The sequence below is a fragment of the Microchirus variegatus genome (genome assembly GCF_963457635.1).
Source record: "Microchirus variegatus genome assembly, chromosome: 1".
Taxonomy (NCBI): Eukaryota; Metazoa; Chordata; class Actinopteri; order Pleuronectiformes; family Soleidae; genus Microchirus; species Microchirus variegatus.
In genome coordinates, this window is record NC_139802.1 from 6256391 (window position 1) to 6317338 (window position 60948).

The 60948-nt window shown below is 41.4% G+C and overlaps 3 protein-coding genes across 4 annotated transcripts; all 3 read left to right on the forward strand.

Annotated features, from left to right (window-relative positions):
- Positions 1 to 3409: 3409 nt before the first annotated feature.
- Positions 3410 to 10919, forward strand: ptdss1a (phosphatidylserine synthase 1a; the record flags this gene model as incomplete). The annotated part of the gene is made up of 13 exons (XM_083894428.1): positions 3410 to 3591; positions 4628 to 4719; positions 5085 to 5129; positions 5218 to 5342; positions 5468 to 5626; positions 5904 to 6055; positions 6517 to 6658; positions 7867 to 7979; positions 8108 to 8173; positions 8315 to 8414; positions 8563 to 8631; positions 9059 to 9125; positions 9503 to 10919. The coding sequence occupies 13 exons, from the start codon at positions 3410 to 3412 to the stop codon at positions 9595 to 9597; spliced, it is 1407 nt and encodes a 468-aa protein (XP_083750554.1). The 3' UTR covers positions 9598 to 10919.
- Positions 10920 to 12274: 1355 nt separating this feature from the next.
- LOC310931771 (E3 ubiquitin-protein ligase NHLRC1-like) lies at positions 12275 to 14283 on the forward strand. The gene has a single exon (XM_083895000.1). It carries the CDS (start codon positions 12337 to 12339, stop codon positions 13570 to 13572), a length of 1236 nt encoding a protein of 411 aa, XP_083751126.1. The 5' UTR covers positions 12275 to 12336; the 3' UTR covers positions 13573 to 14283.
- Positions 14284 to 15370: 1087 nt separating this feature from the next.
- Positions 15371 to 60396, forward strand: kif13a (kinesin family member 13A). 2 transcript variants are annotated; one of them, XM_083890987.1, is made up of 39 exons: positions 15371 to 15677; positions 15880 to 15970; positions 28490 to 28505; positions 30832 to 30892; positions 32049 to 32141; positions 32547 to 32727; positions 35684 to 35771; positions 37219 to 37353; positions 37526 to 37638; positions 38501 to 38612; positions 38803 to 39015; positions 39105 to 39215; positions 39296 to 39430; positions 41555 to 41685; positions 41940 to 42026; positions 42106 to 42281; positions 42988 to 43207; positions 43658 to 43820; positions 44524 to 44667; positions 44766 to 44915; positions 45376 to 45540; positions 45637 to 45810; positions 46417 to 46568; positions 46667 to 46799; positions 47539 to 47685; positions 48164 to 48196; positions 49069 to 49168; positions 49779 to 49905; positions 49986 to 50041; positions 50131 to 50255; positions 52269 to 52445; positions 52539 to 52631; positions 52752 to 52904; positions 53013 to 53096; positions 53199 to 53249; positions 54221 to 54308; positions 54410 to 54561; positions 56888 to 58103; positions 58895 to 60396. In XM_083890987.1, the coding sequence occupies exons 1-39, from the start codon at positions 15623 to 15625 to the stop codon at positions 59026 to 59028; spliced, it is 5835 nt and encodes a 1944-aa protein (XP_083747113.1). In that variant the 5' UTR covers positions 15371 to 15622; the 3' UTR covers positions 59029 to 60396. The 2 variants fall into 2 exon arrangements, with proteins under 2 accessions (XP_083747113.1, XP_083747114.1); XM_083890988.1 differs by having other exon boundaries at positions 28493 to 28505.
- The last annotated feature ends 552 nt before the right edge of the window (positions 60397 to 60948 follow it).

The following is a 60948-nucleotide window of genomic DNA, read 5'->3' on the forward strand; positions in this document are numbered from 1 at the left end:
TTTTATTACATTAAAAATCGCAAAATATATGGATGTCTTTGTATCTCTGTTTTCTGCATCAGAGGATGTTTTTGGATTGTTCCCCCTTGTTGAAAGAAAATAATAGTAAAAGAAAAATGTGATACAACACAAAAAGACGTGCAACGTGTGTAAAAATATTAGTGACTTTATATTTGAAATGGAAATAAGAAAACAGTATTTACAGTGGTGTATTTCACCTAATTAAATAAACTACACAAGTGAGAGACAGATTGAAAAAACAAAATAAATGTTAAAAAATGTCCTATTACTATAAATATTTAGATTAAACTAACACACACACACACACACACACACACACACACACACACACACACACACACACACACACACACACACACACACACACACACATCCATCAAAATACAACACACAATATAACTTATGCCAAAGAAACAGTTCTTGTTGCTTTGAGAAACATGATGGTGACCCACTGACCCCTACTGCTGTGAAAAGAGGATGGTGTCGTCCTCAGTTACATGTAAGAGCCATTAGTGGCCACAGGAGGGAGACAAACACAAGAAGTCAAGTAAAGGCATCTGTAGCTGTAAAGCAGGGGTGTCTAACATATCGCCCGGGGGCCAGAACTGGCCCGCCAGAGGGTCCAATCCGGCCCACAGGATGAATTTGTGAAAATTTCAATGTCAAATACAATATGTTTCACTTCCAGATACCTGTGACTAAATGTTTGCACCTTTTTAGCTTCAGTGTTATATGTACATTGTAAATTTAGGCATAATATTGTTGAAATTGCACGTATATTTCTCAAGAAATGTCATGTTTTGTAAAAAGATACTTCACAAAATTCTTCATAAAGTTCTTATTGTTCATTGGTGGTTATTATGCTATTATTTTACTGGTCCGGCCCACTTGAGATCAAATATGTGCTGTATGTGGCCCCTGAACAAAAATGAGATTGACACCCCTGCCCTAAAGGAACCATGTCCATATAAGACTGTCCGGTGTTCACATTCAGCTCCAAATAATGTTAACAAAAGAGAGTTTATTTCTGGGTTTAAATATGAACTCATGCAAAAGTCTTTGGTGGTCGAATTGAAATATAATAATGATGACCCAAATATGTGATATGGACCAAAACAATCAAATAAAACCATATACATTTTAAAGAGAAAGGGTCAAGAATACTATTGAAAGGATGTGAGAAAGGTCAAGTCCTAACACGCTCAGAAACTTCAACATTTTACATGGCCAGAGGCGATTCTAGAGTCTTTTGGGGCCTGATGCAAACATTCACAGGGGGCCCCTCCAACCAGCGTTCATCACCCTTATTATAATAAATAATCTGACACTAACATCTTGACACAACAAATTAGTATCTTTTCAAAGACTTTCCTGACAGAAGTTTGTTTTTAAGTTTTATTTTTATTTTTTTTATAGTTTAATAGTTGTATTTGCAGTTACACATTATACACTGACAGGGACATGTGCATCCTACAAGGCTGTAGACCATTATATAAAATAAATGGATGAAAATAATAATGATAATAATTAAATAATAAACAAATGAATAAATAAAGTACAAGGCACTTATTCATATCAGAGACTTCACAAAAACAAATTGCAACTTTTTAATACTTTTACTTCTAAAACATAACATTTTAGAATAGCAAATGACTTTTGATATACTTAAGTACATGAGTATTGTTATAAAAGTGACTTATAAAATACATTTCTGGTAACATACTTGTACTTTTACTCAAATATCCCTTTTATACAACACTACCCTATGTGAGAGATGAATAAAGCTACAGGACAAGGAGAACTTTGAACTGTGATGACAAAGGATGACATTGAACTTCAAAGTGTGATAAAGTATTTTAAAAACTGACTCATCTTCCCACAGTCTTCATTTCTCAACCACAATACACCTCTACGTGTACAGCCTGCTGTAAATGACTATGGCTTTGACTTAGATCTAACAAAACTTTGATCTTTCTTTGAAACATTTGGCCATGTTCAATTCTACAGCAGATATTTACCTTGAATTAATGCAGCAACATTACTTATGTAAAATTAAAGTAAAACTTCAACAACAACAACCTTTTCTTCTTCTGTTAGTTATTTGAAAAACTAAAAAACCACTTGGACGGACGTCGTTTTCTTGACTTTATGTTGTGATGTAAGTGACTGTGATGTTGTGTTCTCTTAACCAGTGGTGTCAAACTGGTGGCCCGCCAATCAATTACATGTGGCCCGCGCACCAACTGCAACAGTAATAAGACATTCAGTTGTAATTATTGCTTTATTATTACACTCGACATTAAATTACATATATTAAAAATGTTTTATGTATGTTTTTATTGTGAAGTATACATCATTTTATATGAAACAGTTTTTTCCCCACTTTTTTTCTCGAGGCCGCCCCCCTCTTGACCAGACGAGATGATCATTGGCCCCCTGGTCATTTGACTTTGACACCCCTGTCTTAAACAGTCATATGTACAGTGCTAAACATGTACTTTTTTTTTCTCTTTTTTTTTTATAGAAAAAATATATTTTAGAAATGTAAAAAAAACAAAAAACTTGATATTTATTTGGCAATTAAACTGAATTTTTTTATTCCCAAATGTGAGCTGTCTCACTGGGCATAACATTCCACAATTAAAGGTGCCATATGTAAGAATGTGGCCAAAAACAGTTACTACATTCAAATTCAAAATACCGAGGTCTTTTAGGTTTCGTTTTCTGACGTAACTGGCAACCCGTGGTCGCTCGGCAGCTGAGACTCTACTGACTGCAATGATTGGTAGACGGCGGTAGGTGGCGCCACATGCCAAAACATGATTTCAAAACATAAACATGATTTGCAGTCTGCAAGATATATTTTTTAATGCAAATATTTTGTCTGTACTGTTGTTAACAACAGGTGATATTATATGAACATTATTCCTGAGTCTCTGTGACATATTAGAAGAATTTTATGGCCAGTTTCTTTAGATTTATCACATAATGCACCTTTAAAAGAACATTTTAGTTATTTTTTAATGTTATTAATTTCTTATTATAACAATAATAGTGTTAATTGAGGGCAGCTGTGGTTTTGGGTGCTGGTCTAATATATTTGTTTTGTTTATGCAGCATAAATGAGATAACGTTTCCTGTGTCATGTGTGAACAGGACGCGTGCACGCGCAGGGTGACAGTTGGTGTCAGAGGGCGCAGTACACCTACGGCTCTGCTCAGCTGGATGTCATATTTACACCATTTACACACGGCGTGTGTGTATTCACACACTGCTTCCTGTGTGTGTAACGGTGTATAGCGGTGTATAGCAGTGTCCTAGTGTATTGCTGCTAGTCACTGCTGGCTAAACGCCGCCTTCTCCTCCTCCCACCGCCGCTGCTGCTGCAATGGCGTCCGCGTACAGCGGATCCCACACCTTGAGCAAGGATGATGTGAACTACAGGATGCATTTCCGCATGATAAACGAGCAGCAGGTGGAAGATATCACCTTAGACTTCTTCTACAAGCCACACACGATCACGCTGCTGACATGCACGGTGCTCAGCCTCATGTACTTCGCCTTCGCTAGGTAAGTGGCTCACAGCTAACTGTTAGCTCCGCGGGCGGGTGGGTGGGGGGTTAGCTTGATTAGCATCCGGCAGCTAGCAGCAGTATGTGTTAGTGATGCTCTGACTCTTGACTGGCTTTTCTCACGCGGTGTGACTTAACATCTGCGTGTAGACACTCGCGTCACTTTCCCGGTCGTTGCTATTGACAATTTATTGTCATTAATCGCTGATTTAAGCGGATGAATCAGAATGTTTTTGTTGTATTTGTCAGTCCAGTGTTGACAACTGTTTGCTGTCAGAAGCTTCACCCACCCCCCATCTCTGTTGTGCATCACAATTAATTTATTGTTGAAGAGACAAAAGAACAACCGAACAGACGTAAAAACACTATATATATATAATGTATATCAAAATAGGGCTGAACAACTCATTACTAGTCATGTCTCAGATTTTCTGTTTTTGATCATCCAAACCAGGGATGGGACGATACCATTTTTAATACCATATTGACTGATACTGATTCCCATTCTTAGTTCAAATAAGATGGAGCATTACTTTGCAAGCTGCCATTAAAAAAAAATACTAATTTGTATTTTAATGCAAGATTGTAGCTTGAAACAAATTCCTAAATGCAAATATTGCAGCCTTTGAAAAAAAATCCTAATTGCTTTGTTTCAATTTCAAAACAATCAATTATTCATCTATGTTTTTGTTGTTTGTTTCAAAAAGTTTTCTGTTGCACCATTTGCCTTTATGGCCCTGAAACACCACATGTATAGTAAGACGATTTAAGAAAATACACCGTAAACATAGGCTTTGTCTCTGTCATTTTGCTCAAAACACAGTATTTTAAAACATCCCTTTTCTGTAAATTAAATGTAACCATATAATTTGCTAGGAAATGGGACATAAAGTCATACATTTTTTCCTGTAAATCTAATGTAATGTCATTGCATCACTACAGCCCTGGAGGGGGACGTTACGGTTTACTAATAAATTGGTTTGTCATGTAAACTTCAGTATGTGAGCATATTTCTGTGTCTTGTCTTTCTGCAGAGATGATGGAAACACTGACAGTAATATCTGGGTGGGGCTCATCCTGGTCACCTCCTTCTTCCTTATCATAAGTGTGTTGGCATTTCCCAATGGTAGGCACTAAAAAAGACAAGGAAATTATTATATTGTTTTGTCGGGGGCTTTTGGTTAATCTAAAGATTCTTCACAAGCCCAATATAAGAGGAATAAAAGTAGCACAGGCTGTGTGCAAATTGCAAATAACTGCCATTTTATTTTCCAGTCCAGGTTGTATCTTTGGTTTGTTGACAAAATAATATGGGGGCTTTATATTTTGAATTTATAATCAAAATAAACTCAAATAATAATGAGTAATTTTTTTGTAATAGAAGTATAAGATAGACAAAAAGCTGCTTTGTTAGAGTCTCTTATGTGTAACCTATGTTGAACTGTACTTTTGGTTATACAAGATCTTCAACACTGTGTTCTTTGTTGTTAGGGCCATTCACCAGACCACATCCAGCGATATGGAGAATAGTTTTTGGTGAGTGTTTGAGTCTGTGAGTGCAGGACTGTGTCTGTTAATGTGACCTTAAATAACTCTTTATGCTTATGCCCTGTTGGTGCTAAAGGTCTGAGTGTCCTCTACTTCCTGTTCCTGGTTTTCATCATCTTCCTCAACTGGCATCAGGTGAAGCAGCTCATGTATTGGTTGGACCCAAACCTGCGCTATGCCAAGAGAGAAGCAGACGTAATGGTGGGTGGGTTTTTTTTTCTTTTTTTGGCTTACTGACAAAATAATTTTTGATTTACACTGCACTAGTTGGAGATTGTCAGTCACGGTAAATGAGGCTGTGTGTGTGTGTGTGCTGCTCTCTGCAGGAGTATGCTGTGAACTGCCATGTGATCACATGGGAGCGAATCCTGAGCCATTTCGACATATTTGCATTCAGTCATTTCTGGGGCTGGGGAATGAAGGCCCTGCTCATCAGAAGCTATGGGCTGTGCTGGACCATTAGTATTACCTGGGAGCTCACTGAGGTACAGGGACACACACACACACACACACACACACACACACACACACACACACACACACACACACACACACACACACACACCACACACTTTGTCTGTCTCTGTCTTTTTGCCTTAGCACTGCGAACAATACATTTAAGTCACCAAAGCTGGTGTAAGTGGATTATGTGGTGGAATTCGGGTGTTTGCCGTTTTGTACAACCAATAGTTTATTTCTGAGGCTCAACAGTTTACAGTTTCTTTTGGACACTCATTGCCGTACTTTCCTCTGTTTATGTAGCTCTTTTTCATGCATCTGCTGCCTAACTTTGCTGAGTGCTGGTGGGACCAGGTGATTCTGGACATTCTGCTCTGTAATGGAGGAGGCATCTGGCTTGGCATGACTGTGTGTCGCTTTTTGGAGATGAGGACCTACCACTGGGCCAGTATTAAGTATGACTCTGTACATTAAATACAACAGCGTTAAGATTCTTATCTGGTTTTGAATTCAATCACTTTAAACATACTCAGACAGTGTACATCAGTGAATTTGAGTTTGTTTTGCTCTGTTATACAAGTTCAGGAAGGATGAACCAGCTTTACTTTAACAAAATGCAGTTTTTTTAATGTGAAAAGTCAGATTACGTAACATTTTAGCTGATTATGTGCAATATAATATATTTAATTTGCTTTTCCATTTTTTTGTAATATCATTTATCTGTCTAGCAAATCATATGAGGTCAATCCTAAGATTAATACTGTTTTTTTGTAATATCATAATATCATCGCACCTGTTCATCAGGGATGAGTGTACTGACTGATAAAATGACATCACTTTCATCTGGAATAATACTGACTGTAAATCCATCTGCAACCCCCCCCCCCCCTCCCATCCTCTTGCATTTCCGATCCAGGGACATCCACACCACCACAGGGAAGATAAAACGCGCCGTGTTACAGTTCACTCCTGCGAGCTGGACCTATGTACGCTGGCTTGACCCGAAGTCCTCCCTGCAGCGAGTGACGGGCGTCTATCTGTTCATGATCATCTGGCAGGTGGGCTTGTGAGAAATCCTGTCACCGTCTCATGGTGATCGGGCGGCGCTGACAAGTGGCGAGATCATCCGATATGCTCTGCCTGCTTAGTTTTGACTAATCCAATTATTGAAATCTAAAACCGCGTGGATCCAATTTCACCTCGCGGATCCATATAATGAATGAGTGTCTTGCCGTCTGCACATTAGCAGCTAATCTAACACGAGCAAAAGAAGGCAGGATTACTCAAGCCAATTTATGGTAATGAGAGAACTGTGAATGGAGAATTTGAGTACGCTCCATCGCACCCCACCAGAGAGTCAGCTATGAGTGCCAAAAAGATTTTAGCCACTAGCTGCCATGGCAATGAAAGCTGTCATTTTTGTACAGTTATGAAACAATATCATCACTCTGGTTCTCTTACTCAACAAGATCCCAACTGTCTTGAGGCTTTGCAGAGTAATTACTTCGCCTAGGAGAGTGAACTGAGGAGTGACAGGACTCCTACGCTCTGATTGGTGTAGTGACAGTTGAGCTGTTCTCCAGGGTTCAGCCACGCAGGCTTCAGGCCAAATGAGTGAATGGCACAGCAGCCGTTCTTCCTCTCATTATTTTCCAGTACAGACATGAGGAACATGCACAATAATGCCCACTAATGGTGTCAGGTCGAGCGTTACTTGCACTGTAAGAAAACACTTGATTATTTGTGTCCTAACTTCCACCCAAATTATATGTAGAAGTGGTTTCAAACGCTTCTCAAACAATGCATTTGTCATAAATGCAGTGTAACATTAGTTTACTTGAAACATACGGACATTAAAACATAATTGTCAACACCGTCTCCTTTCACTTTCAGGCTGAGTTGCTTGACCTTTTATTGCTTCTGCTAATAATTTAGTATGGTTGCCAGGTGTCCTAACGTACAGCACAGGTGTAACCATAATAATGCTGCATTCCTTTTAAAGTGGGCTGGTTTTAGGGCACAGCAGTCTGGCTCGACCTCCTGGCTCATAGAAATGGAACATAACACACATGTTTCTCCCTCTATGACATCAGCATGTCTGTTTTGAAGGAGATGTACTGTGTGTTCCCTAATACATAATCTAATTATTTACCAAAAATAACACCTACAAATATTTGGCAGTTTCGTGTATCCAGACTAAAAACGGTACTTGAAGCCATCTAACGTTGAAAACATCATCATTTGGTTGTGTTTTCTTTATCCACAGCTGACCGAGTTGAACACGTTCTTCCTCAAGCACATATTTGTCTTTCCTGCCAGCCACGCTCTGAGCTGGTGTCGAATCTTGTTTGTTGGGATCATCACGGCTCCAACAGTGAGGTAAAAATAAAACACAGATTTTGTTGTCAACTGTAAGTTTTAGTTCCTTGTTTTGACTGTTGACAAAACTGTTGGTCAGCAGAAAACAGCAGTTGTTTTAACCGTTGCACTGTTTGTTTTCGCTGTAGACAGTATTATGCATACCTAACAGACACGCAGTGCAAGAGAGTTGGGACCCAGTGTTGGGTGTTTGGGTAAGTGAAACATATTTTAAATGATTTAAAACCTAAACACAGTAAATACTTCACTGCATATTTCTGTGTGAACTGTAGTATACCTGAACGTTAACTGCATATAGGTCAGAGGTTTTGGTTATATGTGTTTTTCTTTCACAGGGCAATTGCATTTCTGGAGGCCTTGGCCTGTATTAAGTTTGGACAGGATTTGTTCTCAAAAACACAGATTCTCTATGTGATCCTCTGGCTTCTGTGCGTGGTAAGATCACAGTGCAGTTTTTATTCCATTGTGTTCTGCAGTTATGCGTATGATATCATGTACAGCAACATTTAACTTAATCAATTAATGTGCACTTACACCACATGTGTTTATCCATTAATCATTTTATGTGTTTATTTGTTTTAAGGCGTTCATTACATTCCTTTGCCTATATGTAATGCAGTGGTATGCGGAAAATTATGGTCCAACGGAAAAGGTATGTAATCCTTTTAAATATGAATGTCTTCGTTGTCTTTGACCTTGTAAAGTCTGCTAATCCTTTGTGAAAGAATAGTAATCCATTTTCAAAAGTATGTTAACCTTTCATGTCTTTGGAAACATTTTTAAGGTACTTGTTGGTTCTTGTGTTTGCATAATTCATAAAATAAGCAGTTATCTCACTGTGCTCGAATCTGTATTTTTGCCTGAGGAGATAATGCCTCCATTTCAACCTTGTGCTTCAGGCCAAAAACAAACGGTAACATTACTCTGCATTCACTTCAAATACAGCGTCAGGGCCAATGCGAGCTGTGGAACTCGCTGGTTCTCTCGTGAGGAAACTCAGAGAATATGAAGTTCACAGTGTCATTCCTGTCCAATTTATTGTTGAGTGTGTCATGTGTCTGAACCTCCTCTCCTCTCAGAGCCTCTCAGAATGGGAGGACAGCAATTACTCGGAATCTCCTGATCATGTGTCACAAGCATATAAAGGTACAGTGACTTCACTGTCATTTATCAGTCATCAATTTTTCCAACTTAAACTTTGAAATTACCTCTAGTATTTTAAAGTAGTGTTTTCATTCTATAAACTGTATGTGAAAATAGGGGTAGGAGTCCAGTATGAAAAGTGAAGTTAATTGCACTGGTTGCAAAAATAACTTGAATGGAAGTCTATGGGAAAATGAGCTTACTTGATTTATAATGTTTTAAGTCTGATGTCATTTTTAGAGGAAAACTAACACTTCATAAGTCCATTCACGGTATATGCATATATTGACTTATCTTTCAACTATGCCCATTTCATATACAGTCTGTTTTTTTTTGTTGATGTTTCTCAACATCATGAGTAAATGATGGTCATGTTACAGGAGAGAGTGTGATGGATGAAGATAGCCCTATACCCAGACGGAGAGGGAAGGACTCAAGAAAGACCAAATCCTTCAACGGCCTGGACGGCCAGTAGGGTACAAAGCCAGAGGGTGGTGGGTGACTCCACAACTCACCCTTAAAAAAAACCCATGTGAAGTAAGGATCACAGGTTGAAGTGGGCTTTTAAGATACTACCACTTCCTGGTGTAACTGAAGTCTAGAAAGCCCCTGCCTGTAGTAGAGGGAGTGGAGACAGTCCTCCTGAGTGAATAAACAGGTCCATGCAGTGTTATTAGGAGTGATGTGAGGGTTGGACTACAGAGATGCTCACTCATCTTTGTGCTGTTGTCCTAAAAGCTCCTGAACCACTGATCACTGGTTTGTGTGTTTGTGTGACGACAGAGAGAAATAGTGGAGTGTGTGTGTGAGAGTGACTGAGTGAGTGAGTGAGTGAGTGAGAAAACAAGTGACCATAAATACAGCCAATTGTAGATGTGACTGCATGATCATTGTAGCTGATAAACTATAATTTCCAAACATTTATCCTACAATATATCACCTACCTACAGTTTATCATTGATGGTTGATGTACATGTGACTGGTTTACACCAGCCTTAACTCTAGTGTGTCGGTTCTGAATATTTCAATGTTAAAAGCCATGATGTGGAGTTGATCACGCTAATTGGAGCCACTATGTTAATAGCACAGAAAGGCTCATGTCTTTTAATCAGTACCTGTCGTAGTTTTTGTGTGTACATTGTAGACGTTAGCGCTTGTTTTGTGTGTTTTTTTTTTTTAAATCTTGAATGTGGTCAGAATTTCAAGTTTTTCCGCTCAACGGGGATCATCAACAGAGTTTTTGTTTGGCCCAAAGCAAAAGCACACGGTTTAAGCACTTTTCAGAATGTTCTCTCTGTACTGTTTGATATATTGTGAGTCATCATTACCTTGCGTGATTTTACTCTCTCTGTCCATCTGTGGCTGCTATTTTTCTTTTTCACTGTAATAATGATAATGGTGGGCGATTAAATTCCTGCATGTGTTCTCTGGCTCCTGCTGCAGTGTGCAGGTGGTTTTGTTTTAATGCTGATCTTCTTGTCGGTGCATATTTTTTCATTTCCATAGCCGTGTCAAATCAAATCAATTGTTTTGGTAGGAAAATGTTAAGAGTAGTTGCCTGAACTTTGTATTACACCACACTCAAGAATGCCAGTATTGTCATTTGTATCTCTTTCTCTGTAACTCACCCCCTGTGCCTGTTTTAGTGGTCTTTTTTTTGTATTCTTTTCTCGGTTTGAATTAAGACTAAACTTTTGGGTTTGATTCTTCTGTCTCTTATTTTAGCATTTCTCTACAGATAAACTGACCCCTCATAATTCTTGACAATCCAGACACTGACCTCTGTGGAATGGACCACGTTACATTAGACTATGAATGGTACATTGTCTCTGATGATGTCATTTGCCAAACACAGTCCAGCAGAAAATGACTTGTGCTATTCTTTTTTTTTCACTGTGATATATTAAGACATATTAAACGGTTTTGCATCTCCTGTTTAACTCATGTGAGTTATTCCAGAAAACGTCTGGGGTGTCACAAACAGAGCTGCATGATAATGGTTCACCTATACAATTTGTTTGTGTTTTCCATTAAAAGTCACACTTTTATTCATCAAAAGAGTTGCAAAATGAATAGAAAATAGGGCTTGATACACCTATGTACATATCCCATTAAAAGCCAGACGTGTGCAGCTAGAATAGTTGTTTACCACATTGACAATGTATCGAGTGTATTTCTGATTCGTTTAATGTTATATTCATTGACAAAAAAAGTGCTTTTCCTTCAAAAATAAGGACATTTCTAAGTGACCCCAAACTTTTGAAAGGTAGTGTATATGCCACTATAAGAAGCAAATATATTTACTAAGGGTCAATCCAATCTCCCATTGCTCCTGGTTGCAGAGAAGTGCTGCCTCCTGTGTCCAGTTTGTGTGTAAAAAGGATGTTAAATGCAGAGGTCAAATTCACTATCACTAATAGGTTTGTGCAAAAAAAAACGTGCAAAAAAAAACATTCTAAAAAAAAAAAAAGTATTTAACAAGATGGCTTGTTGTCATATTCACTCAATTTGCATCAGTGACCTTGCTTGCCCTTTGATAAGCACAGTGCCGCAGCAGACTAGTGCCAGAATGGCTGACTCAGCCTGTCTAGGATCAGATTTCACTCGGTCTGCACACCATGAAAACGCAGACAGAAATAGCCACCTCATGCCGACCTGCAACAACATGTATTTCAAGGTACAGCTAATGTTACCTTTGCTTGCATGCACGTTGTAAAATTCAGACTAACGTCGGTAGCGGAGCTGCAGCTAGAAATCAAGTCTGTTGCGAAAAAAATCACCCCCACACTGAGTTTAAAATCACAAAGTTATGTTGTGTAACACCTGTTGGAGGCACTGGCTTTGAATCCAGCCAGACATCTTTGGGTTATCTAAGAATTACAAAAAAAAAAAAAAAACATAAAAAGGAACACAGTCTGTTCAGTGTGTTCTGAGAAGAATGTGATGTTCAAAAACAAGGCAGGAGCTGCAATAATTTACCCTCAACTTGTCCACTGTCTAAATCGGATCTCCAAAGGAGGGCAGCAGAGAGCTGCAGTGCTGTACAGGAAAGCCGTGTAAGGTGTCACGTGATCTTCTGGGCCTACAGCACAGGACATGAGTGTGTAAGCTCTATTCACCCTCTGTTCATCATTCGCAGGGTTAGGGTTAGCTCAAATGATCAGGCTGCTTATTTCTTTCTGCATCAGCTGACTGTGGAAAGGACATTTCAGCCATGGCCGCACAATGGCGTGGCAGCTCTGACGGTATCCTGAGAGAGATCCAGATTAACTTGCTGGAGTGTAAAGTCTGCTTCGAGAAGTTCTGCAGACAGCAGAGGGAACGCAGGCCGCAGAACCTTGCTTGCGGCCATGTGCTGTGTCTGGAATGCATCAAAGCTTTGTCCCACCCTCTCCTGAGGAAGCTGGAGTGCCCGTTCTGTCGACAGCTGTGCAGCGTTGACAGCACCTCCCACTGCCAGGTTCTTTGTGACCTCCAGGAGCTGCTGTTGTCCTGGACTCCCAAATCCTCTGCTCCTCCTCCTCCTCCTTGCAGGGCAAAACAAGGCTGTAGGTCGCCTGCAGGAGCAAGCTCATCAGGCCTGAACTTCTCTGCAGCTTTTGGCGGCTGGGGTACTCTCATCAACCCGACTGGAATAGCTGTTTTAGGGACCTCGGGTGGAATAGTGGTGGTGCATGATGGAGAGAAGAGGGTGCTGGTGTTTTGTCCACAGGGTAGACGGTTGAATAGTTTTGGACAAAGAGGACAAGCCAGTGGGGAGATCTGTTACCCAGTGGACGTGGCAGTGACACCCTGTGGTTATGTGGTGGTGACAGATGCAGGAGATAAAGCTGTGAAAGTGTTCACCTCCAGAGGACACCACGTTTTGACGGTCAAGGGTTCCTTCCAGATGCCCTGGGGTGTGGACACAGACGGCCGGGGGCACGTCCTGGTTTCAGACGTCCAGGCGGGCACGCTGTCTCAAATAAAAGTGGACTTTGCTGGTGGTCGTGTTCTGGAGCGTCGCACCGTTCTCTCTGAGCTCCAGCAGCCGAAAGCAGTGGCCTGCTGTCAGGTGACAGGGAACACCGCGGTGATGGAGCACTTCACGGAGGACACGCGGTCACCGGTGACGCAACAACACACAAGACTGAGAGTGTTTACCAAAGACTTCCAGCTCCTTTATGAGACGGACAGTTTCAGCCTAAGCCTGCAGTCCACAGTGAGGCTCAACATGTCAGGTGTGACCTTTGACCCAGCCGGAGACCTGCTGCTGGTCGACTCTACACAGGGGATGATTTGGAGTTTGAAGAGGCTGGAGAACGAGTCAATCCTGACCCCTCTAGTAGGAGACCATCTTATCCGACCCGTTGGACTGGTGTCCCTCAACAACACGCTCATCATTCTGGACAGTGGAGATCATGCAGTGAAGATGTACTTTCCTAAATCTGAGGCTGCATCTGTGATGTAGCTCCTGCATGAACTGGACTAGAGTAGTGAAATGGAAGTCAGTGACAAGAATAAGCCGAGTGTGAACAGGAAAGCTCTTGACATAAGTTATCTGTCTCATCCATTGCATTATAAAGGCGACTTAAACTTCCATGATACACACACACAAAAAAAAAACATGTGGACAAGAAATCCTTCAACTATATGCACTTTGCACAGCAGCCATTTTGAGAGGTCACAGTGGGAAAATCAAACAAAATCTAATTAATGATAGTTGAGTTTCATTTAGCTTCCTCAGATTCAAGGTGTATGCTTGTATATGCTATGACTTTAGTGAACCGGACATTTGATCATTTTAAATTCTTCAATAGTTATATCAAGAAATGTATTTGTTTGTTAAACAAAAGTGTTTTACTGTCAGTCTCTTAAATCTTAGGGCAGTTGGTTTAAAGTTGTGAGAGAATTCCGAGGTCATCTATTAAAAACAATTGCAATACTTTCATGTTCAGCCTCAAACTTTCATCATTGAGTAAAACTATTTTACTAAGTAAAGGTTACTGTGAATACAGTAAATACTATATATCCTGCTTGTGGTTACGTACAAACATGTCAAACTAATTATTATTAGTATTATTATTATTGTTTTCTTGCCTTATTCTGAATACTTTCACCTTTTAAGACAAATAAAGGAAAACAAGAACAAGGCCATAAGGTTGTGAGGTCATAGCCCTGTAATATGGTGTTATACAAGTGGAAATTCCTTCAGTTTAATGGGCCACATGGGAAGAGACGGGGAACTACTGCAAAATAGACATAGTTAGCACTGAGGATTCACTTAATGAGTGCTTACATTCTCTTATCTGCACTCAGCGTAAACCTCTCTCAAAATGTCAGTGTTTAATGGTATTTTTTATGGGTATTATTAATCTGATGTCAGGTTTTGTTTATGAAATATGCAGTGTGTGTGTGTGTGTGTGTGTGTGTTTCATAAAATACTAATAATATACCCTCTTTTTTGCATTCTTACCTATAAATCATCATGACTTTTTTGTCTTTCCCTTTTGTCTGGTACATACTGGTACATACATAGCCGGCCTACAATTACAGCTGTACTAGTATTTGCCAAAAAGGGACGCAAAGTGTCACACAGTGCCAGAAATAGACGAAGCTATGGTTTTATTGGCTTTTTAAAGGTGCCATATGTAAGAATGTGGCCAAAATTGGTTACTACATTAAAATTTTAAAAAGTGGTCTTTTAGGTTTAGTTTTCTGACGTAACTGGCAACCCGTGGTTGCTATGCAGCTGACACTCTACTGACTGCAATGATAGGTAGACGGCGGTAGGTGGCGCCACATGCAAAAAACATGATTTCAAAACATAAACATGATTTGCAGTCTGCAAAAGTTTTTTTTTAATGCAAATATTTTGACTGTACTGTTGTTGTTGGTGGTGAGTTCAGTTTTTTATATGAATATTATTCCTAAGCCTCTGTGACATATTAGGAGGATTTTATGACCAGTTGCTTTAGATTTATTACATAATGCACCTTTAATAATTCATTCATTATTTATGGGTTAATGGGCCGCAGGGCCGGTCCAAAGTGCTTGAAGGGCCTGATCTGGCCCCCGGGCCTTAAGTTGAACAGCCTTGGTATATGATGGAATAATTATGTTTTGAAAATAAATAAATATGTCTGCTCTCTCTCTCCTCCCTCCCTCCCTGTGTGTGTGTCTGTCTGTGCGCGTGCGTGTGTGTGTGTGTGTGCGTGCAGCAGTGAGGGAGCGAGGATCGCAGTCGTGCTCCCAGTGGAAGATGGCGGTGGAGATGCTGCCTGTTCCTGGAGCAGGACACTGGTTCTGTACAAGAAGAAAAGCCCGAGTGGATATACAGCGACGCGGACATGTAGCGCTCTTATCTCCTCGAAGTCTGGACTATTTTGTTTGAACAGAGTCTTTTTATTTTAACCCCGGCAGAAAACCCCGTGGTTGTTGTGGCCGCGGCTTTCACTGTGTTTCACTGAGAGCTTCGGGCGCATAGACAGACGGGGGTGGCAGTGGAAAAGTGGCCGAAAATGTCGGATACAAAGGTAAAAGTTGCGGTGAGAGTTCGGCCCATGAACCGCAGAGGTAAGTCTGACAACATTATGGTTCGTAACCTTCGTTCATAAAGTTGCTTTTTCGCCATTGCTGCTCCTCAGACTTCAGTGTGGTTATACGAAGCTGGGGTTTTTTTTGTTGTTTTTTTTTTTGTTTTTTTTCCTTTAAACTTTTCACACCCCCGCTCTCTGTCTGCTTCACTTCATCCAACAAAAAACTTCTCTTCTCGCAGAAATTGAACTGAACACAAAATGTGTCGTGGACATGGAGGACAACCAGACTGTCCTGCACCCTCCACCCTCAAACACAAAAGGAGAGAACAGGTAAACAAAGCTGAAATCATGCCAACACTTTTGTTTTTTATTATAGACACTTACACTTACAGCAACATTCAATGTTAGCACAGAACTATTTATGTATTGATACCATCCTCCTGGTTACCTGTACGGCTCAGATGTACAGAAAACACATGTTTTTCCACATGTATCGGTGACTTTAATTTCAAGCCAAACAGTTCCTCTATGTTAAATAAATGCACTGGGTGAAAATGAACCCTGCACACGTTGCTGCTGTTACTGCTGCTGAGGACAGGACTGTCTGTCACCTGCTTGCAACTTGATATTTTGTTATGTAATTCATGTGGACGTTCCAGTATCAGGCCCGGCATAATAACGTTGACGCTCATACTCTGGGCTGCACATAACATGTAATGTTGGAGTTTGAGGGTACAAAGAGGTTGCTGAGCGTGTTAATCACATGAAGGTGGTTATCCAGACAGAACAGATTCATGCCGAGCGGAGCCTCGAGCTGTATCCCAGAAAAACCTCTGAACTAAGTTCAGTTGCGTAGCATTCACAGTGGCTGTTGTCCTGGAATGAAGTCGGAAGAAAATCATTGTCTGACGTTTCACACTCTGTCTGTCTGCAGCTAGCTGTAGTGTCTGCATGTTTGGAATATGACATGCTCTCAGGTTGCGACAAGGAGGGTTTCATGAGTCACACGCCATATGATGGCTGCATGATTGTTCAAATGTCACGTCTGTTGTAAGAGGAAAGGCAAGTCAGGCAATCTGACTAGCTGCCTAGGTCTTATTTTCCACTTGTCTGGAGAGGTCTGCGAGAGTTAAAATAAGTCTGCATGGATCCTATGTTGACAAAGAGTACACATAGACCTTATGGACTGTGCACGTTTCCTGTAGCATAACACATTCCTGTCCTGTTGGTGGCACCCACAACAAAGATGAGGTTAACCAGGGATGCTTGGTAATGTTAGAAAGTTCACTAGTATTCCCACACATGTACAACTCAGCACTAAAAGAATATCAGGACATAAAAATTAAAACAAACATGTCAGATCCAGTGTACGTGTGTAAACTGCTGAACTGATGTGGACCCTCGTTGAGTATGAACACAACACTGTGGGCATACGAGTGCATGTGGAAACGTGGAGTGCCTCTCCACTGACACAGAACGTGGAAAGTATGGCCCAGATCTTAAAATTCAGCCAGTACGTTAACATGCGCAGTTTAATCAAGCTAAGGCCATAGTCTGACTAAGACTGGCAATCGGACAACCTGCCGAGTCAGAGTGTGGAGGAGAAAATCGATTTATTGGCCATGTATGTCTGACTGAGTGTATACATGCAGGAGTAATCAGACTATGAATTGCATTATCCAGGTACATTAGTCCGACTAAGATCAGTTCGATTTTAGTCAGACTAACGAACTAAGGAAACTGAATTATTATCTAAGTCCGACTAAAATTGGATTTCCCAAGTGCTCCAGGGAACTATGGTGGCCTTGAAAGGATGTAAACACTCTCTTATCTAATTCACTCTCTCTGCTATTTTCCCCTTCTTCTACTTCTTCTTCTTCTTCACCATTGGTTTATGCATCAGGTGTATGTAGGGTCAAGATGGCGGCCTCCTTAAAGCAAGACCCTTGCATAAAATCCAAACATTTACTAACGCATAAAACAAGCATTTTTCATTATTTGAAAGCAAAATGATACACTTACATAAGCATGCTTATAGGTAGTATATTACATTTTTACCGATGAAACCTCCTACATGTTACACTCAAGGTCATCATCATCATCAAAGTCTGTTTTCTACATTTCTCTCTGGTGAACTCTTTGTTCTACTCTTGGTATCCACATGATTAGACGGCTGACCCCATTATCCTCAAATGCTCATTTAAGGGGAAAAAACACGTACATGTTTTCTCCCTTTGATTTAACAGTAAATATAGTGCACAATGCGACGACTGAAAGGCAAATACAGTGTGTTGCACCAGTGGCCTTGAGCCAGTCTGGTTAAAGTGTAACACTCTGTCTGCTATTTCATGTAACCAAGAGTCAGCATTAAACGGTATTGAGCTTACTCTCCCAGCACCACAGGTCCACATATTAACCCGCATTTAGGGCAATTATCAGAGAGAGAATTTGCCACTCAATAGCGGCTGTTCCAGGCAATTAACGGAGCCACACTCAAAGCTAACATGTGGAACAGGATATATGTAACAACGGAACAAAAAAGCTTTTGTAGGCGAGAGGTCAGAGACTGAAGAAAACAATGCTGCCACGTTGTTGTGTGAGACGCAAACACTGTATATTTTTCATTCTGCGGAATATTTTTAGATCAGATTTTTGAGATCATACCAGCAGTGCAGAGATTTCCTTCCTCAGTGACGTTGATATAAAATGGCTCATATTTTATACGTTGCCGTGCTGTTGTGTAGTAGGAGTCCAAGCATATAATTACTTGTTAGCATTTCAGTGCTGTGTGTGTTTTGGCTCTCTGTATTTAAGCTGCCATGGTTTTCTTTAACCATATAATTTTTTCTCTCTGCTGCCCGAGGAGCCACATAAGGGGGATACCCTAATCACTAAGACTTAGTCTTGTTTTGAAGACACCTGTTCCTGTTTGTTGGTAATGTGTCAGATTTGGTGGGTATTAGCATGCCAAATATGGCTGCAGGGCCAAGATCATGGGAACTGTTTGTCTCTCATGGGAACGCTCCTTGCTCACATCCCAAGGCCCAAGGTTTGTTAAGCTTCAGAATTTAAGAAGATACAGGTTTTTTACAGGTGACAGATTTGACATCTTAAGCGTCTTCCACATTAATATTGGTGGGTTTACGTGAGATTTTTGAATCCGGGTAAAACCGGCGTTTAACAGCGTTGTCATTGCCCGTGGTTGGTCTGCTCTGTGTTATACAGAGTAGGGTTTGCTCAAAACATTCATGGCTATGTTTGTGGCTGCACTCTTAGAAATAAAGGTTCCAAAAGTGTCCTTCTACAAGGGCTGAGGAACCATTTGCTTCTGAAAAACCCTTTCCCGAAGAAAGGGTTCTTGGTAACACTAATGGTTCCAGTAAGAACCATTTTGATCCAGAGAACCCTTTAAAACCCCTTTCCTGAATAAAGGGTTTTAAAAGGGTTCTTGGAGGAACCCTCCAAAAGGGTTCCAGTAACCAAAAGGTCCTATGAGGACAATGATGCTAGAATTTGCATCACGGCAAAAAGCAAACAAAACAAAACTTGGATGTTGGATTAAATGCCAAATAAACACATTATCACTGGTCAAAAAGCTGCTTAAACTTGGATTACGTTAGTTATTTGACCAGTGGGTATGGTGTATGAGTGAACGATATGTCTATTCTCTATTACTACTACTACTAATAATACTGGAATACAGGAATTAAGTTACAAAGGAGATTAACTTGGAGCCAGCAACATGTTGAATCATTACTCAGACACTGAAAACGTTCCTGGTTACTGTGTTTTGATTTAGTCAGACCACACAGCGCTGAAAACATTTAAGTCGCATAAAGAATTTGAAGAAATATAATGGATTTAGCTAATCCTCATTCTTTGTACCACTAAGCATTATAGTGACACTCGTGACCACCCGTCCTCCCCCACACCCCACCCACCCCTCACACTGTGCTTGCTCTCATATTTCCCTGAGAAATGAACAATAATCTCAGTGGTCGGCAAATGAAACGTGGATATTTGTCTTCAGGGCGACAGGTTAAGTTTCTTAAGTTTCATCTTTCATCTGCCTGTTAGGCTGGCACAAATGTCATATTTGAAACGTGAATCTGGGAAAGTAGTTTTGTTTTCATGCAGCCGTCTGCTCTCCTTAGGGCTTTAGACACAATGGGAGTGGGGGTGGAGAGGCAGAGAAATACCTGAGGCTGCTGCCTGTACAGGGGATGATGAGCCACGGAGCATCATGACAGGAAAATACCCTTTCGACACACACACAATGGGGCTATATTATATCTTTCATGCCCCGACATGTCTGTCAGTGTGCAAGAATAGAACACGGGGCCATCACGTCTCAGAAAACCTTCGTGATGCTAAATGATTTTTACATTTGTTCCCTGCTTTAAAGAACGGTGCTTATCTTTTGTCCTCCTGTCACTGTAGCTGACCACAAAAATGTAGATTTGACTAAAGATGTGTCAGTGTATGAGAGGACAGAAAAATCCCCATGTGTCTGTGACTCGGCAGTCGAGTGTTTCAAGACGATCAGTGGAAGCATTGTCCTAACCAAGCCTTAAATTTCCACTCTAATCTTGTTCTTATCGCTAATGGTTACTAAAGCTCAATTAGGTTTTTATCTTCACTTGCCTGTCTTATCTTGCTTACTTGAGTACTGTAATCTGAATGCTGTGTAGAAGAGCTACACAGTGAAGTCATCCGTCAGGAGGAGGGTGCTTCCCGTCTTTGAACTGCTGTGAGGGAATGTTCAGAGGTAGCCCAGTCCAGGTTCTTTCACGGCTTCACAACCATGAGTATTGTGCAGTGCTGCTGTTTTTGTAGTTTTTGTAGTGACATCACTATCATCAGTTTTCAGTTACTTACTATAGAGATTGGAGGAATATAGCTAATCTGTCCATTTGTTTTAACATCTGTGCAGTTTAAGACGTGTGTCATGTGACAGGCTATTGCTTGGCCCAGGCGATAACTTTCCCTGCTGGTTTGATTGGCAACCCTGCGGAGAAATAGTCGACACATAAATCCCTTTGTAAAACATTTTGGTTTTCCTTGTTATAATTTCCGAGTGTGTGACGGCAGGGATGAGAATCGGCACCTCAAAATCGGAGACCATGGTTCTCAGTAGGAAGCTGATGGATTGCCTACTCCGGATGGGGAATGGGTTTTAACTCGAAGTAAAAGAGTTTAAGTATTTATGGGTTTCGTTCACGAGTGAGAAAACAATGGAGCATGAGATTGGCCAGAGAATTTGTAGCATCGGGAATGGTATTGCGTACGAAATGTCAGCTGAGCCAAAATGCAAAGATCTCAATCTACGGGTCGATCTTCGTTCCCACCCTCATCTATGGTCATGACTGAAACAGGTTTTCTCAGAGTAGTGGCTGGGGTCTCCATTAGAGGTACACTCTTAGAAATAAGGGTTCCAAAAGGGTCCTTCTACAAGGGCTGAGGTGCTACCTAGAACCATTTGCTTCTGAAAGACCCTTTCCCGAAGAAAGTTTTTTTTTTTTAAAGGTTCTTGGTAACACTAATGGTTCCAGTAAGAACCGTTTTGATCCAGAGAACCCTTCAAAACCCCTTTCCTGAATAAAGGGTTTTAAAAGGGTTCTTGGTGGAACTTTTATAAAAAGCTTCCACCTGGAGCCAAAAAGGGTTCTCCTATGAGGACAAGCCGAAGAACCTTATATGGTTCTACTTAGCACTTTTATTTCGAAGAGTGTAGGGTAAGAAGCTCAGCCATCTCGGAGGGACTCGGAGTAGAGCCACTGCTATATGGAAAGTAGCCAGTTGAGGTGGTTTGGGCACCTGGTAAGGATGCCACCGGTGCACCTCCCTTGGGAGGTGTTTCTGGCACATCCAACAGGGAGGAGGAGACCTAGAGGTAGACCAAGGACTTGGTGTAGAGATTATATTTCCTCACAGGCCTGGAAGCGCCTGGGGATCCCCATTCAGAGTTGGACAATGTGGCCAGGGAAAGTAAAGTCTGGGGCCCCTTTTAGAGCTGCTACACCCGTGACCAGATCTCAGATAAGGGGTTGACGTTGGATGGATGGATGTTATAATTCTGTTTTATTAAAAACAAAGAATACGTTATGTGTTTACTTTAGGTTAATTGTGTGACCACTGAGCTGTTACTAGTCTTTTAAATGTTTTGCTTAGCAGCGATTGCTATTGCTCTCCCTCTCAGTGCGATAATCTCGTTATTACCCTGGTTTTAAGCCACTTTAATTTACCACAGTGAAAATACATTTATTGTGACATCTAATGGACTCCACTCACCCTTCCCTTTCTCAAGCACATTAGGAAACTACAGTGACCTTTGTATACCAGAAAATAAGTTGTTCTTATGTTTGTGTAATAAGCTTTCCATTGAAGTCGTGCAAAATGCATGGTCTAGTTTGGCTGGTTTGTTGCAAGATGGCAGCCTCCATACAGCAAGGCTCATGCCGTGAGCACAGATAAGATGCTAATTCTAAAGCTATAATAAACATTTTTGTATTTATTTTAAAGTTTGTACATTTACACAAACATATATCTCGGTGGTATATTGTATTTCTGCCAGATAATGAGCCTATTTACCGCTCAAATATGTGCACTACTTTTTTAACATTTGTTGCTTTTCCTCTTCATTCCTGTGTTGCCAGAAACCAACGCAATGTGGTCAACATGTGTCACGTTAAAGTGTTTCTGTTTGTTTATTTGTCAGCACGTATGAGAAAAAGATGTCAGACACACAAAGTGAAAATGAAGATGTTGACTGGCCAAGACGACCTCCTGCGTTGCAGACATTTTAGAGCAGCGTCACGTACACGACCGCTTGTCATCATTCTTTCCAAAGCTTCCCAAACACGCCTTTGCTAAATGACAACACTGCTTTGTCCAGTGGCTGCCCTCAGGAATGTTCTTATTGTCTTTCCATTATGGTCCCTGTGGGCCAATAATCAACCTTTCCATTTAGTAAGTTGTTGTTCTCAACGGTATTTGGACATAAAGACACACAATAAGCCAAAGTCTTTAAAACCGAGTTCAGGCATGCTACTGGGAGAAAGTGTTGTGTGTTGCTTAGGACAGGACGGTATTCCTCAAGGATTGGTCCATGTTTGTTTTGAGGGTGGGACATTGTTTACATCTCGGAGCAGAATCAGGAAAAGATGGCGTCCTTCCCTCTTTGTCAAGTCTGCGCCTCATTAATCTCAGATGTGGCGTCTCACTGTAAGTGGAGCCTATGTAAAAACAAAAATCCACACTTTTCTTCCATAGTGATTCTGGGTTCGCGTCTTTCCCGCATTCCTTTTCTGAGGCGTTATTTTAAAGGTTTGTTGCAATCTTGTGTTCATAATTAAAGAACCACTGCGTAACTTTAGTTGATTGTTGTTGTTGAAAAGCAAAACTGATCAGACCATATTGATACGAACCGTCAAACTGCTGAACGACCAGGAAGCAGGAGAATTGACTTCTGAAACTTTTGGTGAGCACTTTATTTTTAGTCGCACAGCCATCTCACTTTACTAGCTCAATGTTGCTGTTGCCTCCATCTGTCTCAACATAAAACAAATCACTTCCTGCGTGCAGCAGTGGAATGTCACCGAGATCTGAGCACTGAGAATGGTTTGAATGTGATGGACATTTTGTTAATTTGTGGAAGCTGTAAAACAAGAGTTTAACTGGTCTCTGTCAAGAAAGCCTCTGTGCAATTTATGACTTATGTGATTATTTTTGCTCTTTATGAGCATGCATCCTCTTGCTTTTGTTGTTTTTTTGTCCTTCACACGTGTCACATGTATTCAGATAGTGACGTGAAGCAGGCAGACAGGGTCAAAGGAGGTGTGTCTCGCTAGTAAATTTGTCAGTTTCCCGTGGTCCGTGGGGAGGAAAAGCCTCACAAAATTGTTCACATTGATGAACTTCACTTATTATTTGTGTCTTGTTTGCTGCCTTTGAAATCGACCACATTGAAGGAGTTGGAGCAGATGTGGCCAGTATCACTCTCTCATGTTTTAGCTCACTCACACACACACAAACACACACACAGACACACAAACTTGGCCCAGAACCCGCTGACCCAGCTTGTCACACAGTGGTGTCAGAAATGCCGGAGAGGATTAAATTAGACTTTGTCTGCATCATATGTTGTGTTGTTGTTAACATTTGTTATGGAAACTTGGAGCTCCCACACATTATATTGGTATGTGTATCATGTGTGCTGCTGATGCTGGAGCTTTTTTTTTTTTTTTTTATTAAGGCTGTTTTCAAAATCCAAAGTTTGGCGTTCATGCTGGAACTTTGACTCACGAGGTTGGTAGGTTGTCTTGCTTCCATGTTTACCACAGTTGCTTAGCAACTGCTGTTGCCAGGATGCGGAAAAGTTCTGGAGTTATGTTGATGAGCTAATGAGTGAAGTTCCCTAGCCACCCCAAATATTTTACAAGGAAGCTAATTTTAGCATTTAGAACAACAATCCACTGTTGCATTTGTTTCAAACATAGAAAGGCAAAATAATTAAAAGCGCATATAATAACTGCAACCGTTTTATCCTCCACTAGAGGGTCGCAGGGGGTGCTGTGCCTATCTCAGCTGACATATGGCGATAAGTGCGGTACACCCTGGACAGTTTGCCAGTCCATCACAGGGCCATGGTGATGACATGTATGATAATAATAATAATAATAGTAGTAGCCTCGAAACTGGATCTGGATCCTGCAACCTGCAAGATGAGGACAGAGAGAGAGAGAGAGAGAAAAGGAAGGGCACAACTAAGGAGAGAAAGAACAAGGTTTAATGACAATGAAGTCATATTCATATTCATACCCCGAGTGTGATTCCTAAGATAGATTCTGTAACCCTTTGGACGAGCCTGGCTCCTGTAGCCTGGACAAAGAACAGCTGCAACTCTTTTCTGCCAAATAAATATAATATAAACCTTTAATACTTGAAGTAAATGTAGCTTAGCCTGGAAACCAGACCCAATGGCAAGCTCATATATTTATCTGGTGATAATTCTGCTCATTTTCTAAAGTAAGGTTTCAAATGTGGACTTTTTATATTGTGTTAGTTGTACGTTTACTTTAGTGGTACTTTTTTTTTCAGTAACGGATTTGAGTATGTCTTCCACTTCTGCTCCTTTGTGTCAGGAGCTTGGCTCAGTCCAGCAGGTCTGCTACGTTCATCAGCCAGCCAACGTCCTTCAATTTGTCTTTGAAACATTTCTGAACGTCCTGCATGTAAACCTCTGAATTTAAACCACTCATGGTGTTTACTCGTGGATCTCTCGTGTTAATAAAAACCTGGTCAATGGTCGTTGACGGTAACTGGTCAGACGGGAGACGCATGCATGCATGCACCCACGTTTACTGTAACTCCACAGCTTGGCATTTTCACTGCTCTCTCCTGTGTGAGTCTCGACTGTGACCTCTGCTTGGAGTGGGTGGGGACAGGCATGTCCTGTTCTAAACATACTCGAAGACCATCTGAAATGTTAGCGCGCGGCCTGTGATGGTAACCCAACCCTTCGCATACGCACACATGCATGCTCACACGGTTTGTTGTGTGGATTTTGTGCTCATGCAGTTGTGATTGGTGTGAAGCAGGGAGAAGAAGAGTCAGCGTTATAGTTACAGAACAAGTGGAGGAATGTAAATCTTTGGGGAGAGGTGTGTCTGAAAAAAAACCCATCATCCTGAGTGTGTGTGGTAATGTAAATGGGGGGGTGAGCCTCATCCATGTGATCTCCATATTCCATTTGTTGATTTTCATCATGATTTCAAATTCTGTGTGAGGTCATTTCAGAGCAAAAACACAACAACACATAATTTAATTTCTCATAGTACTTGTCAGTCAGTGAGGGGGAGATTAGATTAAGCAATACACATGTACTACCGAATGTTAAAATATCTATTTGGCTGATGGTTCCATGAGCATGCAATGCAATATAATTTAAAATGTACAGAGATGCTTCAGTGGGTGGATTAATCTGGGGGCCGTTCTTTTGTAGCATAATAACCCAGTGGCCTTAATCCAGCTCAATAACCACAGGGGGGGGTTCCACGTCTGCCCTCCCATTCCTTATAGCTGTTTTTGGGGCATCAGTGCATCATTCTGTACACACACAGTATGGAACTGAGCTGGAAAGCACAGGAACATGAGATGATGACATGCATAACATCCCTCAATACAGTCTGGCTCTCATCAGGTAATTCTTGCTTAAATTCTTAAGAAACAAACAACGCCAATTCCTGCCCTCAGCCAAGTTGAAATCATTCATGAGCGCTTTGGCATCGGATAGCTGGAGGCGTGGGAGCCTGTGCGTGCCCTTGATGACACACACATTAAGGCACACACACACACACACACACAACCAGCCCCCTATAGGATTCATACTGCAGTGTCCGCCTGCATCTGTCTCTGATGCTGTCCAGCACTTCAATGCCAAACATGTTGGCCACATATTTGTTCTGCATAACCACAACACAGTCTGTGATACACCCTCAAGCAGTGACATGACATGGTGATTATTAAGCTGCTGGCTTGTGGTTGTGTGTGTGTGTCTGTGTGCATTTGTCTTTGTGCTGCTCGTGAAGACGATGATGGCATAATTAATTATGTAGGACTGGGTTATAAATATACAGTATATCACAATTAATTTTATTCAACAGTAATATAAGAATGGTTCAGTTTGTAGTGGTATAATAAGGTTTTGTGAAATGTTTCTGTTATTTTCAACAACACCTTCAATAAGGGGCACGTTTATCACAGACAGAATTAACTATGTAGATTAATATTTTAAAATTTAAGATTTTATTTATAGTTAAATGATTTTATTTTTATATGTCAAAAATATGTCATCTTAAATAATTTTGAATAATAATATATATATGTATATATATATATATATATTGTTTTTTTCATTTTATTAATTTTTTCGATAAAATGTATATAGAATCCCTGACGGAGAAGGCATTCCGTCATTTACAAGGCCTTTACATACAGATTTTTGGGGAGATTGTGTCTAAATGAGATGAAGCAAGGAAAGAGTCTTAATCCCACTTAATTCCAGACAGTTTTCAGAGTAAAATTAACCTCTTATGAGACACTGTGTAGAAGAAAACATTCCATTAAATCCCAAATATAGCCATTTTGAAACAGTCCCCCCATTATCTCGTCCTGCATTCCAGGCATAGCAGATCTGGTTGCCTATACAGTAGTGTAGAGTGTACATACAAAAGATGGCACCATGAGCAAGAGTCACTAAAACCACTGCAGTAGCTCTGTAACGCTGAGGTTCTGCTGCTGATGCAGGATTTCTGCTGTAGACTCCAGACTGCAATGATTTCTTAACTGTGTGGGTTTTGTCTCTGCATGTGTGTGTGTGTTTGGCTCCCTGTTTCCGGTCTTGGTATTGTTGTCCTTTTGTTCTCCTTAGGGATACATCTGTTTTGTGTTTTTATCCCAGTTCCAGTCCTCACAAGGTTGTAGCTGCTGTCCGTCTTCTTGTTGTCATAGCACACTTGCATGCTTCTTTAATCAGCTTACAAGTGGACTTTCATTGGCATGGAAACCTTAAATCAGCCGCCTGACGCTTGATTCATATCTCATCTCTGCTGTATTGAGGCACAAACTCAGCTGGTTGTGGTGGCTATCAGTGGCCCAGATTCAGATCCAGGTTTTGAACCCAAACGAGGTCTTCTCCCTTTTACCCATTCACTCTCTTCCTGCTCCTCATTCTAATGAGCCTGTGCTTGGATAATGGCTCTCTGATGGGAATATTGCAGCTGTTAAACTAAAAGCAGCCCATAATTCCTGCTCCTTATTTTTGTTTTTGTCTTAGACACCATAGGAGCAGCACATATTTAAAATAAAGGAAAAAATGCACAAAGTGGATATTGTTGCGCGGCTCCCTGTGCTGTGCTGTTGCTGGTGACTCAGCACAGTTGTGTGAGACACTGTGGTGCAGTGTTTCACTCTTCTTAAAGCAGCCTGCCCTGTATTGATTACTGTGTGAAGGTGATGCCCACCTCTGTCTCTGTGCCAGGAGATGCCTGCAGGAGGAACATGCTGACTGTTGAAGGACAGGACTGGGGCACTTGTCGTTGTGCACAATGTCCAGAAACGCTCTCAGTTTCTTCACCATTTGTTTGAAGCTGAGTCATAAACTGACACTTTTTAGTTTTCTGGCTCTGTGAAAGTCCCTTTCCAGTTTGGAGAAATAGCGCACATACCTTAGGGCCACATGTACTCTCCTTTTGTCTTTTAGTTCCGGCAGCTGGTAGTGCTGAGTGCAGATTCCCCAACCTGGCCTCTCTGTAAATCCACAGCCATATGAGCTATTTACTCAACAGAGTCGGTGGGACATAGAATCCCAAATCTCTCCCCTTTGTCATGCTTCACTGGCCCAATTATGAAGCCAATCACAGCAGCACCTCGCACATGCCACTGTCCAGAAGTGAATAAACCAGTGAAGTAAATAAAGAACTCTCATTAAATACATATGTTAGATATCGAAATATATCATTTTATATAAATCAATACCGGCTGTGATGGAGAATTACCACACCACATCATCAGAACAGTGGCTATTCTGCATCATATTGCAAGGATGAGATGGTGATTCTTTCCAACATGTATGAGTTACATAATAGATTTGCATAGAAGATAGAAAATACAATCAAATATAGAATTAAATTGCAGCCTTTGGCGATGAACTAATTGCATTCTTTCAACTTGCAAATTTCATCCACAACATAGACGGTAAGAAGTTTGTCTGTCTTAATGCTAACTATGTTCTCTTGTCTCTTTCTCTGGGTCTCTCCTGTGTATGATGGATTGCCGCTGTCATTCAAGCAGGAAACAAGCTAAGGTATGTAAGCTTCACAGACACCGAGCTATTCCAGCGTCAGGCTGGAGCGCACAGTCAACACACTGCTCCCCGGAGGAACTGAAAGGCATCCCGCACACAGGTTGCCCCCCCCCAGTGTGTTGCTGTGGCATTGTTACCAGGGATATGATTGAGAGTGTTGTAGCAGTTTGGTCGGTCAGCAGGAGCCTGATAGATGTCCGTGTGAATGTGTCATTGCTCGAAGATCTCGTGAACACTCACAAAGGTTCTACAATGAGAGAGAGGGATGAGCGCAGACACTGGGGCAGTGTGTGTGTGTGTGTGTGTGTGTGTGTGTGCATTCAAAGCTGCATTGTTGGACTGCACCCCCACCACCCCCTTGACAACTCACTGGTGAGGAGCTCAGAGATGTTTCACACACCAGGGACGGGCTTTGTGCCTGGTTCCCTCTGTGGCTGATGGGGACCAGAGAGTGATAGCATGGGCCCACAGACGTGCACGGTCTCTTCAGCCCTTGAACCTGGGTAACCCTGCAAGTTTTAGCTCGACGAGCGAGCGTGTGGCTGTCTCATGAGTTATCGCGACACTCAAATTTGTCTCCCCGCGTTGTAAAGGATAATGAGAGGCTGCTGTGTCAAATCATGTTTGACCAGTTTTCATGCCAGAAATGACAGAAAGGGCCTTGTCCTTTCCAGATTCATCATTATTTGCACTGCTGATTAATAGTAATTGTCCAATCAAGAACAATTTGTTGTGCAGTCTCACTCTCAGGCTGGACAGAGGCAGGCCAGAGGAAGTTGAAGCCCCAGTCACTAAACCAGCTCTAATTGAGAATGATGGTACTTTTGTTCCTTTGAATGGCACCCACTCACTTGTCTGAAGTCACTCGAGGAGGTCTGGCTTTCAAAGCATTCAGTGATCACTGTGCTTCCCATGCTGACTATGCAACCAGCGGTTCCCTGGCCAATTGCCCGTATTACGATTAAAAGGGAGTTAAATTATTTTGGGGTATTTGTGTACTCAGAGTGGAGCAGCAGCCAGGAGCGCGAGATGACAGTGCAGAAGCAATTGTTTCTACATTTTTGGAAGAAATTATAAAAAAATTGGCTGAACTTGGATAAGAATAAAAGTCTTATCTTTTAGAGAGGCCTAGCCAGGATGTAAAGAAATGAGTGGCAGAAAAAAACAGTATAAGAAAACTAACAATAATGAATATGCCACAAAAAATACAGTCATTTTACATTTAAAAAAAAAATCATAAATAGAGCTTTCAAACTATCTTAAATTGTAGTGCAAAACTTTTAAACTTAACTTCTGCAGCACACAGGTAGTGATTCATGTTATGTTAAGGCAACCACCGGCAACAGCAACATTGCGTTAGTAAAGCAAAATGGCTGCTGCAAACAGTTATGGAGTATGACTGAAAGCACAAAGAACCACCCATGAAAGCTTTCAGATGTGAATTCTACTGCTAAACAAATAGAGAATACGGTGCTGGTGCTGTATACACATTAATGCTCCCTCGGTCAGGTCTGATAGTTGCTCATGAAGGACACAGCAACAAAGGTTTACTCTGATGACACAGGTAGAATAGCATAAACAACAACAAAAAATCACCCAAAGTTTGCACTGCAATTTTTAAATATCAGTTTCAGATTGGGCTAATAATTCAAACAAAAACTTGATTAGCATGCACATTGTTTCTGCAGCAGTAATTTGATGGTCACAGAAATACACGTGCGCTTCAAGTGAACTCGGTAACATGAGGTATCGTCTGTGAGGAGTGGGGTTCCTTGGTCAATGAGCCCACTGGTCTTTCCCACAGAGCATCCTCTCTGTGTGTTATCCACCCAGAGCTGATGCAGGTGCCCAGGGGGAACACAAAGACTCTCCGCTGTTGAAGTCTGTGCTGTGAGACCCAGTGCTGAGGGCGCAGAGCCAGCCTGCCTGCACCACCGCGAACAGCTATGGCCCCGTTTCCATGGAGACGAGGGTCACCGGGTGCTGGAATTTCTTCCGGGGAGTTTTGACCCTGATTTATGAATTCATTTAACTGCAGCCACTATGACAAAAACGCGGGGCAGCGAGCAGTGGATTTGTGCAGACAGTCATGGCGCGGTTTTAACGAGCATTACCTCAGAGGACAGTACTTACAGACTTCATCTCACTCACTCACTCAGACGAGCTTAGTCCTGCTGATTCACTGCAGGGTGACACGGTGAAGCACAATGAGCCTGTTTTTGTACCTCAGACTGATAAGTGAGACCACTCTGAAGACAGTGTTTCACTGTACATGTTTGGGCAGGTGTGAGAAGTGAGTGTTTACATTGTGCTCTCTCCTCTGCAGGTGTTCGCTTTTGACCACTGCTTCTGGTCCATGGACGAGTCGAACGTACCCAAATATGCTGGTGAGTCTTAAAACACTGAAAATGACCCATCACTCATCAACAAAGACAATCCCTGTGCTTGGAAACTCACTACTTGTCAGGAAGCTGCTTTTGCACATTTGAAACAGTGTGGGTATACATGGTATGATATAGTAGTTTGCATTTTGAGTGACGTCATTAAAATATACAATACCGTTGAAACGTTTGGGGTCACTTCCTTAGAAATGTCCTTATTTGTCTTATATTTTTGAAGGAAAAGCACTTTTTTTTCAATGAATATAACATTAAATGAATCAGAAATACACTCTATACATTGTTAATGTGGTAAATGACTATTCTAGCTGCAAATATCTGGTTTTTAATGGAATATGTACATAGGTGCATAGAGGCCCATTTCCAACAACCATCTCTCCAGTGTTCTAATGGTACATTGTGTTTGCTAATTGCGTTAGAAGGCTATTGGATGATTAGAAAACCCTTGAAAACCCTTGTGCAATTAAGTTGTAAATGTCGACTATATTTTATATTCATTTTGCCACTCTTTTGATGAATAAAAGTGTGACTTTTAATGGAAAACACAACAAAAAAATGGTATAGGTGACCCCAAACTTTTGAACGGTAGTGTATATAAACAAGCTATTTGACGTTGTGTCATCTCATAAAAGCATCACACAGTTCAGTGCCATACACTCTCAGATAAAAGCACAAATGAGGTTGGTCACATTTGCATTTTCATGTTGTGTGAAATTGTTGCCCATTCACTTCCCTGAACAGAAAAGCTCTCATTTTTTACGACACAAAGGAAGATAATCATTGTTGATCATCTCCTCGCCATCGCGTTCTCATTTTTTTCACGGCAGTGCAACGCTCACATCTGCTTTGCGCTGACGCGACAGGGCCAGTCTGTTCACTGAAGGGCTGCCTCGAGGGCCCCAAGCCACTGCTTTATTTAGCTCATTAAACAGCTGTCCCGTTGAGGAGGAGCACGACAAGTTATTTTGCAACACGACCGGACAGCAGCCTGTCGTGAATATTAGCTTCTTGTGTCGCAGCCCCTGTTTATACAGAATATTTCTCCACACTGATTATGAAGCAAGATAACCAGTTACTGCTACTATAGCTGAACGGTGTATCTGTTTACCATAATCTCCATGGTGACTGATTCTTTGTCCAAAAGGTCAAGAGGTGGTGTTCAAGTGCCTTGGAGAGGGAATACTTGAAAATGCATTCCAGGGATATAATGCCTGCATATTTGCATATGGACAAACAGGTAACTGTAAAAAAACAAAACCACATGGTGCGTTCACTGAATTCTGTTTTCATTTTTAATTGCTGAGTCAGATGATTTATAGACGATGAATTGCCTCTGTTCTACTCAGACTCGGACTCTTATAAGTGCATTTGCAGATTGAGTTGTCTCCAGATGTGTCTGTAGCAGGTTTAGAAAACAGGAAGATTTGTGTTTCGCCCTGGAACAAACACGACAGCAAATATTACAGCTGCATTCCAGTCGCATAAATCATGGGAATAATCATGTTTTGTTCATTCCACAAGCAGCACTTAAGTTATGATTTGAACTACAGAGGATTATTTGATTATGTATTTTCTACGTTTTTTGTTCTGGGCATAACAAAAAAAAAGTTAAACCATTAAAGTCTCTTCATTGTTCATCCAGGTTCAGGCAAATCCTTTTCCATGATGGGGAATGGGGAGCAGCCGGGTTTAATCCCTCGACTCTGCTGCTCGCTGTTTGAGAGGGTCCACAGGGAATCCAACGAGGGCCATACTTTTAAGGTGGAAGTGTCTTTCATGGAGATTTACAATGAGAAGGTCCGTGACCTGCTCGATCCTAAAGGGTGAGTTTGATTTCTGGTCCTGTGCTTTCTCCTCAGAATGAACTCACTGTATCAGCACAGTGAATGTCATGAGTTTAAGGGTTTGGGTTCAGAATATTCTTTGTCTAAATTATATATAGGTATGTATTATATATTGCTCTTCATGGAAGTTCTGATACTGATTAATAGAAATCTTTTGAATATATGCCATGAGCAAAGAAGACATGGATGCAGGCCACACTGTGCTCACAGCACCTTCTGCTGGACAGCTTGTGAATGACTTCAAAGTGTCTGCTGCACTTCTAGGCTATAGAGTATTTTGAACTTGAAAGGTTTCTATGGTTTGAGTTTGAATTGAATTGAGTTGTTATTTTTCAATGATGTACCAGGTTATAGAGACACTTCCTTATTTATATACTTTATATACTTAACTATTTGCAGCATTCTGTGAAAGTCTCTTTCATAGCCAAGCAAAATTGGTATGGTATGGAACAGAGTTGAATCAGGACAGCAGTGAAACCTAGGCCAACATGAGTTCCTACAGATTCTGTAGTGCTTTTGACCCAATGTGACTGTCTACTGCATAATATCCTGATAGCATCGGTTCACTCCATCTCCACCATCATCAGCTTCCTCCCCTGTGCAGTGTTGCATCTCTGTTCATAGCTCTGTTGTGTCTACTAGCCTGACTGGGGGACGTCGACAGAACGATGCGAGTAGGAAGCTCAACCCTGCTATTTCCTGCACAACAGTGGCCAGCATCGTTCTCTGACGCTCTGACACTCGCTGTGTTTCTTCGGGCTCTGTGGTCTGATGTGGGTTGGTTGGCAGACGGACTGCAGAGGGGAGGGCGAGCTGTGAAAGTGTGTGGTTCAGGGACATCTGTTTGAGAAGCTGCAGCGGTCAGAGCTGCCTGTGAATGGTGCGGTGCAGACCCATTTCTCCTGCAGCCAATCTTGCACTCTGATGTATATTTATTTGTAAGTTTTAGCTCTAAATTGTAGATGTAGTGTAGAAACAATGTAATATAGAGTTAAATGTAGAGTGTCCCACAATGGCTTGGCAGTGCATTTTATTAGTGGTTCTTTCCTCTTGTTTGCAGCAGTAGGGCACCTGCTTTCTGCCAGTCTCAGTCTCTCTGTAGCCATGGAGAGGGATTCAGTGACTCTGATCTATAGGATTTCTTCTCAACAGCTGGCAGACAGCCAGGAGACGCTGAACTTCAGTTTAATCAAGAGGGAGACGAGTGAATGAAATAGTAATTTATTACAGATTAAACAGAGTAATAAGCTGACAGACTTTAAAGAGTCTTCGGCATTTGAACACAAAGAACAGACACTGGAGGTAAAGGTGCTTTGTTATCTCATGAGAAGCAGAAAGAGACGTATTTAAAGGCGACATATTATGGAAAATCAACTTTTTAATCATTTAAATCCTTACATTTGGGACTCTGGAGGTCCTTTAAGTCGTCAAAGTGTGAAAAAAGATGACTCACTCATGTTTTTGTGGTCCTCCTCAGTCTAAGTACAGGAGATAAAACGCGCGATGTTGACTTCCGCGCTCACTGGGACGTCACAATGTGCTAAATTCCTGGAATTGTTGTCTCGCGGAGCTCTGATTGTCTGTAAAACACGCGAGAGTGCTGGTGAGGGCAACGGTATCTGAAAACCGAAAGTCCGCGAAAAGTTCTATTCTTGGCTCCACAGTGCAGCACAGAGTTCTACACAAACGTCCAGCCTCGGAGGATTTATCTGTCCAGGGGATACATGTTATAATATGACGGCAATGTGCCTGCTAGAGCCTGCAAATGATCACTTTTCCAAATGCTAACTGCTGTTAGCTCCCAGTGATACTACTAAACAGAGCGTTCTGAACAGGGCTGTTTTGGCAGGGTGATTTAACTGCTGTGGTGCTTCATCCTTATGGTATTTTGACCAAAGCATGTCACAGACATGTTCATTAGGACACCAGAGAACCAGGTTTAACTTGGAGAAATAAGGTATAATATGTCCCCTTTAAAAAAATGGCAATGACATGATTGGCTGTCAGGCATGTTGCAGCACAATTGGCATAGATGAGACCAGCTGAAATACAGCTGATTGCAGTATTGATTCCCCCCGGAAATGACAGCTAAAAAGGGCACCTGCTTGAGAAGAGATGAAACTATGATCGCAGCATGCAAAAGACTGACTGGATTTATGCTAGAGATTCATTTTACCGAACTCCATCATCAAGTCAGACTCTTACCTCTGATTTGAGTTATCACAGCAGCACACATGCTTTATTCTATTTGGATATAATTCACATTTTGAAAGGGGAATTCTTTCATGCAAGGTCAAAACCAAACATGATCTCACTGACAAGTGTCTGGAGCTAAAGCCTTGTACAGCTCCCCTGTTTAGAGAGATCAGTGAGCCACACTGTTGCACTGGGTAATGGAAACATTTTACAGCAGAGAAATATGAACAGGACTACACAGCGTCAAACTCCCATTAACATTTTATTGCTGTTGAAGTGCTGGTTAATGGAGAGTTATTTCAAAATTGCATGCCAGCCATTCCAGTCATTTCCACCCTGTTGTAAGAAAAACAAAAAACACCTTTCTGAGTTGGATAGTAGAGATAATTCATGTTATAGAAATGGTGCCAAATAACTGTAAGAGGCTGCAAATCTTCCAGCATTAAATTTTAACTCATGTTCCCAGAAGAGGGGAAATAAATTATGTGACCTTCTAAAAACTCCCCAAGCTTTAATTTAATCTTTCATTCATTCTAATCAAGCTCCCACGGTCAGAGGAGATGTTTTCAATTCCCCTGAAAAAAAAAAAAAAAAAAGTATTTAGTTGAATGGCCAAAAAAGAAAGGATACTGCAAAATTAAAAACACAATTTTTCCTCCTGCTGACTAAGTTTTCCTTCCTTTGTTGCTGCTTTTTCTTCCTTTTCCTTATCGTGTTGCTTTCTCTGTATGTTTTACAGGAGCCGCCAATCGCTGAAAGTTCGGGAACACAAGGTCCTGGGGCCGTACGTAGATGGTCTGTCTCAGCTGGCAGTGACCAACTTCGAGGTGTGTCTCTCACGCTTCTGTCATCGGACATGTAACCAGAGGCGAGGCGGAATCCGCCCTCTGTCACTGACCAGTGTGCCTCATGTTTCACACACACGCACACACACACACACACACACACACACACACACACACACATGCACACTCAGAGAGAGAGAGATGATTTATATCAACCAGTAAAAATGCCTTTATATCTATCACAATTTTTTTTTCGGGGGGAAAGCATTTAAGTTTTAATCCTCCCAAGTGAAAAAAAAAAAAAAAAAAACTGGAGCAGCTCATTATTTCTGATGTGGGATGTAGTCATGGGTTTTGTGCAGTTCATATGCCAGTCCTTGGCAGGGCCTTCCTTAATTAAGTTTAAACATCTCCACCCTGTTCCTCTGCGCTCTGCTCTGCTCTGTCTGATATTAGTCCACTGGATTTCCCACAGCCTTGGCTTGCAGCCTGCTGTAACCCAGCTAAATCACATGGCGCTGTAGCCGTGTCTGTGTGTGTTAACACTGCCTGACTGAGCTATAGTCATAATGAGGAATCTGTTATGACTAACAGTATCTCTCTTTTTGGTAACACTTTATAATAAGTACACACTATTAGCATTAGTTAAGCATGAATAAATATTGACTTCATCATTTATAACGCATGCATACTCATTAATATGCAGAGGTGGAAAAAGTACTAAAATATTGTACTCAAGTAAAAGTACCAATACTTTGATGAAATATTACTCAAGTAGAAGTAAAAAGTAGTTCTTTTGAAATGTACTTTAAGTAAAAGTTACTTAGTTACTTTGCGTGGGGTGTGAGGGTAGTAGAAATATGACAAGGGGTCAGAAATCCAAAACTATTTTGGAGCTCACGCCCGGCACGACACAGGATATTACGTCACTTTTGGCGCTCGCCCTCTATGTTCACGCACCAGTGCTGGTGATAATCACATCATCATTCGTCTGGTTCTGGTGTATATTTTCCCCCTGTAGGTCTTCATTGTGCTGAATTTTTCTTTTTGCTCAGCAACGGATAGGATTTATAAAGTAACGAAGTACAATACTAGAATCGATACGTACTCAAGTAAAATACAAAATCCTGATTTTGAATTGTACTTAAAAAAACAAAATACACAAAAAAAGTATTCAATACAGTAACTTGAGTAAATGTATTTTGTCACTTTCCACCTCTGTTAGTATGTAGTTTAAAAACACAGGTATAAATGTTTTACTCCTCCCATCACCTGAGGAACAGTGTCCAAATAGCTGCTGTACTCAAGCAGCCAATCAGCATCCACCTCCTATAAACCAGCTCTTTGATCGACTTACAAGGGACTGCTCACTCACCTCAACACCTACATGCTAATGAGTATTCATGCGTTATAAATGACGAATTCAATATTTATTAATGTTTAACTAATGCTAATAGTGTGTACTTATTATATCTTTCTTTCTGTTTAGGACATTGAGGTGCTGATGTCCGAGGGTAACAAGTCTCGCACAGTTGCAGCCACCAACATGAACGAGGAGAGCAGTCGCTCGCACGGCGTCTTCAGCATCATTGTCACACAAACACTTTATGATCTAAAGTCTGGGGTCAGTCTCCTTTGTCCTTTTTTTTTTTTTTTTTTCACAATGAAACTTATGGTGAATTCAAAACCTATGGGAAGCAAAACAAACGACGTGTTTACTTTGTTGTTTAACCTATAAACATCCTGTTTATGTCATTATGGCTTTGACTGACTGTGGCTGTTGTGGTTGCGAACAGAATTCCGGGGAGAAAGTGAGCAAGATGAGTCTGGTTGACCTGGCAGGAAGCGAAAGAGTGTCTAAAACTGGAGCTGCCGGGGAGAGACTTAAAGAGGGCAGCAACATAAACAAGTGGGTATTTTTAAAATACAAGCCATACACATGTTTTGAGTCGACTTAATGCAGTAATTTAATGTTTACACCAACAGATACAGTTTGTGTGTGTGTGTGTCATTTTAGATATTCACAACAGTAAAAACGGAAAGGATCCTTACCTTAGATTTCACACTGAAAATAGTAATTATGGCTTGTTGTTTTTAAACACACACATCCTCAGATTATTGATCAATAAAAAAAACCATAGAAATACAGAATAAAGCACAAGATAAAAAGCACTGACATTAAAGATCCTTTAAATGGGAGCTTTAAGGTGTCAGATCGTTTCCTTCTTTTTCATGTTAAAGCGGACCTAGACCAGAAGTTCCAATTAACGCTATTTTTTAGTGTGTATCTGCATCATAACCTTGTTAACGAAGCCCTGAAGGTTCAAAACAAACAGTTCAGCCACTGCTGAGAACGCTGTGTTTTATTGTAATCTCGGGCTCAGCGAGATCTCTGAAAAAACCCGGTCTGGTTACGTAAACAGCAATTCTCCCGAACAGCAGATCGTCCTGCTCCGGGCACTAGTCCGGGCACATCCGGTTGCTTACATTGTACCGCAGAAGAAGAAGAACGTCCGTTGTGGAGGTGTTTCACGAGTGACAGTGTCTTCTGACTCTGGGTCTGACTCCGGGTCAAAGTCATAAAAGGGACTGCGGCGGGGAGTCGTGAAGAAGCTATTTTTAAACACTGTTAAAACAATGTTTTGATAATGAGTAGCAGTGCATCCACCGTTCTAACCAACAGGACCACTCTATGTGAGCTCTAAAACGATGCCTCTCTTTTAATGTTTAAATACTGCATGAATGTGTCATTTTTCTCTTTGTCGCTTTAGATCTCTCACCACGTTAGGCTGCGTGATTTCTGCTCTGGCTGATCAGTCTGCCGGAAAAGGGAAAGCCAAGTTTGTACCTTACAGAGACTCAGTCCTCACCTGGCTACTGAAGGTTTGACCCATATATTATCATCACTGTCCTCTCGTTTTGGTTATTAGCAGTAGCATGTGATAGCACCAGAGCTGCTAAAAATGTGATTCAAAGTTGACCAAAAAGTGTACCCTTGGTTGCACATTCGTGCTGTGCTGCTGCAGTCTTTGCACCGTGCATATTCAGGTGCAATGTGACTTCTTGTCTTCAGGACAACCTTGGCGGCAACAGCAAGACAGCCATGATCGCCACGGTGAGTCCAGCAGCAGACAACTACGAGGAGACGCTGTCCACGCTTCGCTACGCAGACAGGGCCAAGAGAATCGTCAACCACGCCATCGTGAATGAAGACCCTAATGCTAGAATCATCAGAGAGCTGAGGGAGGAGGTGGAGAAGCTCAAGGTTCAGCTCTCTCAGGCTGAGGTGAGGTGGTGGAGGGGGCGTACAGATTTAACATCAATCACATGGTGGTTTTCACTCTATTAACATGTGATTTTTTTCCACCACTTTAGTCCATGAAGGCTCCTGAGCTGAAGGAGAAACTGCACGAGTCTGAGAAGCTCATTCAGGAGATGACTGTCACTTGGGAGGAGAAGCTGAGAAAGACAGAGGAGATCGCCACTGTATGTACATGTGTTTTGTAAAAAAAAAATGAATTCTGGATATTTGTGCACAGCATCACTGTTGTCATCTGCGTTTACAGGAGCGTCAGAAGCAGCTGGAGAGCATGGGCATCTCTTTGGAAACCTCTGGGATTAAAGTTGGGGAAGATAAGTGTTTCCTGGTCAATCTCAATGCTGATCCTGCCCTGAATGAGCTGCTGGTCTACTACCTGAAGGTAAGACAGTTTAGTGGTGCAACACTTTAAAAGTACTGTAGTTTAGATGGAGCTTCTCCTCTTAAAGGTGCCATATGTAAGAATGTGGCCAAAAACAGTTACTACATTCAAATTCAAAATACCGAGGTCTTTAAGATTTCGTTTTCTGACGTAACTGGCAACCCGTGGTTGCTCGGCAGCTGAGACTCTACTGACTGCAATGATTGGTAGACGGCGGTAGGTGGCGCCACATGTCAAAACATGATTTCAAAACATAAACATGATTTGTAGTCTGCAAAAAAAATGTTTTAATGCAAATATTTTGGCTGTACTGTTGTTGTTGGTGAGTTCAGTTTGTTATATGAACAATCTTCCTGAGTCTCTGTGACACATTAGTAGGATGTTATGGCCAGTTGCTTTAGATTTATTACATAATGCACCTTTAAGCTTCAACATTAGCACTTCAGGATTTACATTTAAACAGAAATAGTAATAGTAACAGATATGTACAGTGTATATTCACCAGATGAAAGTTCAAAGCTCACTCCAATGTTTCTTAAAGGTCCATTATGTAACATGTTGGATGGTTTATTGGCAAACATGTAATATGTATACGTCTATAATGGCTATAAAATGAAAATAGCTAGAAAAATCCTTTTATACAGTATGTACTTTAGACAAGGGCCTTGCTTTATGGAGGCTACTGCTGTAGGCTACAGCAGGATAAACAGACAAATCAGCCAGAGCGTACGTTTTTGTGTTATGGAGCAGAAGTTTGCTGTGCAAACAGAGAAGAGCATCATCCTCTCTGGTATACAAAGGCCAGCATAGTTTCCTGAAGCACTTGAGATAGGGAGGAGTCCTGTTTTTGTTATAGTGTGTAGTCTCCCCGTTAGATGCCACCAATGCTTACACACCGATTGGACTTTTAAAGGCAATATAATGTTCACACTTTTTCAATTTCAAATGATTTACTTGGAGAAAATACTTTCAAGAAGAAATAATTAGTGTAGGAGGTCAGCAGTCCAGTCAGAGCAGGTCTTGACTTTGCAGCACTAGCACTGGGACAAAATGATCATCTGGCCTGGACCTGTAAGAGCAGAGGCATGTGAGAGAGCAGCATGTGTGTGTGGTGTGCAGAACAACAGGCCTTTGTCTGTGTTCTGCAGACCTGCCTGGCATATCAGTGTGGAATGACTGTGGTAATGTGAAATGCGTTAGTTCACTGTGGGGAAGGACATCCTCTAGAAACCGGGATGTTTGTTCAAACAACACCCACACTGCAATGAGAGAGACAAGTGTTTTCACTAAAGCTGGGTTTTGCTTTGGTTTGAGTCTCGATTTCACTCAAGTTAAGATTGATTTACATTAGTGCTCTCCTACAGTTTGGTTTATTAAAGGAGACATTTTATGCAAAATCAACTTTTTAATCATTTTAATACTTATATTTGAGTCTGCAAAGTGTGAAAAAAGATGACTCACTCTGTGTGTTTTTGTGGTCCTCCTCAGTCTAAGTACAGAAGATAAAACACACTAACACACGCTAAATTCCTGCAATTGTTGTCTCGCGGAACTCCGCTTTGTCCGTAAAACACGCGAGAGTTCTGGCGAGGGCAACGGTATCTGAAAACCGTAAGTCTACGAAAAGTTCTATTCTTGGCTCCACAGTGCAGCACAGAGTCCTACACAAACCTCCAGCCTCAGAGGATTTATCTGTCCAGTGGATACATGTTATATATGATGGCAATGTGCCTGCTAGAGCCTGCAAATGATCACTTTTCCAAATGCTAGCTGCTGTTAGCTCCCAGTAGCTTCTGTGGCTGATGTCATTTCCTGTGCCTTAAGTTTCGTTATACTTTTTTTTTTTCTTTTAAAAGAGATACTACTAAACAGCCCTGTTCAGAACGCACTGTTTTGGCAGGGTGATTGAACTGTTGTGGTGCTTCATCCTTAAGGTATTTTGACTTAAGCATGTCATCGAAATGTTCACACCAGGGAACTAGGTTAAGTTGGAGAAATAGTGTAATATGTCTCCTTTAAGTAACCGGTTGTAGCTTTTAGTGTTATGAGCAAATAATTGGAACAAGGCTTTTGATATAATCCCATCATGATTCCCTCCTTAACTTTTCCTCCATCTGCACGTAGGAGCACACACGTGTGGGTGCAGACACATCTCAGGACATCCAGCTCTTTGGTATTGGGATCCAGTCAGAGCACTGTGTCCTGGAGCTGTGCCCAGATGGTGATGTCACCCTGACGCCCATAGAGAATGCCAGGTGAGTTACCGCTAACATTCTCTCGACCTCTCTATCTCAGTGTATCTGTCTGTGTCTCTGTCCTTCATGGATGACTGGACCTCAGTGTTTCACATGACCTCATTGTGCAGGAATCTCCAGTCTGAGCTCTGTGCTTTGATATCAGAGCCACAACCCTCTCCCACTACAAAGGGATTCTTCTGTCTCAATTTGTTTCCCCAATTAAAAGATTAAAATAGCGTCAGACGTCTCATCTTCATTAAATGTCTCCGCAGGACCTGTGTGAACGGAACAATGATCGACTCCTTGGTGCACCTGTGGCACGGGGATCGCATCTTATGGGGCAATAACCACTTCTTCAGGTGTGACATTTTTTTCATGCAAATGTGTCTCACTATTATGAAATTAAAATGTCACTGATCAGAAGTTGTTGTGTTGCAGGATAAATCTGCCTAAGCGTAAGCGGCGGGACCGCTTGAAGGAGCTGGAGAGAGCTTCCCCCAGGGAGAGCTTTGTCGAGGCAGACGTGGAGACGGCTAGCGAGGCTTCTTCTGAGCAGGACTACAGCTATGAGTTTGCCCAGATGGAGGTCATAATGAAGACTCTTGGGAACAATGGTACGATTAGTATTATCTACATCCTGCAATCTACAGGATCCTTTGGCTACAACTCTTTATAGAATATGTGCCACTTCGGTTTCGGCCCCTCCAGCTCGTTTCACCTATTATGACCAAAATCATGACATTTTATGGAGATACCATTACTGTAAAACAATCCTTTGTTTATCCCCTGCAGGTTTTTAAAAGCCAAAATCGAATTAAACCATTCCTGATTATTGTGTCTGTAAATAATTGCTGCAAAATAAAATTTTAAGCGGGACAAACAACATTTCCCAAACATTTAATATCGCTCAGGCTTCAGCAATTAACGATGATATTTAGTATCCTTTTTTTTTAGTGCATGAATCAGTTTATTTTACAGATTATAAAATGACCATCACATTTCATCTAAGCCTAAGCCGATGTTTGCTTATTTTGTGTGACTAGCAATACCAAATGGCATGATATGAAATAGAAAAGCAGTAAATTCATGTATCTGAGAAGATGGAAGAGCACATTTTTGCTTGAAAATCCAAAAAGTAGCTGATTATGACTTGTTTTTCTCATTTTATCCCCTCCCTACTAAAGGATTGTTCCTTTTCTGCTACATAAATAAGTGACATTTAAGGCTAATATGATTGAACACACAAGCGTTAACACGCAGGCAGCAGTTGTCCTCTTCCTTTACTGACGATGCGTCCTCTTGTTGCTCATCTGTGAGCAGACCCCATGCAGAATGTGGTCCAAGTGCTGGAGAAGCAGTACCTGGAGGAGAAGCGGACGGCGCTGGAGGAGCAGAGGATGATGTACGAGCGCGAGCTCGAGTCACTGCGGCAACAGTTGTCTCCTGAGAAAGCAACGCAGCACCACCGCAGCAACAGCGACCGCCTTACGTTCCCGACGCACTCGGCACACGGCAAGCTGCGACTGTGGACGGATGACCGGTTAGTGGAACCTGCCTGTCTCAGGACTTTTAACACTTATAATACTTATAAGTATTTGCTTTTTTTTAGTTAACATGCAAGTCTTTGATTCCCCCAGTGGAGTTTCAAGAGTAAAAAGTCAAAGTTAATTGTTTACATATGTTATTTGCCAAAGGAACATATGCTTCTATTACACAGCATTTTTGCTGGATTCAGCCTCGGTGTCTTCCACCTAATTTTCCCATGGCTAGTAGACTTGAGTAAATATTAGAAAGAGAGCAGTGTCTGAGATGCAGGGATTTTAGTGTTTGTACTTGAAGTCACAGTTTGGTCTGTCATTAAAGGTAAAATACCTGTTTATGTCAGTCTAGACAAACTGCACATAAAAGATAATAACAGGTTTTCATCTTCAAGAATGGAGGAATGATCCCTGTGTGTGTGTGTGTGTGTGTGTGTGCGTGTGTGGGACAGAGATGAGCTTTTTCGCCAGAGTCTTTCTCGACTCAGGGAGCAGGTCGTGAAAGCCAACACCTTGGTGCGAGAAGCTAACTTTTTGGCAGAGGAGATGAACAAACTGACCGACTATCAGGTCACTCTTCAGATTCCCGCAGCCAACCTCAGCGCCAACCGCAAGGTCAGACCCTTGAACTACTCAAGAATATGGTGCCACATTGATACTTGTTTTATTATGTCTTTTTGTGTTGTCCCTTCCATTCTTGTGAACTTAATATGTCAACACCTTGAGAGCATCCTTTCAAATTTGGCACAAAAATGAACTGTTTTGATTTGGGTGACCAAAGTTCAAAGGTTATGGTGCAAACATGCTTTGTTGGGCCGTTAAAATCCACTCAAAGTGACACAATATTAAGGCAAGGCAAGTTTATTTGTGTAGCACTATTCATACACAGGGCAACTCAAAGTGCTTTACAAGGGCATAGAAATGCATTAATAAAATCGTAGAATAAAAGCAAGGCATTAAGATTAGTTTAAAATGAAAATAGTCATTAAAATCAGGAGAGATATAAGTATGAATGTAGGATTTTAACCCTTCAAATAATAAAGATTATTTTAGCACAATGGCATCCATCACCTGTGAGGTTACATCGTGTCAATGGCACCATATAACTTCTGGTTTTGGGTCCATGCAACAACATAATAAATGTATATTTAACAACATTCTACTTTATATGTCGCAAAGCAGGACACTCACCCATTCACTCATACAGGGTTTATCATTATTTAGTTATTTATTCAAATCTGTTGGGTGTCAGTTCAAGTTGTCATATATCTACTGAAATGTAACGAGAATCTAAACCTGTGAATCCTTTTTCATGTAGCGTGGCGTAATAGTGAGTGAGCCGGCCATCCAGGTGCGTAGGAAAGGGAAGGGGACCCAGGTGTGGACCATAGAGAAGCTGGAGAACAAACTGGTGGACATGAGAGACCATTACAGGGACTGGAGGGAAGGCACCGAGGAGTTGGTGAGGAAACAAGGAACTGGAGAAAAGACAGAATTGGCAGGAAAGAAAGAAAAAAACTGTGAATTGTATAATTAAGTTCGCCTCTTTTTTTTTTCCAGCACAACAAGGCAAATAGTAAGCACTGTGATCCGTTCTATGAGGCACAAGAGAACCATAACCTGATAGGAGTGGCCAACATTTTTCTGGAGTGCCTTTTCCATGATGTTAAGCTGCAGTATGCTGTGCCCATCATCAGCCAGCAGGGAGAGGTACAGCTACATCATCATAAATGTATTTACACTACCGTTCAAAAGTTTGGGCTCACTTAGAAATGTCCTTGTTTTTGAAGGAAAAGCTCTTTTTTTTCAATAAATATAACATTAAATGAATCAGAATTACACTCTATACATTGTTAATGACTATTCTAGCTGCAAACTTCTGGTTTTGAATGGAATATGTACATAGGTGTATAGAGGCCCATTTAATTATTGTCTTGACTTTATTTTCTATTCATTTTGCAACTCTTTTGATGAATAAAAGTGTGAGATTTAATGGAAAACACAAAAAACTTTTGAACGGTAGTCTATGCACAAATCAATTAATAGCAGTATTACTAATACTGGCTCTCCATAAGCCCTTCTGGGCAAATATTACACATTTATAAATGCAAAATGATTATTAAAGCATGAACATGATGATAACACCCTCACTCTGCTTGTGTGTGTGCAGGTAGCAGGCAGGTTACACATTGAGCTGATGAGAGTCAGCGGCGCTGTACCGGAGCGCCTGTCTGGAGGAGACGACTCGTCAGAAAACTCCAGTGAGAGTAGTTGCTATGAGGTCATGGACACCAACGGGGAGATTGTCCACATGGCCAAGAGGCTCACCTGCAGGGTAACGGTCACTTGTCGATTTTTGTTTTTGAAGTTTGTGAAGTCCCAAACTGTTAGTAACTTTTCTTCATACTTCTCTTTTGTTTTTCTACTGCAGGTGCGGATCAGGGAGGCTACAGGTCTGCCACTCAACTTGTCCAACTTTGTCTTCTGTCAGTACACCTTCTGGGAGCATGGCGAGCCCACTGTGGCTCCTCCCATGGTCAGCCCAGACAGACCTTGCCCTCGAAGCCCAGACGCCCAGTTCACTGTTCAGTTTGATCACTGCAAGGTAAGTAAAAGTAAAAGGTGCTGCCGGTTGTTTCGGTTTATGTTGTCAGAAACTGGTGATAAACATAGATTTTAGATCTTAAAAGTGCATTATGTAATAAATCTAAAGCAACTGGCCATAAAATCCTCCTAATATGTCACAGAGACTCAGTAATAATGTTCATATAACAAACTGAACTCACCAACAACAACAGTACAGCCAAAAATATTTGCATTAAAAAAAATATTTTGCAGACTGCGAATCATGTTTATGTTGTGAAATCATGTTTTGGCATGTGGCGCCAGTCAAAAAACTGAACATAAAAGACCTTGGTATTTTGAATTTGAATGTAGTAACTGTTTTTGGCCACATTCTTATATATGGCACCTTTAAATCCCACATAAATAAAATGAATGACTTGTATATCCCTTAAAGAGTCTGTTCACTTCAAAATAATATAATTGTTACTGAAATGGCAGCAAAAATAGTCACAAATGTTATATTATGCTCCAATTTACATTTAAATAATAACCATTTATTTGATGATTTGTCATCTTTGAAATGCGGGTCCCAGTAGAAAAAAGGAGTGCACTGACAGCTTCAATACACAAACTCCTCTTTTTGCAGGACTATGTTGTGCACGTCACAGACGAGTTCTTAGAGTTCATATCAGACGGAGCACTAGCCATTGAAGTGTGGGGTCACCGCTGTGCTGGGAATGGACGTTCGCTCTGGGAGTTAGACGCGCTAGAGGCCAAGACTCAGACGCTCCGAGACAGGTACAGGTTTCACTCAGACGTTTTGAGACTTTCAGACTCTCGCAGGTGGTTGCCATTTCAAAAAATCTTGCCTGATCCTAAAATGTCAACTGTCCCAGGTGGAGTGAAGTGTCTCGCAGGATCGAGCTGTTGCTCTCTATCCAGGAGCTGAACGAGCAGGGAGAATATTCACCTGTGGAGCTGCATTCAGCAAAAGACGGCAGCACGGGAGGAGTCTTCCAACTAAGACAGGTGAGGTTTTCCTTTTTTATATCACACTGCCCCAGATCAAACACACACACACACACAGGAGACATATTATGCAACATTTTAATAATTGAAATCCTTATATTTGGGACTCTGGAGGCCCTATGAGGAGGCAAAGTGTGAAAAAAGATGACTCACTCATGTTTTTGTGGACCTCCTCAGTCTAAATACAAGAGATAAAACACGCGATGTTGACTTCTACGCTCATTGCTACAATGACATCCTGGAATTGTTGTCTCGTGGAGCTCCGCTTTGTCCCTAAAAAATGCGAGAGTACTGGTAATAGTGTCCGGAAGAGCGGAAGTGAAGTGTTCTACTCTTGGCTCCACAATGCAGCACAGAGTTCTACACAAACCAGCTTCAGAGGATTTATCTGTCCAGCGGATACATTATATATATGACGACAAATGGTCGCTTTCCCAAATGCTAACTGCTGTTAGCTGCTGGAGCCTCAGTGACACTGACGTAGTTTCCTGTGTCTCATTTGCATTTAAAGGGACAGGCACTGAAAACCGAGCGTTCTGAACAGGGCTGTTTTGGCAGGGTGATTGAACTGCTATGGTGCTTCATCCTTATGGTATTTTGTCCAAAGCATGTCACAGACATGTTCATTATGACACCAGGGAACTAGTTTAACTCGGAGAAATAGGGTATAATATGTCTCCTTTAGTGATCATGACCTGCAGCGCTCTGATGTTGAATTATTACGTTTTTGTGTAAACAGGGTCACTCACGGAGGCTGCATGTGTGCGTGAAACCAGTCCAGAACTCAGGCACTCTGCCTCTGCTGGTGGAGGCCGTGCTCTCTGTCTCTATTGGCTGCGTGACGATTCGTTCCACCAAACTACAGAGACCCCTCGACAGCTACCAGGTCTGTGACGCACATAATCCTTTTTTTACATAAACTTGTATTCTGTTAATACGATGTTTCATGATTTGATTGATGATTTGTGTGTAACCGATTCTCCATTAAAACAGAGGAGTGTTTTGGGAACGCTGTGCTGGTTTCATGGCCAGTGATATCCAGTATCGTGCTGATTCAGCCAAAGCATGTTTATTCTGTTTCATCCGGGTGGCTGGCACTCTGAATAAGTGACGACCAAGGAATGTTGAAACACATTAGTGCCCTGTTAATGTGCACTAATGTGTCCCGATGAAGAGGAAGCAGAAGTCGTTTTTCATTCATTTTTTCAAGAATCCATTTTGGGACAGGTTGTTGCTTTTAAATGCATTTTATTCTGTAAACAAACAAGGACATAACATCGACATGATATTCCTAGATAAGATGATTTGCTCTGAGTTGTCATGTCAGGGCCTTTCTGTTGACTGAGTGTGTTCTCTCCTGTCAGAGAGAGGCGGAAGAGGATATGGATAGTTATCAGGTACCAATCTTAGCCCCCCCTCCCGTTGCTTTAGTTCACACTGCAGCATGAAGGAAACCAGCCGATCATGTGTTTATATGATCACTGCGCGCCCCCCTAAGCAACTAAAGGAGTGCTTTATTAAAACAGCAGCTGCACATGTGAATGATTTTTGATGCTGTAATTTATCAAACGCACCGACCACCCTCTGTGCAAAACACAGTTCCACAGCTCCCAGCCCAGGGATTTGGCTGTCAACCATCTCATCCTGCTCTCTGTTGTCTAATGTTCAGGTTGCACACACTAATGCTTACTGTTTGCTTGTCGCCACTGAAGAGTCACGGGAATAATAAGCCTCACTTAATCACCTGGGCAATGCATGGCTGCATGATTCACAGTGTTTTTGCATGATGGATGTCAGGAATGTCATGTGACTGGCTTTGAGGTTTGTTGTGGGGTTGTTTTTTTGGACAGCACGGAGAGGAATCTGCTCTCCGTGGTGTAATCCTCTGTGTATCCAGGTAGGACTGTGCGTGGCTGTGGCTACACGCATGTACTGAAAGTGCGTGTGTGTGTATGTGTGTAAATGCATGTGTGTAGTGAATGTGACTTGTCAATGGGTAAATTGAGGATTTATACAAAAACAAAGCCGTTATCATCTCTTGAACTAAATATAACACCTTCAATTTGGTGATCTTTGAGCAGGGGTTAGCTTGGCAAGGCTTTTGTTATGTGTGAGCAGTGGGTATTATGAAGTAAACATGGTATTCTTTCAAACACGCCAGCCCAGTCCACCTTTCCCACCACCTGCTAACACTTTACTGAGTCCTGCAGCAGATCCTCTCTCTCCACTGAGCCAGCTGGCACTGATTCGAGTCTCTCTCTGCTCCTAGGAAGAAGATCTCAACTGTGTCAGAGAGCGCTGGTCAGACGCTCTGATCAAACGCCGGGAGTACCTCGATGAACAAATCAAGAAAATCATCAACAAACATGGTGAGATTAGGACTAACTACAAAAGCTGATTGTTGGATTTAGTTTTAATCAGCATGTTCTGACAGGGTGTCCACAGGGCCCTTAAAAAGAATTATAAAGTCTTAATCGCAATTTCATGAGGTATTACATTTGTCCGTAGAGTTCGACTGCAAAAAGTATGCATGAATGTATTTATTTTCCGCCCCGTGTTTGTTAAAAACAATGATGCGCAGGCATGCTCGCCCTGGCTCGGGCCGTGTGCGTACACACGTGACGCTGCGCATCTTGGACACTTCTGGTGCGAAATAATATCCAAAATCACACTAAACTAAACTCCATAATCGTCAGACATGGGAAAATGTAAGTCTGCGTACTCCTGGTTGGAGATTTTCAGCAATGGCTGAAGCCTGTTGTTGACAACAACTGGGAGGCTCTTTGTATATATTGGTTGTGCTCTAAAGATTTAATTGCAAACTGAAACTGTTTTGTAAGTTAAATAAGCGGCGTTAAGGTCTGAAAATGTTTTGAGAAGGTCTCGAGAAAGTCTTAAAAAGTTATTGAAATTAACTTCAGGATTCCTGCACATACCCTGTATGATAAAACTAGTCTTTCCCTGATTTAATAAATCTAGAAAAGTCAGAGGAGGACATTGAGCGTGAAGCTCGGCTGGTGGAGCAGTGGGTTGGACTCACTGAAGAGAGAAATGCAGTGCTGGTACCTGCACCTGGCTGTGGCATCCCTGGAGCTCCTGCTGACTGGTAATAATAACTACTTATCAACTATTGATCACATTCACTTCATTTGCTTTTTTTCACCACTGATCTCTCACTGCTCGCAGGACTCCACCTGCAGGAATGGAAGCACACATCCCTGTACTTTTCCTGGATTTGAATGGTGTGGCAGCGTCGTCTTCTATGTCAAGTCTTATTCCACAGGTTTTTCCTCAAAGTCTTTATAGACACCATCTCTCTTCTCTCCACCAGCGGATAATCTGACGGTGAACGAGCAGCTGACAGGCCCACATGCTGCAGGCGTGAACTCCATCCTGCCTAAGGAGCACGGAAGCCAGTTCTTCTATCTGCCCATCATCAGACACAGTGACGAGGAGGTGAGTTCTTCTGGACTTGACTTTTCTGCCCTCTTGTGGCCAAAATGGGATCTATGAGACTACCACACACAAATTTGGAGATGGTCTTCTACACACCTTCAATGTTTATATGAGTTATCTTTGTTATGTTTTATCATTTTGAACCAATCTGATCATTGTCTTCTGACCTCTGGTATCAACAAGGCATTTCTGCCCAGAGGACGTCCACTCGCTGGATTTTATCAGACTATACTATGTATAACACTTTAACTGGTTGTGTGTGAAAATTCTAGAAGATCAGCATTTTATTTTAAATATCTAAACTAGCCCATATGGCAACAACAACCATACCCTATTCAAAGGCATTTAAAGGTCCCATATTATGCAAAATCAACTTTTTAATCATTTAAATCCTTATATGTGGGACTCTGAGAAAATTCTGGCGAGGGCAACGGTATCTGAAAACCGGAAGTCTGCGAAAAGTTCTATTCTTGGCTCCACAGTGCAGCACAGAGTTCTACACAAACTTCCAGCCTCAGAGGATTTATCTGTCCAGTGGATACATGTTATATATGACGGCAATGTGCCTGCTAGAGCCTGCAAATGGTCACTTTTCCAAATGCTAACTGCTGTTAGCTCCCAGTAGCCTCTGTGGCTGATGTCATTTCCTGTCCCTTAAGTTTACTTTTACTTTTTTTTAAGGTGGACCTAAAGAGATACTGCTAAACAGAGCGTTCTGAACAGGGCTGTTTTGGCAGGGTGATTGAACTGCTGTGGTGCTTCATCCTTATGGTATTTTGACCAAAGCATGTCACAGACATGTTCATTAGGACACCAGGGAACTAGGTTAACTTGGAGAAATAGGATATAATATGTCTGCATTTATACTGAGCAGCAGTAAGACCCAGACAGTTGTTTTCCTCGCAAAAAGGATCATCTATATTTTGCATATTACAATAATTACACCATTAAAATCAAAAGGGCTTTGCCACGTCCCCCTGAGCTTTTGCACTACCCAGTGGTGGTCAGGCTCCCCCACCGCTATGAGATGGTGAAGCCAACATTCTCAAAAACCAAATCTACAGCCCAACATGTCTGTGCTGTCATGTGCTGATGTCTTCTCAGCAGAGCTACGACAATAAAACATGTCATATCATTGTTCCACATGACAGGTGACACTGTGTACATGCACACAGCCAAAACTCTTTACTATAAGTGTTCTTTATTTTATTTCTGTGGGTGGCGTCAGAGCTCATCACTGTGACTTGTTTTGAAATGTGGTTTCCTCTGAGTGACTAGAGGGAAAGACCAAAAGCCTCATCTTAATCTCTAAAGCACTATGAGGCCTACTATCCTCCTACTTCTTTTCTCTTTCAAAACCAAGATCCATCTGACGCTCACAGCACTTACATTTTGAAAGCCCCATATCCATTCTGAGCTGGGTAAACTGAGCTTTTATGCTGGGTTTTTTTTTGGTCTAAAACAAGTGGAACACATTTTGAATTTGAAACATTTACTTAATGATTTGTTTGCTGTTTTTTCAGACATACACATAATTTCTGTTACTTTGGTTTTGTTTCAACTAAATTTTCATAATTAATAGATTAAGATTCTGGCCAAAAACGGTTACTACATTCAAATTCAAAATACAGAGGTCTTTTAGGTTTCGTTTTTTTTTCACGTAACTGGCAACCCGTGGTTGCTCGGCAGCTGAGACTCTACTGACTGCAATGATTGGTAGACGGCGGTAGGTGGCGCCACATGCCAAAACATGATTTCAAAAGATAAACATGATTTGCAGTCTGCAAAAAAAATATTTTAATGAAAATATTTTGGCTGTACTGTTGTTGTTGGTGAGTTCAGTTTGTTATATGAACATTATTCCTGAGTCTCTGTGACATATTAGGAGGATTTTATGGCCAGTTGCTTTAGTATTATAATGTTGTATGACCTTATTTTGACTGTAAACTCAATGCTCAGTCAATTTTCCCTGAATAAACAATGCCGTTGTTACTGCTCTTCATAATTGACCAGATTCTGGCAGCGTGCTCCTGGGACTCGTCCATCCACGATTCTGCGCACCTCAACCGGGTCACGTCTCCGAATGAACGCATCTACCTGATCATCAAAGCCACCGTGCAGCTCAGCCACCCTGCCTCCGTGGAGCTGGTGCTGCGAAAGCGCATCGCCGTCAACATTTATAACAAACAGGTGAAGAAGAGTCAAGGCGCAGTGATCGACTCAGAGGCTCAGCGCATACATCACATACTAACCTGGTTATAACGTGTGTTTCTTCAAATGCAGAGTTTCACTCAGAGTCTCAAGAGAAGAATGTCTCTGAAGAATTCACTCTACTCGTGCGGTGTGACTTATGAAATCGTCTCCAACATACCAAAGGTACAACTCAAAAACAGTCATTGTACCTGTATTTAATGCTTTTTCCACAAACAACCACTTTGGTGTTTGTCTTCGTCTTCATCAGCCCTGATCCCGGTTACTTCTCTTTTTCCTCTTCAGGCCTCAGAGGAGCCAGAGGAGCGGGAAACGTTGGCCCTCATGGCTGCTCGCGGTGACAGCGAGGAGACTCAGGATGGGGAAACCTACATAGAGAAATACACACGGGGGGTTTTGGAAGTGGAGAACATCCTCAGTCTGGAAAGGTTACGGCAGGTATTGTACATAATTATATGAAGTATGATTTAGTGCAGAAGTGGAATTCCTCCAAAGAGTGTAGAGTGTAAACATGCACCTTCTTCTTCTTCTTCTTCTCTCCTTCAGGCTGTGACAGTGAAGGAAGCGCTCGCCAACAAGGGGAGACATCTAAGAAGGAGCATCAGCACGCCTAATGTACAGCACGTGATGGTCTCACCACTTACTGCGCTACTGTTCAAACCACATGGAAACAACAAGTGCAATTAAATGTGATGACACTGACGCCATGTTTTTTTTTTTCTTGCTCTCCAGTCCTCGTGCAGTAAAACGGACCTGACTGGCTGTGAGGATGAAGACTATAAAGTAAGTCGCAAAAGCTGCCTATTACTTTTTAAATAGAATACTACATGATTTAATGATTTAAGGAGAAATTTACAGCGTAAGCTTATCTGCAACTTTAAAAAAACTTTACTCTAGAGCGTAACATAAACAAATGTATATTATATTCAAACCATTTCAATTTAAGTTCACACAATAATGATTAGGTTTCGCCTCAGTTTGTTTTATGTCAAAACAGAACATTGCCCTAGTAAAAAAAATAATTCTACAGCACAAAAAAATGTGGTCATTCAGCTATTTGATGGGATAATGCTTTTTTTCCCTGCCCACCCCTACACCGCTGCTGTATACCAGTCTTGTATAAAGTACCAAAATGAGATACTTAAGTTAAGGTACAAGTATCTTACCAGAAAATGACTTTGGTAGAAGTTAAAGTCACTTTTTTTATCATCTTACTCCAGTTAAAGTCTTAAAGTATATGAAATTTACTGTACTTAAGTATCAAAAGTAATTTTCTGATATATAATGTAGTAGTTTTAGAAGTAAAAGTATTACAAAAGTGAGACATCAAGACTAGAAAAGCTCTGTATAAATACAGACCATTACAAACTCTTCTTCTTCTGGTTTTATTTGGTAGTAACGAGTGACAAAGATAGTTAGAGGAAATGTAGTGGAGTAAAAGTAAAAGTAGCTAGAAATATAAATAGCAAAGTAAAGTACAAATACAAGTACAATGTGATTTTTGTACTTCAGTACAGTAACAAAGAATTTGTACTTTGTTCATTTACAACACTGCTGTATACACAAACGCTCCCTCAGTCAGGTCTGATAGTATTGCTTGGCAGAGCAATAAAGGATGAAGCATATAAATAATGAATGTTTCTGCCCACAAAATGCAAACATGTGCAGAATAATAACAATAACTTTAAAGGTTTTTCCCTCCTGCTTTAACCTCATGTTTTGTGCAAACTTGACCTGTATGTTTTTTTTCCTAGGATCACTGTGATCATGTGGACAACTCCAACTGCAATCCCCACGATGGCTCTCTTTGCAGCACACCTGTCAAAAGCAGGGAGAACCAAGGTAAAGTTCTTGCTGGGCATATTTGCAACTCTACATTAAGTCCTGCCTTTCTCTGAATAAGTGACTTACTACCTGGGTCGTAACCGCATGTTCCCACACAGGTTTGACTCCAGAGAGTCCCACCTTTTTCAATTCCAGCCCCTTTAAAGTTATTTCGCCTCAGCCGCCAAAGTTCCTCAAGTCTCTGCTGCCTGTCAAAGAGGAGAACAAGGCAAAGAAAGTACTGGAGGCTCGGCCACTGCTGGGACAAGAGGTAAGAAGGAAGCTGTTGTGTTATCGCTGTCAATATGACAAAACCTTTTTTTGTCCAACTCTCTCCAACAACATTTTTACATTCCCACAACTCATTTTTCCAAAGCAGGCTGATGATTGTTTTGAAAATGGCTTTATTTTTGCATGACTGCATTTAAAACTAACTGTTGCACCATCGACTGTTATCGTGACACTCTGCACCTCAGTGGAGCATGGCTGCGGTTGCAAAATCTGAATTATTCTCTCCTAAACTCAAACTACTAACTTTAAAACTGAGTAAATCAATGGTGTAGTCCTAAAACTCGTGTCAGGCTTCCTGTTAAAGACCACAAACATAATTCTGTTTAATTTCACTCCGTTTTGAATGGTGCGTTTTTGGGAGGCATATTTATTATTTATTTATTAATTAATGAAAGGAAATTTAATTTAATATCAGAAATAATATGTCAAATATATGTTTAGTATAGTCATGGTTTTCTTTTCAATTGATTGTGAGATTCTAGAAGCAACTCATCTCCTTGAGGAAATACAAAAACAAGTGAGAAGTGGAATTGAGCCTGCCCCCATACTGTATGTGTTGATACTGTATCAAGTCTTAAGTGATTATATACTATTGGAAACATCATTATGAATATATTCTATTCTGTTTATACTGATATATTCTTTAAATCCTACATACTGGTCTTTTAAAAGACAACTTTCTGCAGATTATAACAGGGTAGACAAGTGAAAACTACAAATAAAAGAAAGAAAGAAAGAAAAAAAACTTGCACCTGCTACCCATAAGTCTGGGTGACACAGACTTGGGAAACTTCAAGTCTTATTTTGAAATACTCAACTTCCTGCCACTAACAGTGTAACTGGCCTGCGCAGCTCCATGCATGCTATGTGTGTGTGTGTTTGTGTGAAGTGTGTGCTGTTGTTTTGACCCAGCTGCAGAGCATGCGCTCATGTGTGGACAGCCCTGCACTGCTCCCCTCTCCCTGCCCTTGGCCCCGACCCAGGGCAGGCAGCGAGGGCCACTGCACGCCTTCCACCTCCACCTCCACCTCCACCCTCACCTCCACTCCCACCAGCAGACAACTCAGCCACATATTGCCACACAGTGCAAGTGTAAGTGCTCCACACCCCAGCACACATGATGCAATATAGAGATTCAAAATGTGGAAAAAGGCTGTAAACACTGCACTTACATGTGTACTAGAACAGTTTGTATCCCTTTTTAACAAGTCTTTACTATGATCAATGAGAGTCAGACACACAAACACACATTATAGTATAGCTGTATATTTTTTTCCATTCATGTTCATAATAAATACACATATAATTAATTACAAATTACCTGCAATGCTAGAACTACTCTCTGCAGTGAAAAACTCAAATCGAAATGTGTTCAAGTGACTTTGCCTTCATTTAAAGGTCCCACAATATGCAAAATCTACTTTTTAATCATTTAAATACTTATATTTGGGACTCTGGAGGCCCTACCAGTCGCCAAAGTGTGAAAAAAGATGACTCACTCATGTTTTTGTGGTCCTCCTCAGTCTAAGTACAGGAGATAAAACATGCAATGTTGACTTCCGCACTCACTGGGACGTCACAATGCGCTAAATTCCTGGAAATGTTGTCTCATGTAAAACATGCGAGAGTGCTGGTAAGGGCAACAGTATCCAAAAACCAGAAGTCCACGAAAAATTCTAGTCTTGGCTCCACAGTGCAGCACAGAGTCCTACACAAACTTCCAGCCTCGGAGGATTTATCTGTCCAGTGGATACATGTTATATATGACGGCAATGTGCCTGCTAGAGCCTGCAAATTATCACTTTTCCAAATGCTAACTGCTGTTAGCTCCCAGTAGCCTCTGTGGCTGATGTCATTTCCTGTCGCTTAAGTTTACTTTTTTTTTTTTTTCTTTTTAAGAGATACTACTAAACCGAGCATTCTGAACAGGGCTGTTTTGACAGGGTGATTGAACTGCTGTGGTGATTATTATGGTATTTTGACCAAAGCATGTCACAGACATGTTCATTAGGACACAAGGGAACTAGGTTAACTTGGAGAAATATAATATAATATGGGACCTTTAAACTGATTGTGGGGACAGTACATACTGTTGAGTTGATGGCATGTGCATGTGACTATAGTGCAGGAGTATAACAACAAACACCTTGAGGCAAATGTTAATAAAAAAAACAGCCATACGACACATATTCATATCATTCATCACATCACATTCATTGCATTTATTCATTGTCTTCATTCACATAATAAAACAGTGTCTGTATAGGCTGTTGGTCATTTGTCCTGCTGCTGATGTTTCTGAACAGCAGGACTCTGAGGATGAGGACACAGATGTAGACGTGAACCTGGATCAGCGCCCTCAGGATCACAGCCGCCTCCTGCCTTACGTCCCCGAGGACTTTGCCGACTTTGAGATCTACAACGCCACGCTGGAGAACCAGGAGGGGCCTTTGTCCTCCTGCTCTGACTTAAAGGGAAGCAGGTGTGGAGGTGGCAGCGGAGAGAAACTGGTGTCCCGAAGCCCCACGACCAGCAGCTGCACCAGTGGCTACTTCTCACACAGTGCCTCCAACGCCACGCTGTCCGACATGCCTTTCAGTGCCAGTGAGAGCTCTGACCACCTCAGCTGCACCTCCAGAGACCTCCAGGAGCCCCTCGGCTGCCCTGCTGGACGAGGCTGCACCCAAACCAAAAGTGTTTCTGCAGGGACTGACGCGCCGCTGTCTCGTCTCTCTGCAGACGTGGCCCAGGACCTGCTCACCCAAACTCAGGGCTCCTCACCTGTTAGTATTCCTAATTGCACAGACAAGCAGCAGACATTCCCTCTGCCTCACAGCGGTGTCCTCGGCACCAGCCTGGAGTTCTCTGACTTTAAAGGGGCCGACGACAGTGTTGCTGAGAGTGATTTAGCACATTTTACGGAGGGATGGGAGCAGGAGCGTTTGAAGCAGAAGAAACCTGATGTTATAGACGCTTGTGAGAATGGCAGTCAGGACTCCTCTGTTGTCTGTGCTATTATCGACACATCTAATGCAATATGCAGTCTTCCTGAAAGTGAAGACTCTGTCAACGTACCAATGTGTTGCTCTGACACAACTTTAGTTTGCACTTCAGTCAGAGCCCCAGTTAATGTGCCTGACAAAGTCCCAGCTCCATCGCAATGCCACACAACTCCCTCTGCGTCAATCCCACCTCCAGCGTCGCCGTCTCCAGTCGCAGCACGTTTGTCTGCAGTCACGTCCTCTGCTCCGTCACTGAGAGCAGGAGGAGAACCTCCCATCCAGGAGCCAGCACAGGGAGATCTGCCCCACGGGAGTCCCTGTCCCAGTCCCAACCCCAGCAGCGCTGAGCCCTCGGGGGACTCCAGCGGGGACGAGAGCACTCCTGCCGCTCAACTCCCTGACTGGATGGCTCCTGGGGAGCAAGTGTGGGTGGGGAAGAGGAGAGGAACAGTCCACTATGTTGGAGGGGTCGAATTTGCAAAGGGTATCTGGATTGGGGTGAAGCTGGACATGGCAGTGGGTAAGTACTTTCAAAAGTTTTGCTCCAAATATTAACTGAGCCCAACACAGTTTTAGTTAAACACATTTTGTCCTTTTGTCTTAAAGAAACAAGAGTGTTATCATATAGTTTGTCGAAGAATTTTCAACTGTTAAATGTTCCGCTAATTACCTTTGACAGGGTTTTAGGCTGTGTTTGTCTCTTTCTGCTTTCTCTAGTTACACATCTTATCGACAGGTCACAAAAACCTCATTTACTTTTTTGACTAACTTATGTAATCTGTCGATTATTTTCTTGATTAATGGTTTGGTCCATAAAATGCCAGAAAATGTTTAAAAAACGTTGATCGGTGTGGAAATGACGATCTCCTCAAATGTCAAAATGAGTAGCTTTTAATGCTTTCTTTGTTATGTGGAGCAAAGAAACAAAGAAAATATTCACATTTAAGAAGCTTAAACAATCAGAAATCTTGTTTTAATAATGAAAAAACTTCAAACCGATTAATCGATTAATTGTTTCAGCTCTACATTAAATGTAAAAGTACATATGGACTTATTCCAAGCAATGCTTCACTTACACAAACATACTATGGGTAGTATATTCTATTTCTACAAATAAATCTAAATGTTACACTCTGGATAGTTAACCCTCAAATGTACAATTAACCACTGAAATATGATTTGGAGCTACGACATATAAAACTCCATGTGATACAAGTTCATCACTGTTTATTAGGAAACCTGCACTATGATAAGTTGTATGCACTAAAAGTGAAAAAGTAACGTTTGTTATCACGCTTGACCCTCCCATAGGTAAGCATAACGGGACTGTCCAGGGCAGAGTTTACTTCCGCTGCCCCCCGGGCCACGGAGTGTTTGTCAAACCGTCTCGTCTCACCAGAGGACCGCTCTCCATGGACACAGAACCCCAGACTCTGATCAGATAAGACCCAAAGACGGACCAAGAAGGTGTCCCTCAGATCCAGTGCCTGTGGCTTCACACCCTCCGCTCAGATCTCTGAGCTGATGTATTCTCATGGCATGTCTGCTTCCCTGTGGCTTAAATGACTCGTGCATTTCATGAAGGTATATTATTGTTCACCGGTATTTCTCTATGCACATATCTGAGTTTTCTATAAGGTGATATTTTTGATATAGAACTTAACTTTTAACTGGGAGTTCATATGGAAATATTACCCACATGCTTTTTTTCCCCTCACATTTGTATCTAAACAGTATATATAATATTTTTTATAAGACAATGCGTCCTCCCCTGAGAGTCAGAGTGGAGTAATCTGGGATGCGAAGAAGAAGAATGTACTACTGTTAATAAACATTGATATTTACATCAATATATGTCAGGGGTAACCAAAGAACTACGGTTCCATATCTGCTGTTATGAGTAATAATATGTTATTTTTCTAATGTGTGGAAGTGTTCACTATATACTGAATCTATGAGTCCAAGTAAAGCTTAGTGCCATAGGAGTAATGCCACATAATACCCTGACGAGTCTGCAAAACCTGAGTTTGGTTCAGCGTTTGGCTGCAGTTAAACCACGTTAAATTATCCTGAAGTCAAAGTACTGTAACACTGTGGAGGAAATAATCCCCATCCAGCATGGAGACTGTTGCTGGTTGAACGCTTGCACTGGAAAGGATTCTTGGAGAGTTCGCCGACTGTCTTCCAAATGTCTTCTAACGGAAGAACGTCACACGTTATCACTTTAATTCATGAAATGAAGCAGCTAGGCATCGCGTAGGCGCCTGGATGCATGGATGCCTTATTGTTCCCTTCCGAAACAAAGAAGGACGCATCCACTTTTAGATTCCACTGTGTTATTATTATTATAAACAATGACAAAGTCTATGGACCTGAAACCTGTGTATGTATATCCTGATGCATTCAAAACGCCATCAACTCTGACCTGTGTGTGTGTGTGTGTTTGAATACCTTTTTAACTGCTTGTCTGCAATTCATTTTTTACGTTAACTGCTCTACAGCATAAGACTACATGTCGAAAGGTACGCGGCGGTGCAGTTTTTCACATGACCAGCTGGGAGGAAGCGGTGCACAAGTGGATTTATCCTTTTAACTTCTGTTTTTATAGAAGAGCGTTGAACTGTGGAACTGGAGAGAAGTAGTCCGATAATCATACATTTCATGCAAATGAAAGAAAGCCAAGACCTTACACAAAGGAAGAGGATAAAAGCTGCTCTCCCTCATAAGGAGTTGTAAATAGAAAATGTATTTGAACATAGTATTTACATTATTATAATGTACAGAATTGTATTTATAATGTATCTCAAACTGTTTTAATGGGTACAAAATGTTCTAGAATAGAACATTTTCAATCAGCGTGACGTGTCGACTCTTTTTTTTTAATTCATCATGTTTGTGTGGTTTTTTTACATTTCCTCGTTCATATCTAATTATTGTTATTTTCATGTCCTCTGCCTCTGTTCCCCTCAGATTTGGTTGGTTAATGTTTTCTAAGACGACATTAATTCCCCTCGGAAATCTGAAACTACTCAATGTTCTGTGTTTTTGGATTTTCCTGCAGTTTATCCAAGATAACGTTGTCTAAAATGGAATTTAAATCCAATGAGTTTTGACAGAGATATACTTTTTTAACAGTTTTGCCCATTCGAAGAGCTATGGGATTGATTGAGAATTTTATTTGTTCCGTGATGTCATCAGTGAGTAGATTCTTACCAAAGTTTCGTCCATCAAAATTTGTAGACAGGAAGTTGCTAACAGAATGGATAAAACATAACCTCCTTGGCTGAGGTAATTATGCGAAATGACTCAAATCCTTTTGTTGTTTTCTAAAAGCTAAAACACCGGAATATAATTCTTACATACAA

Coding starts and splice junctions, on each gene's coding strand:
- LOC310931771 (XM_083895000.1), top strand. CDS start 12,337: ATGGCCGCACAATGGCGTGGCAGCTCTGACGGTATCCTGAGAGAGATC.
- kif13a (XM_083890987.1), top strand. CDS start 15,623: ATGTCGGATACAAAGGTAAAAGTTGCGGTGAGAGTTCGGCCCATGAAC. Junction 44,668..44,765: donor GGGAAGGCACCGAGGAGTTG/GTGAGGAAACAA, acceptor TTTTTTTTCCAG/CACAACAAGGCAAATAGTAA. Junction 48,197..49,068: donor AGGATATGGATAGTTATCAG/GTACCAATCTTA, acceptor CTCTGCTCCTAG/GAAGAAGATCTCAACTGTGT.